Genomic DNA, 72,089 nt, shown 5'->3' with positions numbered 1-72,089 from the left:
TTTTTAAGAAAAACACTACCAACCCAAAAGAACTAAAAGCAGAATCTTGAAGAGATATTTGTACACCCATGTTCATAGCAAGATTAATCACAAGTGTCAAAGAGTGGAAGTAACTCAACTGTCCATGGACAGAGAAAAGAATAAACAAAATCTGGTACATACATACAGTGGAATCTTAGCCTTAAAAAAATTCTGACATGCCACAACACTGATGGAACTTAAGGATATTATGCTAAATGAAATGAGGTAGTCACAAAAAGACAAATAGTGTATAATTCTGCTTATGTGATATAGCTAGAGTAATCAACTTCATAGAGATAGAAAGCAGAATGCTAGTTGCTAGAGGCTGGGGGAGAGGGAGGAATAGGGAGTTGCTATTTAATGGATGCAGAGTTTCAGTTTTGCAAGATTAAAAGTGTTCTGGAGATGGATGGTGGAAATAGTTGTACAGCAATGTGAATGTACTTAATACCATTGAACTGTACATTTAAAAACAATTAAGGTGGTAAATTTTATGTTATGTATATTTTACCATAATTTTTAAACATAAATACTACAAAATATTTTTCAAAAGTGATTATAGTAGTTTATACTTCCGCTAACAATGTGTGAGAGTTCCAATTGTTCCACATTCTCACCGAGGTAGTACTATTCATCCAATTTGATTTTTAACCATAATACTGTATACCAATATTTTGTTGTGGTCCTATTTTGCAGTTCAATCCCTGGATTGGGAAGATCCCCTGGAGGAAGGCACGGCAACCCACTCCAGGTATTCTTGCCTGGAGAATCCCTTGGACAGAGGAGCTTGGTGGGCTACAGTCCATAGGGTTACAAAGAGTTGGACACGACTGAAGTGACTTAGCATGCATCCAGTGACCAATGATGCTGTTGTTGTTCAGTCACTCAGTCATGTCCAACTCTTTGCGACCTCCTGGACTGCAGCACATCAGTTTTCCCTGTTCACCATCTCCCGGAGCTTGTTCAAACTCATGTCCATTGAGTTGGTGATGCCATCCAACCATCTCATCCTCTGTCGTCCCCTTCTCCTGCCTTCAATCTTTCCCAGCATCAGGGTCTTTTCTAATGAGTCAGCTCTTTGCATCAGGTGGCCAAAGTATTGGAGCTTCAGCTTCAGCATCAGTCCTTCCAATGAATATTCAGGATTGATTTCCTTTAGGATTGACTGGTTTGAGCATCTTCTAATGTGTTTATTGTTTATATGGATACTTTCTTTTATCAAGTGTCTGTTCAGCTCTTTTGTCCACATACTTCTTTTGGTTTGTCCTTTTTCTTTTTTGATTTGTAGAAGTTATTTATACATTCCAAATAAAAATTTTTCACCAGGTTGATAGATTTCAAATATTTTCTCTCACACTGTAGCTTGCCTCACTTAATGGTATCAGTTGGTGAACAGTTCCTACAGCATATTCTTTTGGATTTCCTCATGGGAAAATATTCATATACTTGGGTGTGGGGGGATTTGATCCCTAGAAAAAAATGTTTTAATCTTCAAAGCTGAGATGATGATGACGACATTACAACCTCCGCCCCAAGCCTAATCAAGATGATATAAGGATTGTGAGCTCAGCACACAGATAAGGGTGGAATTAAGTTCTCATTATAAGTAGCAGACATAGAAACTGCCTTGGCAGGAACTAATCTTTCATATGTAACTTGTTTATATATCTTGGCTTCCTCCTTGGAGCTGAGAGGGACCCTTAAAGATGCATGGCTATGTCAAATAGTAATAAATTTGATGGAGAGTATTAATAAAGTAATATAGCCATGTATTACCATTTGGAGTTTAATATTATTCAAGAACATGAAATAACATCTGGGTGTGGGTATATGTGCATGCATCTGCAAGAGAAAAAGGGAGAAGGAGCAAATGTCCCTGAAGACAACACAAAAGGACAAGTTCTAAAAATAATTTGGATGATGCCACAACTACTGAACTAGGTACAAATTTTCCAATGAGATAGCATCATTTGGATGTATGTCTCATTACTTTTTAGTCATAAATACAGTTGGACAAATATCCACTAGACCTCACTAGACATGGATGAATGGACAATGGTGACCTTTGTGAGGGGAATTCCCTCACTTCTTGACTACCCCACCATTTCAATCCTCAACCAGGAACTGAGTGAAACAACTGCCTGATCCTAAAAGGACACTAGGCATAGCTCTAGCATCTGAAATGACACTTATTGACTGCTAAAAATTCTAAGAGATATCTCGGAAGTTCATGGGTTGACTCAAATTCAGACTTGAGTTAATACCAAAAAAATTATCTTCCTGTTTTATTTTTTTGCTTATTCATTTAATGAGTGAAATCATAAAGTGAGGATAAAATAGATTGTTTTGCATTATATAGAGAAATGGGACTGTTTATGGCAAACACAAAAACAAGCATCAGTGAAAAGCCCAGGAATCAACCATTGTGATTGAGACAAAACCACACATGCATTGTTAATACGAGCAAACGTAAACCTCTTTTGGAACACTTATTGTTCACCATACACTGGAGTAAGTTTTTTATATTAATTATCTCACATTAGCCTTCAATAACACTATGAGTTCAACACTATGGTCACCTCCAATTTATAGCTGAAAGAACTGAAATATATGGAGGTTAGGTAACTTACCTGAATAACTTACATGAATAGAGTATTACACAGCCAGAACTTAAACCTGATCTATCTCATCTCAGAACTACAATGCTCTATTGCCTCCATCATTGAAACTTACCTAACCTGAGTACAAGCACACCTTGGAGATATTGAGGGTTTGGTTCCAGACCACAGATCACCACAATAAAGCAGAAATTCAATAAAGCAAGGCACAAACTCTACTGTAATCTATTAAGTGTGCAGTATCATTATTTCTAAAAATACAATGTAAATACCTTACTTTTAAAACATTTTATTGCTAAAAACTGCTAACCATCATCTGAGCCTTCAGCAAGTCACAATCTTTTTGCTGGTGGAGGGTCTTGCCTCAATGTTGATGGCTGCTGACTGATCAGGGTGGTGGTTGCTGAAGGTTGGGGTGGCTGTGACAATTTATTAAAGTAAGACAAAAATGAAGTTTTCTTCATCACTTGACGCTTCCTCTCATGAACAGTTTCTCTGTAGTATGTAATACTGTTTATAGCATTTTACCCACAGTAGAACTTCTTTCAAAATTGGAGTCAATCCTCTCAAACCCTGCTGCTGCTTTATCAACTAAGTTTATGTAATATTCTAAATCTTTTGTTGTCATTTCAACAGTCTTCACAGCATCTTCACCAGGAGTAGATTCCATCTCAAGAAACCACTTTCTTTGCTCATCTGTAAGAAGCAACTCCTCATCCATTAAAGTTTTATCATAAGATTTCAGAAATTCAAGTTACATCTTCAGGCTCCACTTCTAATTTTACTTCTCTTGCTAATTCCACAGTATCTTCATTCCCTAGTCCAACATGAAAACTCACACTTCAAAATCAAATTTAGGAGTCAACTTTCTTTATACCTTCTTTATCTTACCAGGTTTCCAAAGTTCTCTGGTCAGATGTCTAGTATAACATTAATAACATCCTATTTTTGCTATTGTTCATGAATGCTGTCTCTCTCAACTAAGTTCCAAGTTATTAGTGGGCAAAAGTCATCATTTTACTCCTGTCTGTATCTATAGCAACTCACCTTCTGCCAGATACATAATAGATAGTAACTGTCTACTGACTTGATCTAAAGAGAAATCTATATAGGGGATATGATCTGATCTATATTTTGATTTTGATTTATCATTCTGTCAAGGATTATATTATTAGTTCATTTTCACCATTGGTGTTATTAGATTCAACTAGTTTATTATTTTTAAATGTGGTAAAATATATAATTTAAAATTTACCATCTTAACCATTTTAACTGCACATTTCAATAGTGTTAAGTATATTCATGTTGTCATGCAACCAATGTCTAGAAGTTTTCATCATGCAAAATCAAAATTCTATGCATGTTAAAAGCAGTTCCCCATTCCCCTCTTCCTCAGCCCTTGGCAACTATCATTCTACTTTCTGTTTCTATGAATTTAACTACTGTAGCTACCTCATATAAGTGAAAAATACAGTATTTGTCTTTTTGTGACTCCATCAATTTATCTTTAAACTCCAAAAACATTACATAACCAATGAGCATCAGAAGAGTAAAACTTTAAAGTGGAATGTTTCACATTTTAATTATTTGATTCACTCACAGAGGAGTCTGTCCTTCTAGGATATCTCCAAGCTTATCAGAATTCTCTATTTCCTGTATTTGAAAAAAGCTAAAGTGCATTTTTTTTATGGTACAAGTTTTCAGATCCCTTGGAGAAAAGACAAGATAGCTGTTGTTATTGCCTAGGAGAAAAAATTCCAGTTAAGGTCAGTAAGCTCTTTAGTACATGCTATACAGTGGGAAAAAATAAACAAGTGTCAGACAAGACAGCAAGTAAATTAAAGAAATTTCAGAAACATGACAACAACCATTCTAGGAAAAAATGGTATCTGTTTCATTCACCTTCAACAATTTTTTGAATAGATGTTAAACTTATGATTTGTCTAGAGTTGTCCTGGGGGGAAAGAATAACAATGGGAAATGTGTGATGTTGAAATTTTCATAATTTAATGCCATAAATGACTATCTATACACAATATCAAATCATCTAAATTAAAATGACAGATTCAAGCCATCTTCCAAATATTGTCTAATACATTATTGTATTGCTCAAGTCTCATCTTGTTCACAGTAAAATCCAGTCCTTATGATAGCCTGCAAGGCTCTACGTGACCAGGCTCCTGTTAACCCACTGACCTTATTTCCTGTCATTCATTTTGTCATTCATTCACTGTTCAGCCTTCACTAGCCACGGTGACAGAAACACTCAAAATAAACCTAAGGGCCTGTCCATTTCTCTACATAGAAAGCTTTACCCCAAGGCATTTTCATGGTTTACTCTTTTACTTTATTCGACTATAAAGTCTTTGAAAATGTCCCTTCTTCAAACAGTTTCCCTAGACCACCTTTTACAAATTAGTAACCCACCCCTGTCATTTTCTATCCTTTTACTTGATTTTACTTTTATTCATAGAATCTATCATTATCCGGTACATTTCAATATTTTTTTGTTGTCTGTCACTCCTTACTAGAATGAAAACTCTATGAGGTCCATTAGACTTGTCTCATTTGTTTATGTTATGTCTCTAACACCTAACATAATGCCTGACAAAGAGCAGATATTAAACTATCCATCGAACTGACAGCTTAAACTTCCATTTGCCAAGTCATTATGCAGTAGGTAGAAACTCAGTCTCCATGCTGTAGGTGAATAAACATTCGATTCTGTCCTCTAATTAGCTAAAAATGCAAAATCTCTGTGACCTTTCGTTATTTGAATTCAGGTGTTCTCCATGTATTGTTCCTGAACCCACAAAATCTGCAGCATCGGGAAACTTGTTAGTAGCAGTTCCCAAATGAATTAGAAATTTGGGGACTGGTGCTCAGCAATCTGTATTTTAGAAAGCCCTCTAGGTAATGCTTAGAGAACTATCAGTCTGATTTAAGTCCTTTTGCACAAGTGGAATTTCTAAGGGTAGCTAGAAGGAAGTTTTCTTAAGGGTAAAAAACAAAAGAGAATAAATGCATAAAATCTAAGTCCACAAAAGGCAAGAATAGAATGATAGCTGCTGCCTTTTCTAGAGTTTATTTAATATTAGCAGAGCTTTTTTTTTTGTATGCCTTGTTAGATCTGGGTTAATATGGCTTTTTGTGGATGCCACTTAAAAGGACCCTTATACCTGCCTCCTCACAATGAACCTAAGTATTTACCATTAAGTCTAAATTTGGGCTTTCTTTTTGTAGATGTCTAAAACCTTTTGATTCTAAATGATTTTTATTTTCTTCAGAAACATGAAAAATACTTCAAGGATACAACCGGTGTTTTGGATAATGACATGTGAGTTCAGAGGTCACCATTTTCAAAATGACATATTGCAACTTGCTAAGTCTGAATGTAAAGCCTAAGATCGCACTAGACAAAACTGGAAATAGAAATGGTAGGCATCCTGAAAGCAAGTACATATCTACATCATGGACCATTCCAGTAGGAAAAAGTGCTGATAGCCTTGAAAACTCTCCCGTTGGTTTTGACTTTTTTTTTCAAGATTGTTAAGACATTTGAATAAAATAAAGTTTGAAAGAACTTGAAAAACTATATAGTACTATACAAGTAAAAATAATCCAAATAATAGCTAACCATTAATTGGATACCTTTCTGTGCTAGGTTCTATGCAGAGCATTTTACATACACTATCACAGTTTCTCAGTAATCCTCCAAGGTAAGTATTATTACCTTCATTTTACAAATGACATTAGGTAACTGCCCAAGGCCATATAATTAATAAATAGTATAGGTGAAATATGAACCAAGATCTGTCATATTTAAAATCCTATGCTGCTAACCTCACTGGCTCAGTACCACTTTCACTGCACCTATAACTTATCCACATGCATATATTTAGATAAATTTCAAATATAGCACACTCTCATCGTAGAAATTAAAATATAAAAGAAGCATTTAAAACAAACAGTTAAACTCCCCTTTGCCATTAATTCAATTGCAATTCCACCTTTTTTTTCCATTTATTTTTATTAGTTGGAGGCTAATTACTTTACAATATTGTAGTGGTTTTTGTCATACATTGACATGAATCAGCCATGGATCTACATGTGTTCCCCATCCCAATCCCCCCTCCCACCTCCCTCTCCACCCTATTCCTCTGGGTCTTCCCAGTGCACCAGGCCTAAGCACTTGTCTCATGCATCCAGCCTGGGCTGGTGATCTGTTTCACCCTAGATAATATACATGTTTCGATGCTGTTCTCTCAAAACATCCCACCCTTGCCTTCTCCCACAGAGTCCACAAGTCTGTTCTGTACATCTGAGTCTCTTTTTCTGTTTTGCATATAGGGTTATCATTACCATCTTTCTAAATTCCATATATATGCGTTAGTATACTCTATTGGTCTTTATCTTTCTGGCTTACTTCACTCTGTATAATGGGCTCCAGTTTCATCCATCTCATTAGAACTGATTCAAATGAATTCTTTTTAATGGCTGAGTAATATTTCATGGTGTATATGTACCACAGCTTCCTCATCCATTCGTCTGCTGATGGGCATCTAGGTTGCTTCCATGTCCTGGCTATTATAAACAGTGCTGCGATGAACATTGGGGTGCACGTGTCTCTTTCAGATCTGGTTTCCTCGGTGTGTATGCCCAGGAGTGGGATTGCTGGGTCATATGGCAGTTCTATTTCCAGTTTTTTAAGAAATCTCCACACTGTTCTCCATAGTGACTGTACTGGTTTGCATTCCCACCAACAGTGTTAAGAGGTTTCCCTTTTCTCCACACCCTCTCCAGCATTTATTGCTTGTAGACTTTTGGATAGCAGCCATCCTGACTGGCATGTAATGGTACCTCATTGTGGTTTTGATTTGCATTTCTCTGATAATGAGTGATGTTGAGCATATTTTCATGTGTTTGTTAGCCATCTGTATGTCTTCTTTGGAGAAATGTCTGTTTAGATCTTTGGCCCATTTTTTGATTGGGTCATTTATTTTTCTGGAATTGAGCCACTACAAAACCACAGTCATCAAGACAGTATGGTACTGGCACAAAGACAGAAATATAGATCAATGGAACAGAATAGAAAGCCCAGAGATAAATCCATGAACCTATGGACACCTTATCTTCGACAAAGGAGGCAAGAATATACAGTGGAAAAAAGACAACCTCTTTAACAAGTGGTGCTGGGAAAACTGGTCAACCATTTGTAAAAGAATGAAACTAGAACACTTTCTAACACCATACACAAAAATAAACTCAAAATGGATTAAAGATCTAAATGTAAGACCAGAAACTATAAAACTCCTAGAGGAGAACATAGGCAAAACACTCTCTGACATAAATCACAGCAGGATCCTCTATGACCCACCTCCCAGAATATTGGAAATAAAAGCAAAAAATAAACAAATGGGACCTAATGAAACTTAAAAGCTTTTGCATAACAAAAGAAATTATAAGCAAGGTGAAAAGACAGCCCTCAGATTGGGAGAAAATAATAGCAAATGAAGCAACAGACAAAGGATTAATCTCAAAAATATACAAGCAATTCCACTTTTATTCATATTTGAAATGGGCAAAATTCTGCATCTGCCTCAACAGGAATATTTTCCTACTGAAAGTTAAGCAGATATGTTCTGAAAACATCTATTTTAATAGCTCCCCTGGGGAAAAAAAGCAGTCTGTTTTAATTACAATAAATGAAATAGTTGTTACATTTTTTAAACATGATTCAGTGAAGTGCACTGCAATTTTTAAAGCAAACATTGGGACTATTAAGATAGTACCAACTAAACTTGTTACTTGCAAAACAAATAATTTAGTTAGTTGAGCTGTCAATGTGGACACATCCCAACATCTGCCTTCTCATTAAGCGAGGATTTCTCCTCTGTCAGGTCTATCATGTGACAAATTAGTCAGAAGCCTGGCAGTCCATCCAGATTGCTTCATTCTTCAGCAAGGCAGGTGTATTTATTTAACAACTCTTTGGCAGTAGCAGTTTTCTTTTTCAGTCTGCTGAAAAAAAAACTCTCCAATTGTCTTTAATGAAAGCTGACTGATCCTAATTTGGAGGATTCTTATCATGAGGTATCTACAAGTACCACATGTCAACCTGAACAATCTATTTCCATACCCACTACACTGATACTGCCCTTTAGGACTTACAGTAACATAACAGAGAATGAATTGGGTGAAATCTTGTCTTCTTTCTTCATTCATTTGGGCAATTCCTGTTCAGTTAAGTTCCAAGTTGGGCTTCCCTGGAGGCTCAACGGTAAAGAATCTACCTACCAAGCAGGAGATGTGGGTTTGATCCCATGGGAAGATGTTGGGAAGATCCCATGGAAGAGGAAATGGCAACCCACTCCAGTATTCTTGCCTGGTAAATCCCATGGACAGAGGAGCCTGGCGGGCTACAGTCCATGGAAAGAGTCAGACATGACTTAGCAACTAAACAACAACAAGTTCCAAGCTGGCTTAGTGATGTTTAATTATTCTTTGGTGCTTTTGTCTGCCAATTAGAAGAAAAAGGTAGCATGCTGCCACCATCAACTTTTCCCTGCAATCAGCAAAATGCAAGGCAGTAAATGACTGACTCAGCTCACACAAGCTGGGCCCTGAACTTTCATTCAGTTTTAGTGCCCAACTTTCAAAAAGTTGGCTCCAAAACCTAATACGTTCTTATTGAGCCATCCTGTTGCCAGGCTATTTAGATTTTCTGGATGATCCCATCTTGATCCTTCTTTGTTCATAGGCAACAGGATTCTAGTTCCTAGCAGAATCGATATTCTGGCTAGAGATCATCTGAACACATACTCACCTGTTCATGCCATTTGCTAAAGCTGCATGTGGATTGCTTTATTCCAATGTAAAGAGAAGCAGTTCCAGAATCCTAGGATTAAAACCTAATCACCTGAGTCTTAGTCAGGGAGTTAAGAGACAACCTTGTCTTACAGCCCCACCCACCAAGATTTCTACAGATATTTAAGACAGAAAGGACTTAGTACAAATAGAGAAAGAGAAATACTTAGACCATGCTTACTATGTAGTCCATTAACAATTAGGAGCAAATGGGTAGAGATCAGTTTCCTAAGGACAGAATTTTTAGACTCAATAGCATAGATGGAAGTCCAACAGAGGCACTCCATCCAGTAGGCTTTCTACTGATTCATCATCCCCTTAGTTTCTCCTCACTCTTACCCTGTTTCCAGTGGTAGACACTCTCCCATGTGGACTTCAAAATTGCTATAACCATCTCGAGGAATCCAGATCCAAACATTAATTGAAATTCTACTAGGTATATCCGTGAAGTTCCAGATGTTCAAGCTGGTTTTAGAAAAGGCAGAGGAACCAGAGATCAAATTGCCAACATCCACTGGATCATTGAAAAAGCAAGAGAGTTCCAGAAAAACATCTATTTCTGCTTTATTGACTATGCCAAAGCCTTTGACTGTGTGGATCACAATAAACTGTGGAAAATTCTGAAAGAGATGGGAATACCAGACCACCTGACCTGCCTCTTGAGAAACCTGTATACAGGTCAGGAAGCAACAGTTAGAACTGGACATGGAACAACAGACTGGTTCCTTTTCCAAATAGGAAAAGGAGTATGTCTAGGCTGCATAATGTCACCCTGCTTATTCAATTTTTATGCAGAGTACCTCATGAGAAACGCTGGGCTGGAGGAAGCACAAGCTGGAATCAAGATTGCCAGGAGAAATATCAATAACCTCAGATATGCAGATGACACCACCCTTATGGCAGAAAGTGAAGAGGAACTAAAAGGCCTCTTGATGAAAGTGAAAGAGGAGAGTGAAAAAGTTGGCTTAAAGCTTAACATTCAGAAACTAAGATCATGGCATCTGGTCCCATCACCTCATGGGAAATAGATGGGGAGACAGTGGAGACAGTGTCAAACTTTATTTTTCTGGGCTCCAAAATCCCTGCAGATGGTGATTGCAGCCATGAAATTAAGACACTTGCTCCTTGGAAGGAAAGTGATGACCAACCTAGACAGCATATTAAAAAGCAGAGACATTACTTTGCCAACAAAGGTCCATCTAGTCAAGGCTATGGTTTTTCCAGTGGTCATGTATGGATGTGAGAGTTGGACTATAAAGAGCTGCAGAAGAAATTGATGCTTTTGAACTGTGGTGTTGGAGAAGACTCTTGAGAGTCCCTTGGACTTCAAGGAGATCCAACCAGTCCATCCTAAAGGAGATCAGTCCTGGGTGTTCACTGGAGGAACTGATGTTCAACATCAGCTGAAACTCCAATATTTGGGCCACCTGATGAGGAGAGCTGACTCATTTGAAAAGACCCTGATGCTGGGAGGGATTGGCGGCAGGAGGAGAAGGGGACGACAGAGGATGAGATGGTTGGATGGCATCACTGACACAATGGACATGGGTTTGGGTGGATTCTGGGAGTTGGTGATGGACAGGGAGGCCTGGCGTGCTGCAGTTCATGGGGTCGCAAAGAGTCGGACACGACTGAGCGACTGAATTGAACTGATACATATGTAATGTGCTACAATAGAATGGAAGGAATAATAAGATAGATGTCAGAGATGGTATTTGGATAAAGACTTGAATCTGTGTAAAATATGAAATAATCATATTTCCACAAGAAATACACTGAAGGGGACACAGGTGGCTTCAGCATATCAGACATACACTGATGCTCAAAACGTGAGAAGAAAAAACAATTAATTCCCCCCGACAAACAAAGCAAGGCTTTCTTGACCATGTCTGTGAGCTGATCAGGGAAAAGTAATGAAAATTGCCTAAAGGTTAATGGAGCACCAGTCAGGGAGTCCTAGTGAGCCTACTACTCAAGGATTAGGGAAAGGTGCTATGTGTATTCAAGTGTGGGTCAGCTGTGAGCACCTGCCACAATTCTGCTTTTATAAGACAAGATTGAGATGAGGAAAATCCCAATATCAGTGGTCACGAAGTTAGCAGTGAATGGTGGCCTTGAGAAAGTGAATGGTCTCTATGGCTATTCCTTGATATAATAGGATATGGAAAGATAAAGGTGGAAAAATGTCTTTGTTTTGAAAAGATACTCTACTACATCTAGGACAGGTGCCTCACTGATACCATAAGCAAAAAGACTTGTGAGTACAAAGGAACTTTGTTGTTAGACATTACCCCAGGCCTGGTTGTCTTCCAGTATCAACAAAGTGAGGTATAGGTGTGGTCTGTAAAGTTGGGAAAAGACAGAGAGGAAGGACTAAGAGGAAGAGAAAAAACAAGAGTTACAGAAGAATGACCATTTGTTCCACTACTGACTTGGACAGGAAAGAAAGATAATATGCAGCCATATTCTACAAGATGTATGGCTTTGGCCAAGACTTTAACTCCTCCAAGCCTCAGTTTCTCAAAAAAAGAGAGATTATCTCATCTTACCCAAATAGTACTTTTAGAAGGATTATTTATAGTCCTCTGTGAAAACACTGTCCCTGCAAATGTATAGTACACTTGTTTCTTCTGGAATCAATGAGGTCATACTTTCAACTATTTCTCTAACTAGAAAGGAAGGAAGTGGATCATTCTGATGTGGATTGTCCCTCCTTCCAACACCCTCTACACATACACAGAAACACACAGAACTATGCTTGGGGTGGAAGTAGTTACTGGATATGCAAACCACAAAGTTTGCAGAGGCGTACAGTGATCAGCTTGGTTCTGACACCTTCTATTTATGTGCTATTTTTTATTTTTGCACTGTTTGTATCATGACTGAGAGCAGTCTAAAGGTGACTGGAAAGTAATTGGACTTGTTTAGGTCATTTGCCTGGAAAGCATGGATACAAAAGAGACCCAAGACAGGACAATTAAAAGATGGAAACATAATTCCTGGAGAAAGAAATATTTTCAGAATGATATAAGATTCCATTTGGACCCCTACTTCCATGCTCTGTACCCCATTTCTTTTTTCTTAATATCTTGTATACCCCTGATGTCTGTGCAAGAACTGGACAGAGGGTCAAGAAAGCCTACTTGCACACTTGCTGAGGAGTCACTAGGCCAAAGACTCACACAGCTGCCACATTCCTCTTTTTCTTGCAAAACAAAATGTGAATAATTTCAAGTGGCAGAGGTAATAGTGTTAAAATAATTATGTTTTTAGTAAGTTGTTTAGAACCTCCAGCAACTAAAAATTATTGGTAGGAACTGACGTGTAATGCATTTCACAAATGCACTGTATTAGAATATGCTCTTTGAACTTAGGTGTACAGTCTGTGGGCATCCTGTCTGGATCACATATTTTATTTTTATTTTGTTTTGTTTTGTTTTATTGTGAACTTTAAACATGTAATTGAAGTAAGGTAAAACTTTCCAGATTGCAGGTATTACAGGCATAAAGAATCAGACACATATTCCAGATAATGAAGAGTTAGAGGTACAGCCATTCTGCTTACTTAGTGGAGAGATTTGGGGGAAGCTTCAGCCCACAGTCTTGAATGCCTTGTCTCTTGCTCATCTGTTCAGCATTTTCTTTAACCTTCAATATACAGCTCAGGTGTCTCCTCCTCTGAGAGAAGTTCATTAACTCACTGTGGCAGGGATGTTAACTCTGTCCTTTGTCCTATCTCTTGGGCATATTTGCACTTGTTATCCTGCTGATTGAGACTTCCCTGGTGGCTCAGTGGTTTAAAAAAAAAGAAAATCTGCCTGCCAATGCAGGAGACGCAGGTTAAATCCCTGCGTCAGGAAGATCTCCCCAGGAGAAGGAAATGGCAACCCACTCCCATATATTTTTCCTGGGAAATCCCATGGATGGAAGACCCTGGAGGGCTGCAGTCCATGAGGACACAAAGAGTCTGGCATGACTGAGTGACTAAGCATCCACACCAGCATCCTGCTGAGTTAGAACTGCTTGTATGTTTTTCTGCCCCACCAGCTGATGGTCAGCTCCCTTCAATTTTGATGGTCAGCTCCCCTCAATTTTGAATCCACCGCCCTGGAAGGAAATGTTTCTGGGGGTTAATGAGTAAAGTTTAGGAGAATAAGGTAGAGAAGAAGAGGAGGGGAAGTGAATGGCAGGAACATTGCGGGAGGTGGGGGAGGTGGTTACCAGGGTCCTAATACGGAGGAGGTGGAGGATGGAGTCGGAAGGGAGGAAGCCTGGGAGAAATCTGTCTTCTTGGAAAAGTAAAGACAAACAGATGCAAAGGAAAATATTCCTTCTTTAATGAGGATATTTTCCCTGATGAACATCACATATTTTAATTTGATAACATGTTTCATGTTCCCAATGGTATATGGGCTGCTTGAGGTCAATATTCAAATTATCCATCTTTGTATTTTCCTCAGTGTCTAGCATAGTGATGCATACAAAGTAGGTAGCCAATCAGTATTTACTTCATCCCTCTTCTACAGCTGAATAGGTTGAGTAATATTTAGATTGATACAAAAGTAATTGCAGTTTTGTATTGTTGACCTTTGCCTTTTGATACTGAAATATGCTTTTAAATAAATGTGGTTATGCTATACATCATTTTAATGTGCATTTCTCATTTTATGTTTTTTGCTAATGACATTACTTGCTGTTTATTTTATATTTATTTTAGACTAGGGAAATGATGTTAGACAAAAAGCAATTTGAGCTATTTTCTTATTCGAGTTCAAAATGGGTTGGAAAGCGGTAAAGACAATGCACAACGCCAACAACGCATTTGGCCCAAGAACAGCTAACAAGTGTACAGTGCACTGGTGGTTCAAGAAGTTTTGCAAAAGAGGCAAGAGCCTTGAAAATGAGGAGCACAGTGGCTGGCCATTGGAAATTGGCAGTAACTAACTGAGAGGATCATCAAAGCTGATCCTCTTTCAACTACATGAGAAATTACCAAAGGACTCAACATCAACCATTCTATGGTCATTTGGCACTTGAAGCAAATTGGAAAGGTGAAAAAACTCAACAAGTAGGTGCCTCATGAGTTTAGAGAAAATAAAAAAAATCATCACTTTGAAGTGTCATCTTCTCTTATTCTACACAACAACAATGAACCATTTCTCAATCAGATTGTGACATGCGATGAAAAGTGGATTTTATATGACAACCAGCAATGACCAGCTCAGTGGCTGGACCAAGAAGAAGCTCCAAAGCACTTCCCAAAGCCAAACTTGCATCCAAAAAAAGGTCATGGTCACTGTTTGGTGGTCTGCTGCCCGTCTGATCCACTACAGCTTTCTGAATCTTGGTGAAACCATTACATCTGAGAAGTATGCTCAGCAAATCGATGAGATGCACCAAAAACTGCAATGCCTACAGCCAGCATTGGTCAACAGAAAGGCCCAATTCTTCTCTGTGACAATGCCTAACACACACAACCAACACTTCAAAAGTTGAACGAATTGGGCTACAAAGTTTTGCCTCATCTGCCATATTCACCTGACCTCTTGACAACCGACTTGTTCAGTCGCTAAGTCATGTCCCAATTCTCTGCGATCTCATGGACTGCAGCACACCAGGCTTCCCTGTCCTTCACTATCTCCTGGAGTTTGCTCAAACTCATGTCTGTTGAGTCAGTGATGCCATCCAACCATCTCATCCTCTGTTGCCCTCTTCTCTCTCTTGCCCTCAATCTTTCCCAGCATCTTTTCCAGCAAGTGAGCTGATCGCATCAGGTGGCCGAAGCTTTGGAGCTTCAGCTTCAGCATCAGTCCTTCCAATGAATATTTACAGTTGATTTCCTTTAGGATGGACTGGTTGGATCTCCTTGCTGTCCAAGGGACTCTCAAGAGTCTTCTCCAACACCACAGTTCAAAAGCATCAATTCTTTGGTGTTCAGCCTTCTTTATTGTCCAACTCTCACATCTGTGCATGACTACTGGAAAAACCATAGCTTTGACTATATGGACCTTTGTCAGTGAAAGTGATATCTCTGCTTTTTAATACACTAGGTTTGTCATAGCTTTTCTTCCAAGGAGCAAGCATCTTTTCATTTTAATGGTTGTAGTCACTGTCTGCAGCTCTTTTGGAGCCCAAGAAAGAAAATCTCAGTTTCCACTTTTCCCCCATCTATTTGCCATGAAGTGATGGGACTGGATGCCATGATCTTTGTTTTTTGAATGTTGAGTTTTAAGCCAGCTTTTTCACTCTCTTCTTTCACCTTCATCAAGAGGCTCTTTAGTTCCTCTTTACTTTCTGTCATTAAAGTGGTATCATCTGCATATCTGAGGTTGTTGATATTTCTCCCAGCAACCTTTTTTTAAATTAATCAATCTATTTTAATTGGAGGCTAATTGTTTTACAATATTGTGGTTTTTGCCATAGAAAGACATGAGTCAGCCATAGGTGTACATGTGTCCCACCATGCCACCTCCCTCCCCACCCTATCCCTCTGGGTTGTCCCAGAGCACCAGCTTTGGTGCCCTGCTTCATGCATCAAACTTGCACTGGTCATCTGTTTTACATATGGTAATATACATGTTTCAATGCTATTCTCTCATATCGTCCCACCCTCACCTTCTCCCACATAGTCCAAAAGTCTGTTCTTTACATCTGTGTCTCTTTTGCTGTCTTGCATATAGGGTCATCATTACCATCTTTCTAAATTCCATATATATGCATTAATATACTGTATTGGTATTTCTCTTTCTGGCTTACTTCACTCTGTATAATAGGCTCCTGTTTCACCCAGCTCATTAGAACTGACTGAAATGTGTTCCTTTTTTTATAGCTAGGTAATATTCCATTGTGTATATGTACCACAACTTCCTTATCCATTCATCTGCTGATGGACATCTAGGTTGCTCCCATGTCCTAGCTATTGTAAACAGTGCTGCAATGAACATTGGGGTACATGTGTCTCTTTCAGTTCTGATTTCCTTGGTGTGTATGCCCAGCAGTGGGATGGCAGTTCTATTTCCAGTTTTTTAAGGAATCTCCACACTGTTCTCCATAGTGGCTGTACTAGTTTGCATTCCCACCAACAGTTTAAGAGGGTTCCCTTTTCTCCACACCCTCTTCAGCATTTATTGTTTGTAGACTTTTTGATGGCAGCCATTCTGACTGGCGTGAGATGGTACCTCATTGTGGCTTTGATTTGCATTTCTCTGATAATAAGTGATATTGAGCATCTTTTCATGTGTTTGCTAGCCATCTGTATGTCTTCTTTGGAGAAATGTCTGTTTAGTTCTTTGTCCCATTTTTTGATTGGGTTGTTTGTTTTTCTGGTATTGAGCTTCATGAGTTGCTTGTATATTTTGGAGATTAATTCTTTGTCAGTTGCTTCATTTGCTATTATTTTCTTTCATTTGAAGGCTGCCTTTTCATGTTGCTTATAGTTTCCTTTGTTGTGCAAAAGTTTTTAAGTTTAATTAGGTCCCATTTGTTTATTTTTGTTTTTATTTCCATTACTCTGGGAGGTGGATCATAGAGGATCTTGCTGTGATTTATGTCAGAGAGTGTTCTGCCTATGCTTTAATATAAAAGTTTTATAGTTTCTGGTCTTATTATCCTGGCAATCTTGATTTCAGCTTGTGAGACATCCAACCAACTACCACCTCTTTAAGTATCTTGACAACTTTTTGCAGGGAAAATGTTTTCTTTCACAACCAGCAGGAGGCAGAAAATGCTTTCCAAGAGTTTGTTGAATCCTGAAGCATGGATTTTTACACTACAGGAATAAACAAACTTATTTCTTGTTGGCAAAAATGTGTTGATTGTAATGGTTCCTATTTTGATTAATAAAGATATGTTTGAGCCTAGTTATAATGATTTAAAATTCACAGTCCAAAACCGCAATTATGTTTGCACCAACTTAAAAGAAACTGTCTTAAGACTTGCACTATGAAAGTTTTCTTGCTTACATCCTGGTGAATATCCCCTAAGGTGGAACAGAGTACTGACAAGTGGAAAGCAATTATAAATGATTCAGAAATAAAATCTTTTTCTTTGAAATAAATGCTTTTTCTGGAAATTTTCTGCCTTTTGGTAGGCCGGGGAACATTCTTCCATATCAGATGGAACTACAGCACATTATGACTGTAGACTCCAAGTTGTATAGGTGAATTTTATTACTATATCCTGAAGAGCAGTTATTACAATAGTAGGTTTAAAATGGAGTTTTCAGTTTTCTTTTTTTCCTGAACAAAATTAGCTTATTTTGTTTTCTAAAAAACTCATGCAGCTCCACAGATGAGCTTATTTCTGGGTCCTCAGTAGGACATCTATTTAAGATAATGTCTGTTTAAGACATTTTCCATCAATGAAAGTATATGTTGATTTCATAATTATTAGTTTAAGTTTCTCTTGGGAGTAGTTATAACTCTGAAGGTTGAAAAGGTCCTTAATAAAAACTCTTTTTAAAAAAAAAAAAAAACCCTTCTATTTCTAAAAATGGTTTCCTTTTCCATTTTGGAAATAATTCTAACACTAGCCATCAGGTTTCAGAAAGAAATGATTTTTCAGAAGCATTTAGATATATGTAGCAATGTAAATATTTTTCATTAACACAAATTGTGTTACCACAAATTGTTACCACAGCTGGAGATTCATGGACAAAAAACAATTAAAAAAAACTCTTGGAAAATTTCCTTCACATTTCAATTAGTCTGTATCCATCTTAAGAAACAGCGCAGGCATAGGAAGAGGAGATGGTTAAGAATGTAGATTGCTGATATTAACAGGAGACTTTCAATCAAAACAGACACAAATATGAGTTGATAACTGAGGTTAAACTGTTACATAAATGCTACCTCATTTGAACATCTGAGGGAAGGGCTTAGATAAATGTACTTCTATGAGACAGTTCTTCAGAGGTGAAAATGGTAGCAAAGCAGCTCAACATGATTCATGCCCCTTAAACTATGGGAAAATAATTTATCTGGTAGTGACCAATTAATTTACTAGATACTGATTGCTTCATTATTTCAAGTATAACTCATAAGGGTTAATGGAGATTATCTCATTTTTAGCCACCAGTTCTTTAGATAACAGACACCAATATCTCATAGCATGCAACAAATTAAACTAATTTGATAACAGAGTGCCTGATGAACTATGGACAGAGGTTTGTGACACTGTACAGGAGACAGGGATCAAGACCATCCCCATGGAAAAGAAATGCAAAAAGGCAAAACAGCTGTCTGAGGAGGCCTTACAAATAGCTGTGAAAATGAAGAGAAGTGAAAAGCAAAGGAGAAAAGGAAAGATATTCCCATTTGAATGCAGAGTTCCAAAGAATAGCAAGGAGAGATAAGAAAGCCTTCCTCAGCGATCAATGCAAAGAAATAGAGGAAAACAATAGAATGGGAAAGACTAGAGATCTCTTCAAGAAAATTAGAGATACTAAGGGAATATTTCATGCAAAGATAGGCATAATAAAGGACAGATAATGTATGGAGCTAACAGAAGCAGAAGATATTAAGAAGAGGTGGCAAGAATACACAGAAGAACTATACAAAAAGGATCTTCATGACTCAGATAACCACGATGGTGTGGTCACTCACCTAGAGCCAGACATCCTGGAAGGTGAAGTCAAGTGGGCCATAGGAGGCATCACTACGAACAAAGCTAGTGGAGGTGATGGAATTCCAGTTGAGCTATTTCAAATCCTGAAAGATGATGCTGTGGAAGTGCTGCACTCAATATGCCAGCAAATTTGGAAAACTCAGCAGTGGCCACAAGACTGGAAAATGTCAGATTTCACTCCAACCCCTAAGAAAGGCAATGTCAAAGAATGCTGAAACTACCACACAATTGCACTCATCTCTCACGCTAGTAAAGTAATGTTCAAAATTCTCCAAGCCAGGCTTAAGCAATATGTGGACCGTGAACTTGCGGATATTCAAGCTGGTTTTAGAAAAAGCAGAGGAACCAGAGATCAAATTGTCAACATCCGCTGGATCATCAAAAAAGCAAGAGAGTTCCAGAAAAACATCTATTTCTGTTTTATTGACTATGCCAAAGCCTTTGACTGTGTGGATCACAATAAACTGTGGAAAATTCTGAAAGAGATAGGCATACCAGACCACCTGACCTGCCTCTTGAGAAACCTGTATGCAGGTCAGGAAGCAACAGTTAGAACTGGACATGGAACAACAGACTGGTTCCAAATAGGAAAAGGAGTATGTCAAGGTTGTATATTGTCACCCTGCTTATTTAACTTATATGCAGAGTATATCATGAGAAACGCTGGGCTGGAAGAAGCACAAGCTGGAATCAAGATTGCCAGGAGAAATATCAATAACCTCAGATATGCAGATGACAACACCCTTATGGCAGAAAGTGAAGAGGAACTAAAAAGCCTCTTGATGAAAGTGAAAGAGAAGAGTGAAAAAGTTGGCTTAAAGCTCAACATTCAGAAAACTAAGATCATGGCATCTGGTCCCATCACTTCATGGGAAATAGATGGGGAAACAGTGGAAACAGTGTCAGACTTTATTTTTGGGGGCTCCAAAATGCGTGAAGATGGTGATTACAGCCATGAAATTAAGACACTTACTCCTTGGAAGGAAAGTTATGACCAAACAAGACAGCATAAAAAAGCAGAGACATTACTTTGCCAACAAATGTCTGTATAGTCAAGGCTACGGTTTTTCCAGTCATCATGTATGGATGTGACAGTTGGACCATAAAGAAAGCTGAGTGCTGAAGAATTGATGCTTTTGAACTGTGGTGCTGGAGAAGACTCTTGAGAGTCCCTTGGACTGCAAGGAGATCAAACCACTCAATCCTAAAGGAAATCAATCCTGAATATTCACTGGAAGGATTGATGCTGAAGCTGAAGCTCCAATACTTTGAACACCTGATATGAAGAACTGACTCACTGGAAAAAAGACCCTGATGCTGGGAAAGATTGAAGGCAGGAGGAGAAGGGAACAACAGAGGATGAGATGGTTGGATGGCATCACCGACTCAATGGACATGAGTTTGAGCAAGCTCCGGGAGTTGGTGATGGACAGGGAAGCCTGGCATGCTGCAGTCCATGGGGTCACAAAAAGTTGGACATGACTGAGCGACTGAACTGAACTGAAAGAAGACTTAATACTTATCCTTCTCAAACTATCCAAAAAAAATTTAAGAGAAAGGAAGCCTTCCAAACTCATTTTGTGAGGTCAGCATTACTATGATACTAAAACCAGACAAAGATACACAAAAAAGAAAAAAATTACAGGCCAAGATTCCTGAACATAGATGCTAAAAATCCTCAACAAAATATTGGCAAACCAAATTCAAGAATACATTAAAAGGATCAAACATCTTGATCAAGTAGAATTTTTCCCAAGGATGTGGGAATGGTTCAATATCCACAAATCAGTCAATGTGATTCACCACATTAACAAAATAAAGGATAAAAATTATGTGATTCCCCTTCAAACCACTCTGTGAGCTGCCGCCGGGAGCCAAGTGCTTGTGTGGAAAGAACCTTGCCAAGTACTACACCTTGTTTGGTCGTAGTTACTGAGGCATAAAACAAAACCCCAGCTCCTACCCTCCTCACTTTTTAAAAAAAGAATTGATACTAATCTTCCCAGATAGAGACAGTTTTATGAGTTTTTTAAAAATAGAAGTTCTAAAAGGAAGCCACACGAGACAAATACCTATTCTTATGCCTAAATCAACAGTGGAAAAAAGATTTTTCTGTAACCAGCCCCAGTAATAAATATCACGAACTAAAAAAAAAAAAATTATGTGATCATCTCAATAGATGCAGAAAACACTTAATAAAATCCAACATCTATTAGCAATAAAAACTGTTAACAAAGTGGGTATATATCTCAACATAATAAAAGCCATATATGACACACCCTAGAGAAGGGAATGGCTACCCACTCCAGTATTCTTGCCTGGAGAATTCCATGGACAGAAGAGCCTGGCAAGCTACAGTCCATGGGGTCACAAAGAGTCAGACAAGATTGAATAACTAGCACTTTCACAACACACCTACAGCTAACATCACTCTCAATGGTGAAAAGCTGAAAGCATTTCCTTTAAGATCAGGAACAAGACAAGGATGCCCACTCTCACCACTTTTATTCAAAATAATATTGTAAGTCCTAGACTCAGCAGTAAGAGAAGAAAAAGAAATAAAAGGAATTCAAATTGGAAACAAAGAAGTAAAATTGACACTATTTACAAATGACATGATACTATATAGAAACCCTATGAACTCCACCTAAAAACTATTAGAACTAATAAACAAATTCAGTAAAGTTTCAGGATACAAACAATGTACAGAAATATATAGTGTTTCTATACACTAATAACAATCAAAAGAGAAATTAAGAAAACAATCCCATTTACAATTGCATCAAAAAGAATAAAACTTAAGAATAAATTTAACCAAGGAGGTGAAAGATCTGTACTCTGAAAACTGCTGCTGCTGCTGCTAAGTCGCTTCAGTCATATCCGACTCTGTGCGACCCCATAGACGGCAGCCCACCAGGCTCCTCTGTCCCTGGCAAGAATACAGGAGTGGGCTTCCATTACTCTGAAAACTATAAGACATCAATGAAAGAATTGAAGCCAACATAAATAAATGGAAAGATATACCATGTTCATGAATTGGAATAATTAATGTTAAAACGCCCATCTTACCCCAAGCAATCTATAATTCAAAGCAATTCCTATCAAAATGCCAATGGAATTTTTCACATAACTAGAAAAAAAAATCCTAAAATTTGTATGGAACCACAAAAGATCCTTGAATAGCCAAAGCAATCTTGAGAAAGAAGAACAAAGCTGGAGGTAAAATTATACAACAAAACCATAATAATCAAAAAACATATGGTACTAGCATAGAAACAAATGCATAGATCAATGGAACAAAATAGAAACTCCGAATAAACCCAAGCTTATGTAGTCAATTAATCTTTAAATAAGCCCATGTTTACAGAGTCAATTAATTTTTGACAAATGAGGCAAGAATATAGAATGGGGAAAAGATAGCCTCTTTAATAAATGGTGGTAGAAAAACTGGACAGCTACATGCAAAGAATTGGACTGGACTATTTTCTTACACCATATACAAAAATAAACTCAAAATAGATTATAGAATTAAATGTAAGATCTGAAACCATAAAACTCTTAGGAGAAAAAAATAGGCAGTATGATCTTTGACATTAGTCTTATAAAAAAAAATTTTGTCACCCTAGGCAAGGGCAAAAAAAGCTAAGTTAAATGAATCTACAACAAATTAAAAAGCTTTTGCACAGTGAAGGAAACTATCAACAAAACAAAAAGTAACCTACTGAATGGGAGAAAATATTTGCTAATGATATATCTGATAAAGGGCTAATATCCAAACTATACAAAGAAATTACACAACTCAATACCCAAAAAACAATCCAAGTAAAAAAAGAGCAGAGGACCTGAGTAGGCATTTCTCCAAAGAAGACATACTGACAGCCAACAGACATATGAAAAGATGCTCATCATCACTAATCATCAGGGAACTGCAAATCAAAACCACAGTGAGATATTGCCTCACACTGGTCAAAATAGCTATTATCAAAAAGAAAACAAAAAACAAGTGTTGGCAAAGATGTGGAGAAAAGCAAACCCCTGTGCACTCCTGGTGGGAATAAAAATTGGTACAGCCACTATGGGAAACAGTATGGAAGTTCCTCAAAAAATTAAAAATAAAGCTACCATATGATCCAGGAATTCCACTTCTGGATATTTTTCAAAAGAATACAAAAGCACTAATTTGAAAAGATACATGCATTTCTATGTTCATTGCAGCATTATTTACAATAGCCAAGAAATGGAAGCAACCTAAGTGTCCATCACTAGATGAATGGATAGAGCATCTGTGTTCCTGTTGATGGATTTAGGACACTGGGGTGATTCAGTGTCTCAAGCTAACTCAGGCCAAAGCAGGAACTCCTAAGAAGATAATACTTCCTCAGATCTCAGTGATGCTTTATTGTGACTGTGCTGCTAAGTACGGTTATCATCTTGATTTTACACACTTTCATCAGCCTTTTTGGAGAAGGAAATGGCAACCCACTCCAGTATTCTTGCCTGGAGAATCCCACGGACAAAGGAGCCTGGTGGGCTACAGTCCACAGGGTCACAAAGAATCAGCTGAGCGACTAACACACAACACACACAGATGAATGGTAAAGAAGATGTGGTATATTCTCTCTCTCTTTATATATTATACATACACACACACACACACACACACACACACATACACACACACAGACACCTATCATGGGGCATGGGTATGAATTCATTGCATAACAAACTGATAAGATTAGCCTCAGTCATTGCCTAAACTGGTATATTGCTTTTAAGTAATGGAAGAGCTGGCATCACTTATTAGAATAGGATAAGACCTCACCTTTCCCATGGTAATATATAAGGAATTTAAGAATTACCTGTTCTTTAACTAGAAGTGTTGATTAAAGTCCTGGTTTCCCTATCATACAATAGCTATGATTGTATGGTATTGCATGGTAAGACATTAGTCATATGATCTTGAGAAAGTTACACACCTCTTTGAATCTCAGATTCCTTGGCTATAAAATGTGACTAGTAATCATGACAATTACATATGATACTGTATGTGAAAGTTCCTACCACAAGGCTTAAAAGAGTCAACAAATACTGAATACCTTCCATTACCACTGATCCCACGCCCCCCAACTGTGACTAGAAAAAGACACAGTCCAAGAGACAATACTGGACCAGCACTTCAGCAAAGCTGACCACATTACGAAACAACGTACTTCACCATTGGAGAGCAGGACTCTCCATATTAACAGAACTCTGTAAATTCCAGTATTGAGAAAACTTCCTTCCTGGAAGTATTACAGGAGAAACTACTTCTTATAGAACAGGTTATGGGACTTCCAGGTACTTACAACTAAACTCTTTCTCTCTTTTAAGGAGACGTCACTCGGCATCATTATGACCAGAGGGCTTATCAGTTGAGAGCAGTTGGTTTCCCAGTACCAATATTAATCACTCTACCAGTAGGCAACTAACTCAAGAAGCAACCTGGGCCTCTCATATCAGGCCTCTCTAAGACATAAATCATTGATAGCAAAGACTAATAAAGAACTTAGTTCACATCAGGCACCATTTAAAACGTTTTAGTTATATTAACTGGTAATCATTTTACATTTGAGAAAAATTAAGGCTCAGAGACATTAGATAACTTAAGCTTACACAGAGATGGGATATAATCCTGGCAGGACAGCTCCAGGGTCCACACTTCTAAATTTTCTACTGTACTGTCTATACTACTATGACCATTCTGTAACTGAGCACTCTGCCAGGTAAGCCACATGTTTAGCATAGAAAAGTAAAATAGACTTGTTACCCATAAGGACTTTATAATATAAAAGACATAGATATACCATAGCTCCAGACACTGCCTAAAGGGAATGGTTTGGGCAGCAGATGTGATAGGAATTCAGAGGAAATGAGAAAGGATTTCATAGAGAAAGCTGAGCTTAAAGAGCAATGTTTTGCGCCTGATAGACTTTTCTAAAATGGCTTTCCTCTCATGGTATGGCTCTCTTAATGATTACTGTGGTTTACTGAACAGTTGATTCAACAACCAAGAAGAGCATCATTGCTGGGATGATTAATTAGCTGTAATGAAGCTTGGTTCCCTCATCTACACTATACATTTCCATTCTTCTCCAAGATTGCAGCATAGCTTTTTATATAGCTTGTGCTTTCTATGTTTGATTTGACTTTAAAAAGCCTTATCCAGGACTTTTTGGCTAATAATCAATGCCATTCTACCAATAACTTTAAAAATCTATAACCCCCCAAATCTTGACTCTCTCTATATATTAATATTTGATGGCAGGTTCCTATGTACCATGGTTTTTACAAATGTGTATACTGACAGAGCAAAATTTGAAATTCGATTCAAAATTCGAGATAAAAAGGATTTCTGGACAACACTGCCTACCTACCTTGTCATATTCAAATGACAATGGCTTAACTGCCATCTTGTGGCAAACAATACACACTGTTTAAAAAAAAAAGTATTCAACATTTCACAGTAAGAGTCAAGATTTCCAATTTAATGTCTTCTTAATGGGTGGTTCTGTATCCCTTTCACCTGTCCTCAAGATAAACATTTTCTATGTTTTCTGGTCTGAGGTTTGTTGTATGCCAGAGTAACTTCAACATCTATACTTCAGTAGTTCTTTTATGACACCAATTTTGTTCTCTATGAAAAAAAGACCTTCCACTGGTTGGATAAATGCTTATAAATGCACAAGAATTTAATATTGCCCCCTTTTTTTTTTGAGACAAACTATGAAGAAGTAGAGAAGTAGTGGAATATGAGACTATTATCCACACCCCCTCTCACACACAGGGTTTTTTAAACAGCATTGTACTTCATGCTGAAAGACCACCAATTAGTAACAGTAAATGAAATCTACCTTCACATTTTACTTCCAGTGATTTTATTTTCACTGTTCCTGAAGTTGGTCAATTCAATTTTTGAGCTTTTTAAATATGTGTTGAGAACAGCCTGATTTCCACCTCTCACAAATTTGATTTGCCCTTGGGTCTACTTATCTATTCCAACCTTTAAGTTAGTACTTACATATTTAGATCTTAGCTACACCTCTGGCTAGAGAACATATGAAGAAGAATATGCTTGAGAATCAAGTTTGTTTTTTTGAGTTGCTATGCAACCAAGGAAGGCAATATGCATTCATAATTAAGTGTACTCTTTGTGGACTCAGATTATTAAAATCTATATCCTGAATCCCAGCTTTCTCTTTACTAGCTGTTTGACCTTGGGCAAGTCACTTAACATTTTCATGCTTTCTATTCCACAAATGTAAAATGGGTATCATAATGACATCTACCTCATAGGGCTATTGAGAGGATTAAATGAGTTAACAGATTAAAGTTCTTTGAGCAGTGCCAGAGAGTGAGTATTCAAAAAAAATGAATTATTATGACTTGTTATTGACTGCTTATTGTTAGACATTGGATATTTTAAATAACATTAATATTGTTTATGCCTTTTCGTCTCTCTTAAATCAGGTCATTTTGCTGATGTCTGACTCTCAATGTTCAATCATCTTGACCTTTTAATTGGTATAGCAATTGTTTATTGAGTCCCTAATATGTGGTCACACTTAATTCTAAGTACTGGAGCTACAAGAGTGAAAAGGACAGGCAATGTCCTGGCTCAGCTCACAACTGAGATGGTATTGGATGATAAATAGATAAATCCATGAACAGTTTAACTTCAGGAAGTAACTTGTACTAGAAAAAGTAGGGCAGGGCGATATAATAAGAGGTAAGGGAATCAGAAAATATAAAGACTCCAAAATAATTCAGATTATCTACAAAGTCAAAGGAATAAAGAAGTCATAGGAAACGAGATTAGAGAAGGAGTTAAGGACCAGATAACACTGGACTTCGTAAAGCATATTAAGGACTTTAGATTTTATTCTAAGTGCAATGCAAATCCATTAGAGGGCTTTAAAGCAGGGAGTTACATGATCCACTGTATGTTTGCTTTTGAAAATATCATATTTTCTGTTCCATCATTTTAAAAGCTGACAAGACTTATCTTTAGAGAATGAAGCATATATATATATAAATAAAAATAAATGTCAGAGATGACAAGAGTCCCTTCCTCAAGATGAGTTGCATTTACACCCATAAGTTCCTTGAGATACCTCTTTATAACAAATTCTCCCTTTTGTCCTTAAGATATTTTTCAATGTTTTCCGCTGATTTCCAACCAGCCAAAATATTTCTAATTACTTCACTCTACTACCTCTAAACTTGCAAAATTCATCCTCTCTGCCTTTCTCAAAATACTGATTTCACCTTTATTTCCCTTAAAAACATTTCACTGGGGACTTCCCTGGTAGTTCAGTGGTTATGACTTTGCCTTGCAACGCAGAGGATGCAAGTTCGATCCCTAGTCAGGGAGCTAAGAGCTCATATGCCTCCGGGCCAGAAAAAAAGCAAAACATAGAGCAGAAGCAACATTGCACCAAAAATTCAATAAAGACTAAAAAATGGTCCACATCAAAAAATATTTTTAAAAAATTTCACTGAAAAAAATATGGTCTTCTAATGTCCTACAAGTTCAAAGCATCTGAATCTACAGTCCTTTTTTTCCCCCTTCTTTTTGATTACATTGCATGGCTTGTGAGATACTGACCAGGGATTGCACCTGAGCCACATTAGTGAAAGCACTGAGTCCTAACCACTGGACCACCAGGGAATTCCCGGAATCTACAGTCTTTTGATGACACTCCTGTGTATTCTTCTGTCTTTTTCTGTGACAGAACTAAGAACCAAAGGATTAACAAATATAAGGCACATTGGGGTGCTGCAGACTGTGGGAAACTGATAAAATGTCAAGTGATGGGAATAGACCCCGCCATAGAGAAGAAACGTGCCCTCCAAGTAAATAAAATCACAGTCACATGGCATGGGTGAGCTGCTGACACAGTGATATTAATGGATAAAACAATTTCTCAGATATAACAGTACAACCACAAGGTGTTAAGGAGTGTGGTGTTCCAAGGTCTAAGCTGGCAGGTAGCACCAAAGAAAGTCTGGTAGCTGATAACAGGGCTTCAGTCACAGGGATATAGCTTGGGGTCAGCATGGACAAGAACAAGGCAGGGTCTCCATCCCTCAAGATTTGATAGCTTATCAGAAAAGTCTTAGGGACCAGGTAGAGACCTAGTTACTTGCACTAGGATAAAAGTTGGAAAAGAACTACAATCAAGTTTGCCTTAATATTAAATTCCTCATGTCTTATGTAACAGCTTGATGTACTTGTCCCAAAGCAGGAGATACGCATGTATCTACAATTGGTAGGGGGCTGAGACCAAAGACCCAAAATGTAGCACAACTTACTATATTGCCTTCATTTATGAATTGAATATTGATGGGGAGAGCAGCTTCAAGCAGTGAATAATCTATTTGTAGCTTGAACTACTGTTCTCCTTGGTAAGGGTCAATTTTTTTAGATGCAGACCTATTCCCTAACAATTCAAGTGAGACCAACAAATAGCTTCTCAGAGGCACTAAACACTTCCCATTTGATAATGTTTTTCACCTCAAGTCATGGAAACTAATGCCTTTATAGAAAAGCAAGAAAGGAGGTCTTTGTGCACAGGGAATCAGGCAGGTCACTGAACACATTGCTGGCCAAACAGCTAACTGCATAATAAAGTAGTTCAGAGTAACATCACTGAGAAATTGCATTTTTATACCCTATCTTCCTCAATCTAAAGGAACTCGAGGCAAAGTGAAACCAATACATGGCCTCAAACAAAAAGCAAAATCTAATGTTAGCTTTCAAGTCTCAAATTAATGTTTATACTTACCTCCTCTCAAAATGCTGCTGCTTCAGTCAAGCAAGTAAACTTTTATGATCTTAGTGGAGCTTTCTAGTTTAAGATTAAAAGAAAAATATATGTTTCAAATGAGTTATTGACTTTCTGGACCAGAGCAAATCTTTCTGATCTTACAGTGGTTGGGCTTCTTTCCTAGGTCTTTGCAAAAGGGACTGAAACTTGCTATGAAATGCTGTTTTTTATTTTCAACTATGCCTAATGCAAAAATCACTGAAGTGCCCGAACAAATATTACAAAAGTCAGAACAGATTCTATATCCTCCATTACCCTACAATTGGAGAGAGTCACACAGAGATGGTGAAGTAATCTAAACCACGTAGCCTTGAAAAGCTAAATGTAAAATGTTGACTAGGTGAATACTGCAGAAGTTTGAGGACTCTCACTTTTGGTGTCAGGGTCAACACTTTCAAGGAATATTTGCTTAGTGACTCTTCCATTAAAAAGCTTTATTAATCACATAAAGGCTGCTTCCTTGATCTCAGTATTGTATTTCCATCGTACTCATTCTGAAATCACTAGGAATGAATACATTGATGCTGAATGCTTCTAGAGATGACACATTACAGTTTAAATCAGAGCCAATCCAAATGCATGAACATTGCTTGGAGATCCTATTACATACTCCATCTCCCATTCCATTGAGGCATTATTCCAAAGCCTAACTGTCCTCCAGAGGGCCTGTAATCAGTGCTGGTTCCATAATTTGCAGGGCCCAGTGCAAGATGAAAATGCAGGACCATTTATTCAAAAAGGAAGATAAAAGCATTTTTCTTTGTTCTGCAGTTTCTATCTCAACTTCTCAAGATGTTCTTTTTATTTTTAATTTTTATTGGAATATAGTCACCTAACAATGTTGTGTTAGTTTCTGCTGTATAGCAAAGTGAATCAGTTGTACGTATATACATTATCTCCTCTTTTTTAGATTTCCTTCCTATACAGGTAACTACAGAGCATTTAGTAGAGTTTCCTGTGCTACACAGTAGGTTCTCATTAGAGATGTTCTTTAAATTACTATAAAATGCAGCCCTCCCTTAGGTACAGAGATACTCCCAGGACACTCATAGCAGTATGAGTGGAGACAATCATGGTTGCCCAGTCCCCTGCCCCACTGCTTAAGGAATGGGATGTGCACACCTGACCCCCACCCTTCAACATGCCATACCCATGCCTTTGTCAATGATGGATGGTGGCAGCAGAAACTGGGCAGAGGAGTGGACAGGAAAGGATCAGACCTAGGGAGGCAACTGGAGGCAAACCATGCCTGGGTTGAGTCACTTCTGATCCAGTGCTCCAAGATCAGAGCAATGCTCCACTTTCCAATTGGAGTTTGCTTACAAAACAAATTCAAAAGTAAAATGATCAAGAATTTCAAGGCAGCAATCACAGAATACAAAACTCTAAGTGCAGAACACCCTTCTAAGTAGGGGCCCCATGTGGCTACATAGGTCACTCTGCGATGAAACTGACTTTGGCCCTAACACACCCTTGCTCCACCACAAAGAAAATAGAGGTATTTAGGCATGGATTTCTTCACTTTCTCAATCTGCCATCAACAAAAATAGCAGTATCCTATACCCATCCTTTTCTTCTCACCATTTCATCAAGTGGCATATGTTTCCTCCTCGTCAAAGCCAATTCATTTAGATGTGCTGTGTCCCATCCAATTATCATTTCTTCCTGTATTTTCCTCTGTCAAAAGTATTTACTTTCCTAATTTTCAAATCTTCCTCCTTCTTGGCTCTTTTCCTCCAGGTTAGAAGTATATTTAATCATTACCACATCTTTAAAACCCTCTACTGACCCTGAATATCCTTCTAACTCTCCTATTTCTTTAACTTTCTGCAGTCAGGGCTCTAGAAATAATAATTTATCTTGAAAATGTACCCCAAATCTGACCTCCTTTAACCATCTCCATTATTCCCCTAGTCCAAGCCAGAATCATCTCTTTCTAAATTACTGCAATACCCTGCTAATTAGTCTGCTGCTGCTGCTAAGTCGCTTCAGTCGTGTCCGACTCTGTGTGACTCCACAGACAGTAGCCCACCATGCTCCCCCATCCCTGTGATTCTCCTGGCAAGAACACTGGAGTGGGTTGCCATTTCTTTCTCCAATGCATGAAAGTGAAAAGTGAAAGTGAAGTTGCTCAGTCGTGTCCGACCCTTAGCGACCCCGTGGACTGCAGCCTACTAGGCTCCTCCGTCCATGGGCGTTTCCAGGCAAGAGTACTGGAGTGGGTTGCCATTTCCTTCTCCAGGCTAAGTAGTCTATTTGCTTCCAATTCTTGCGTTTCTAGAATCCATTCTTCACAAAGCAATCACGGTGATTTTTTTTCCAAATATAAGTCCTATCAATCTTCCACTCTAACCCCATGGCAGAAACCATCTATGGGGTACTTTTTATACACACAAGGTTTTAAGTTTTATGTAGTATTATTAATCAATTTTTTCCTTTGTGATTTCTTCTATTAGTTTATGCTCAGAAAGTTCCTTCTCAGATGGAGTTAAATATTCATCTTTTCCCTTGGTTTAAATTTTTCTCTTCATATTCAAGTATTTAATTATATATTTAATTATAAACTGATTTTTCAAATATTTAAACAATTGTACTAGCAACACTTACTGAATAACCCTTCCATTGCCCCTACTAATTCATAAGGTCATATTGGTCATATTCTAAATTCTTCATAAAATCAAGGGTTTTGTTGGTGGTGGTAATGGTAGTGGTAATGGTGGGGGTTGTTTTTCTGCTAGACTATTTATTTCCATTGATGCAAATACTGATTCTTATACCTGTTCCACATCTTCTCAGCCGTTGGGGTTTGAAGTGAAGCAGGAGTGGGAATGGGCTGAAGTTAGAAAATGTGATGTGACAAGGTCTCTCTTCCTTTTAAGAATTTCCTCGGCTCATCTCACTGTTTATTCTGCCAGATGATCCTTAGAATCTTTTCATACCATTCAAATATAAATTCTTCAGGAGGTTGGAATAAAAATTGCATTGGGCTCATAAATTATTTTGAAAATAATTTAGCAATTTAAAACTATTCACTGTTGCTGTCCAGAATTATAGACTGCTTGTGAATTTGTCTTCTTTCATAGTTGTCTTTTTTTTTCCACATAAATCTCAAGCCTGGTGAGGTAAACTTAATTTTAGGTTTTTAGTTTTTTGTTTTTTGTTTATCTAATCCTGGAAAACAAACTTTCTTGGTAATATTTTCTAATGAGGTTTTGGAATTTAAGTGCAAGGTATTGATTTTTATATGTGTGTCCAACTCTTTGCAACCCCATGGACTACAGCCTGCCAGGCTCTGACATCCACGGAATTCTCCAGGTAAGAATACTGGAATGGGTTGCCATCTCCTCCTCCAGGGGATCTTCCTGACCCATGGATTGAACCCACATCTCCTGTATTGGCAGTCAGACGCTTTACCACTAGTGCCACCTGGGAAGCCCCTTCCATGTATATATGTCCACCTTATTCTTATTCACTCTTATTCTAATAATTTTTAAGTTAAACTTCATAAGATATTTTTCAGAGAACAATGATATAATCTATGAATAATGAAAATGCTTTCTGCTTATTTTCAATAGCTTTACTTGTCATTTCTGTTTCATGGTATATTGTTCTTACTAGAGCTTCCATAATGTGATGACAATAATAATAAAATAATAAAAATAAATGATAATAATAATAACAGCAGTAGCAGGGATAGAAGACATTCTTATATTGTTTCTGACATTAATGACTTTAGTATTTTACCTTCTGAATCATTGCAGCAAAATAATCTGAACTCCAGTCAATTCAGTTCGGTCGCTCAGTCGTGTCTGACTCTTTGTGACCCCGTGAACCACAGCACACCAGGCCTCCCTGTCCATTACCAACTCCCGGAGTCCACCCAAACCCATGTCTGCTGAGTCGGTGATGCCATCCAACCATCTCATCCTCTGTCGTCCCCTTCTCCTCCTGCCCCAATCCCTCCCAGCATCAGGGTCTTTTCAAATGAGTCAGCTCTTCGCATCAGGTGGCCAAAGTATTGGAGTTTCAGCTTCAACATCAGTCCTTTCAATGAACACCCAGGACTGATCTCCTTTAGGATGGACTGGTTGGATCTCCTTGCAGTCCAAGGGACTCTCAAGAGTCTTCTCCAACACCGCAGTTCAAAAGCATCAATTCTTCGGCGCTCAACTTTCTTCATAGTCCAAATCTCACATCCGAAAAACCATAGCCTTGACTAGACGGACCTTTGTTGACAAAGTAATATCTCTACTTTTTAATATGCTGTCTAGGTTAGTCATTAACTTTCCTTCCAAGGAGTAAGTGTCTTTTAATTTCATGGCTGCAGTCACCATCTGCAGTGATTTTGGAGCCCAGAAAAATAAAGTCAGCCATTGTTTCCACTGTTTCCCCATCTATTTCCCATGAAGTGATGGGACCAGATGTCATGATCTTAGTTTTCTGAATGTTGAGCTTTAAACCAACTTTTTCACTCTCTTCTTTCACTTTCATCAAAAGGCTCTTTAGTTCTTCTTCACTTTCTGCCATAAGGGTGGTGTCATCTGCATATCTGAGGTTATTGATATTTCTCCTAGCAATCTTGATTCCAGCTTATGCTTCCTCCAGCCCAGTGTTTCTCATGATGTACTCTGCATATAAGTTAAATAAGCAGGGTGACAATATACAGCCTTGACGTACTCCTTTTCCTATTTGGAACCAGTCTGTTGTTCCATGTCCAGTTCTTTTTCTATTAACATATATTCATCATAAACACACCAATCTATTAACTGATGATGGGAATATAGTACATATTTTTCTCAGACAATAACTTTTTATTGATGTATGCTATACAAACCATAAAATTTACTTTAATTGGAAAATTTGGATGTTTTTGGTATATTTACATAGCCATGCAACAGTAACACTAATTCCAGAACGTTTTCATTATCCTCATAAGAATTTCCATACACACCAGCAGTCTTTACCAATTAGCCCCTAGTCCCAACCCTGGCGATCATTAATCTACTTGCTATCTCTATGGATTTTCCTATTCTGGACATTTCATATAAGTGGAATTATACAATACAAGGCCTTTTGTTTCCAACTTCTTTCACTTAGCATACTTACGAGGTACATCAATGCTGTAGAATGTATTAATATTAGTGCTGCATACATTTTTATAGCTGAGTAATACTCTACCATATGGTTTTACCAAATTTTCTTTACCTGTTCATTCTTTGATGGATACTTGAGTTGTTTCCACATTTTGATGGTTATGAATAATGCATCTATCAACATTCGCATACAAGGTTTTGTGTAACTATATTTTCAATTCTCTTGAGTATATTACTTAGGAAGGGTTTTTGTTTGTTTGTTTGTTTGTTTCATTAGGGACTTAGTGTATTCCTCAAGATTTTATAAGATTATATTTCTGTAAGTAGAAATAGTTTTACTCATTTCTTTATGATCTGGGCACCTTTTATTTCTTTTTCTTGCCCAATTTTCCTTGCAAATTCACCACTAAAATAGAGGTGGTGGGAATGGACATCCTTGTCTTCTTCCTGATATTGTGGCATTGTTGGGGGGCACTCTCAGTCTTTGGTCAAGTATGATGTTATCTGTGGGAATTTTGCAAATGCCCTTTATCAAGTTCAGGGATTTCCCTTATATTCCTAGTTTTTATCATGAAAAGATAGAAGATTTTTGTCAGGTGGCTTTTTCTATCTATTGGGATGCTTGTGGGGTTTTTATTTTTTTATTCTATTGATATGATGTACTCTATTGATTTGGCATATTAAACTAACAATTCAACCAAACAACCATGGTTTAGATAAACTTTCACTGGTCAAGTATACAAGCTTCATACAATATATATAATCACATAATATATAACTATATAAATAAATGATTATATATAAATATATTATATATGATTATATAGTACACACAATACATATAATCCTTATATGTTTCTGGATTCTGTTTACTAGCATATTACTGAGGATTTTTGTGTCTATATTCATAAGGAATATTAGTTTACAATTTTCTTTTCATGTGATTTTCCTGTCTAGGTGATCTGGTCTTATAGAATGAACTGACACATATTTCCTATTCTTCTACTATTAGAAAAGTTTGTGAAGGATTGCTTCACAATTAATAATGTTAATTCTTCCTTAAATATTTGGTAGGAATCACCAGTAAATCCCTCTGGTCCTGAGTTTTTCTTTGTAGGATGCTTTGATTACCAGCTCAATTACTGTATTTGATATATACATATACATTTTCTATTTTTTCTTGAGTCAGTTTCAATATTTTGTATTTAAGAAAATGTCCATTTCATCAGTTATCTAATTTGTTGGCATACAACTGTTTAGTATTTCCTTATAATCTTTTTTATTTCTGAAAGGTTGATAGGAATTTCCTATTTCATTCCTGGTTTAAGTCATTTGAGTATTTTTATTTTTCTTGGTCAGTCTATCTAGAGTTCTGTTAATATTGTTGATTTTTCATTCAAATTTTGGTTTCTTTGATTTCTCTCTTTTTTAAATTTTCTATTTCCTTTATTTCCATTCATACTCTTCCTTTTGCTTATTTTGGATTTAGTTTGTTCTTTTTCTAGTTTTTAAAGGTGAAAGCTAAGGTTAATAATTTGAAGTAAATTTCCCTCTAGTTAAACCTTTAGTTAAACCTCTTAAGTTTCAGTATACATGTTTAATTTTTCACTCACCTCAAAGTAATTTCTAATTTCACTTTCGATTTCTACTATGACCCACTGGTTACTTTAAAGTGTGTTATTTTTCACATATTTGTGAATTTCCCAAAAATTTTTTGTTGATTTCTAATTTCATTCCATTATGATTGGAGAACATTATATCATACCAAAAATTGAATTTAACTGTGGTTTTTCTATGGACCTACAGGGCAAGATTTGTTGATGGTGGTATGTTACTTATTTACTGATATTTCTGAACTAGTTCTGAAAAGTCTATTATTTTTCATATGCAGCCACTGAACTCTCTGCTTGGTTAGCTTAGTGGTCAGCTAATGATTAGACAAAGATTTCATTAAGCATTTGAACCAATAGGTCTCCCAGTCTTTGCCAGGGGCTCTGTGTGCATGTTAGGGAAAAATATCAAGACTCAGGCTGCTTTAGTTTTCATTTCCTGCTTATGCAGAACCTCAAGATCAGCCAGAGTTGAAAGCTTAGTGCCTTCTCAGATCTTTCCTGAGCATGTGCACAGTTGCACAGGGCCTTGGGCATGCACACAGGCTTCTAAATTTCCAGGATTGTGTCAAAGCTTTTCAAAGCCCTTATGGACCTCATTCCCCAGCTTTTCTTTTTAAACTTCATGGTTAGTTTATTGTTTGCCTCAACTGTTATCCACAACCTCAGGCAGCTGCAAAGTTAATTACTTCCCTGTAATTGGTTTCAGCAATTACCCCTGAGGAAAAGGCTTTTCACACTGGGTTAGCACTGGGTCAGGTCAAATGAAGATAAATCTTAAAACTGGGGTTATCCACGGAACTGACAGACAGTCAAATAATAGCAATTTGCCGAAAGTGGGGGTTTGAAAGTTCCAACCCCATTCTGACTGCTCCAATGGCTGCTGAGCTGTTGGTTTTCATCATGATTGTGGGCCTTGGGGTTTAGAGGCTAACAATGGAGATTGGGAGAGGAATTTAAGAACAGGGTATGTTAGTATGCCACAAGGTTTACTGTTCTTACCAAGATTCAACTATTTTTCTTGAATAAACACAGTAGAGAATGATCCAAACATGTGATTTATATCCAGAGTCCTGAAAAAGTTGATTCTGACAATTTGTTGTCAGTGTTCTCATTTTGTCATAGTGGAGAGGATTTTCAGAGTTTCTTTGTCTGCCATTCCCACTGACATCACTCTACTTGTTTTACTTTTTGAGAGAACAATTTTAACCTAAATTTTATTTTTTTTAAATACATGTCATAAATATTCATGAAATATCATTAGAAAATAAAGCAGAAAAATTTTAAATCACCCAAAACATTACCTTCTATTTTTAATATTTGATGTATATAAGAGATGTCAAAAGTATTTCATCTCAAGTGCCAATTTTAGTTGATTTATAATAACTACATTGAAAATGGCATCAACAAAATTTTCGAGACTGTATCTAGGCTTGTGTGCATGCATGCTCAGTCATTCAGTCATGTCCGACTCTTTGCGACCCCATGGACTGTAGCCTGCCAGACTCCTCTGTCCGTGGGATTTTCCAGGCAAGAATACTGGAGTGGGTTGCCATTTCCTTCTCCAGAGGATCTTCCATGACCCAGGGATCAAACCTATGTCTCCTGCATCTCCTGCATTTGCAGGCTGATTTTTTACCACTGAGCCACTTGGGAAGCCACCTGGGCTTGTATGAACAGCTTGATTAGTTATGTTTGCCATGAATGTGAAACAAGAAGGGGCAGAAAGGTGCTACAAATTTGTTATCTTTGGCAAATATGTTCAACTATTTGCCTTATGTGAATGCATAATAATTTCCCCCCAATAATGAAATATTATGATGTGCATGTTACCTTCTTTTTACACATATCTTCTTTTTCACTTAGTAATATATAGTGATTATTTGTGTCAATTAATATCTATATCAGCATTTTTTAAACATAGTGATTAATTTTGCTTATCTTTTGTTATTCAATTTGCTTTCAATTTTTACCTGTAAAAATAACACTGTGATGAAAAGCTTGCATGCAAGCTTTGTACATTAGATAAATCATTTCCTTCAGACAAACTTGTAGAACTGAAATTGCTGGTTTAGAATGTATTATAATGTTAACATTTTTATTTATATTATTCAATGTCACTCCATAAAATTTGTAGCAATTTATAATTCTACCAGCAGCATATTAAATAACTGATACCCTAAAACTTTATCAACATTGTATGGCATCATTATTATAAATTTTGTCATATGATAACACAAAGTGATTCTTTTATTTTCTTAATTTTCATTTCTTTATTAATGATCTTGATCTTTTAAAAAACTTTTTGCTATATTCATCTTCCCTTTTCAAAGGGCCTATTTTGATGTACTGGAAGATTAATCTTTTTCTAATTGTCTTGAAACTATACTAGCTATATATTTTAAAATTTTATCTTGCATATGTAAAAACACATTTTTCAACTTGAAAAGTTTTTCTCTTAGAATTTAACAGTAAATTAAAATTGCTCTGGAATGAAAAATAATTTTTTATTAACTCTCAAAGTATAAATTTGCATAATCCTGGGACTCTTTATTTCCCATTTGTCTACATGTAGCTTGTTATAACTTAGACAGAATTTATTATTATTCAAAATTATTTTATTTTTGGCCAAAATAAAAGCCTCACAGAGACTTTTAAGCTATTACTACCACATTATTGGACTGATGATCATCACTGTCTTTTTTCCTCCCCAAAGGAGGAAATGTTTTATTTCATTAGTGTATCCCAAGTAACTAGAAAAGTGTCTGGTATTTAAAAAGCTATTCCATCAACATCTGTTGAACACTTTGACAAATAAATAAAATAATAAATATTTAGGCACAATTACAGGTTGCCTTCTTCCTTACTTTACATAGCTATGTGTAAGGATACAGTTTTCCTCTTGTTTTTGTCATCATACTAAACAAATTGCTTTACAATTTAATATTTTTTCCATAAATTATAACTTGAACATCTCTCCACTAAATTTTGATCTCCCTTATTTTTCTAAGAGCTGCATGTTACTCCATAGTGAACATGGATCATTATCCATTGAACCATTCTCTATTGACATAAATTTCCCACACAATATTTTGTTATCTAAAAATTATGCAAGGAATATTAATCTGTGTATGTATCACATGTCAGTATTTCTGTAGGATAGATTCATCCTTATGCGAAATTTTGTGTCAATGTAACCCAAATAGCTCTTTAAAAGTTTTACTAATTTACTCTGCCACAAACAGAGCGCTGATATTCCATTGTTGTATACTTGTGGAGTGCACTGGCTAGTGTCCATCATTGGTCTGAGCTAGTGTCACATAAGTTATTAATTTATTCAGCATCATCCCTGCTCCCCACAAAAATTATACAAAAGTTCCTTTCCCCCACACACTTATCCACACCCATTTGTATGTTCACAATCTTTTACGTTTTTAAATCCAGTGGGTGAAAAATAAGACCCATTATTGATTCAATTTGACTGATTCAATTATTGATACCCCCAATTTGATTAATTCAATTATTGATATCCCACATCCAAGGTGGGAAACCCTGGTAAGACAGTAGGTGCTGAGAGAGGGCATCAGAGGGCAGACAGACTGAAAACCACAATCACAGAAAACTAGCCAATCTGATCACATGGACCACAGCCTTGTCTAACTCAGTGAAACTAAGCCATGCTGTGTAGGGCCACCCAAGACAGATGGGTCATGGTGGAGAGTTCTGACAAAATGTGGTCCACTGGAGAAGGGAATGGCAAACCACTTCAGCATTCTTGCCTTGAGAACCCCATGAACAGTATGAAAAGGCAAAAAAATAGGATACTGAAAGAGGAATGCCCCAGGTCGATAGGTGCCCAATATGCTACTGGAGATCAGTGGAGAAATAACTTCAGAAAGAATGAAGGAACAGAGCCAAAGCAAAAACAACACCCAGTTGTGGATGTGACTGGTGATTGAAGCAAGATCTGATACCGTAAAGAGCAATATTGCATAGAAACCTGGTATGTTAGGTCCGTGAATCAAGGCAAATTGGAAGTGGTCAAGCAGGAGATGGCAAGAGTGAACGTTGACATTTTAGGCAATCAGTGAACTAAAATGGACTGGAATGGATGAATTTAATTCAGATGACCATTATATCTACTACTGTGGGCAAGAATCCCTTAGAAGAAATAGAGTAGCCATCATAGTTAACAAAAGAGTCCAAAATGCAGTACTTGGATACAATCTCAAAAATGACAGAATGATTTCTGTTTGTTTCCAAGGCAAACCATTCAATATCACAGTAATCCAAGTCTATGCTGAAGAAGCTGAAGTTGAACGGTTCTATGAAGACCCACAAGACCTTTTAGACGTAATACCTCAAAAAGATATCCTTTTCATTATAGGGGACTGGAATGCAAAAGTAGGAAGTCAAGAAACACCTGGAGTAACAGGCAAACTTGGCCTTGGAGTACAGAACGAAGCAGGGCAAAGGCTAATAGAGTTTTGCCAAGAGAACGCACTGGTCATAGCAAACACCCTCTTTCAACAACACAAGAGAAGACTCTACATATGGACATCACCAGATGGCCAATACCAAAACATCAGATTGATTATATTCTTTGCAGCCAAAGATGGAAAAGCTCTATACAGTCAGCAAAAACAAGACTGGGAGCTGACTGTGGCTCAGATCATGAACTCCTTATTGCCAAATTCAGACTTAAATTGAAGAAAGTAGGGAAAATCACTAGACCATTCAGGTATGACCTAAATCAAATCCCTTATGATTATACAGTGGAAGTGAGAAACAGATTTAAGGGACTCTGATAGACATAGCACCTGATGAAATAAGGATGGAGGTTCGTGACATTGTACAGAAGACAGGGAGCAAGACCATCCCCAAGAAAAAAAAATGCAAAAAACCAAAATGGCTGTCTGAGGAGGCCTTACAAATAGCTGTGAAAAGAAGAGAAGCAAAAAGCAAAGAGAGAAGGAAAGATATACCCATTTGAATGCAGAGTTCCAAAGAAAAGCAAGGAGAGATAAGAAAGCCTTCTTCAGTGATCAGTGCAAAGAAATAGAAGAAATAATCTTCAAGAAAATTAGAGATACCAAGGGAAAATTTCATGCAAAGATGGGCTCAATAAAGGACAGAAATGGTATGGACCTAACAGAAGCAGAAGATATTAAGAAGAGGTGGCAAGAATACACAGAAGAACTGTACAAAAAAAGATCTTCATGACCCAGATAATCACAATGGTGTGATCACTCACCTAGAGCCAGACATCCTGGAATGTGAAGTCAAGTGGGCCTTAGAAAGCATCACTATGAACAAAGCTAGTGGAGGTGATGGAATTCCCATTGAGCTATTTCAAATCCTGAAAGATGATGCTGTGAAAGTGCTGCACTCAATATGCCAGCAAATTTGGAAAATTCAGCAGTGGCCACAGGACTGGAAAAGGTCAGTTTTCATTCCAATCCCAAAGAAAGGCAATGCCAAAGAATGCTCAAACTACCACACAATGCTGAGTGCAGAAGAATTGATGCTTTTGAACTATGGTGTTGGAGAAGACTCTTGAGAGTCCCTTGGACTGCAAGGAGATCCAACCAGTCCATCCTAAAGGAGATCAGTCCTGGATGTTCATTGGAAGGACTGATGTTGAAGCTGAAGCTCCAATACTTTGGCCACCTGATGCAAAGAGCTGACTCATTTGAAAAGACCCTGATGCTGGGAAAGATTGAGGGCGGGAGAAGAAGGGGACGACAGAGGATGAGATGGTTGGATGGCATCACCAACTCAATGGACATGAGTTTGGGTAAACTCCGGGAGTTGGTGATGGACAGGGAGGCCTGGCGTGCTGCGGTTCATGGGGTCGCAAAGAGTTGGACACCACTGAGCGACTGAACTGAACTGAACTGAACACATGCTAGCAAAGTAATATTCAAGATTCTCCAAGCCAGGCTTCAGCAGTACATGAACTGTGAACTTCCAGATGTTCAAGCTGGATTTTAAAAAAGCAGAGGAACCAGAGATCAAATTGCCAACATCTGCTGGATCATGGAAAAAGCAAGAGAGTTCCAGAAAAACATCTATTTCTGCCATTATTGACTATGCCAAAGCATTTGACTGTGTGGATCACAATAAACTGTGGAAAATTCTGAAAGAGATGGGCGTACCAGACCACCTGAAGTGCCTCCTGAGAGAACTGGACATGGACCAACAGATTCCAAATAGGAAAAGGAGTATGTCAAGGCTGTATATTGTCACCCTGATTATTTAACTTATATGCAGAGTAAATCATGAGAAACGCTGGGCTGGATGAAGCACAAGCTGGAATCAAGATTGCCAGGAGAAATATCAATAACCTCAGATATGCAGATGCTGCTGCTGCTGCTGCTGCTAAGTCGCTTCAGTTGTGTCCAACTCTGTGTGACCCCATAGATGGCAGCCCACCAGGCTCTCCTGTCCCTGGGATTCTCCAGGCAAGAACACTGGAGTGGACTGTCATTTCCCATATGCAGATGGCATCACCCTCAAGGCAGAAAGTGAAGAAGAACTAAAGAGCCTCTTGATGAAAGTGAAAGAGGAGAGTGAAAAAGTTTGGCTTAAAGCTCAACATTCAGAAAACTAAGATCATGGTATCCGGTCCCATCACTTCATGGGAAATAGATGAGGAAACAGTGGCTGACTTTATTTTTTGAGGCTCCAAAATCACTGCAGATGGTGACTGTAGCCATGAAATTAAAAGACGCTTACTCCTTGGAAGGAAAGTTATGACCAATCTAGACAGCATATTAAAAAGCAGAGACATTACATATTGTGTGTTGGGTGGTATCACTGACTCAATGGACATGAGTTTGAGTAAACTCCGGGAGTTGGTGATGGACAGGAAGGCCTGGTGTGCTGCAGTCCATGGCGTCGCAAAGAGTTAGACGTGACTAAGCGACTTAACTGAACTGATTGATTCAATTTGCATTTACTTGATTACATATTAAGTTAAGCATTAACTTTTAATGTATTAATATTTGTCATTTGTACCAGTTTTTCTTTAAAATGCCTTTGATTGCTTTTCCATTAGATTATTTACTGTTTCTTGATTTGTAGAGGTTCTTGAGATATTATAGGTATTAATCACTTTCTATTATATGCATTATAAATATTTTGTCACATTTTTGTTAGTTTATTATTGGTGTGTCTTGCCATATAGGAAATTTTGTGATTTGGGGAACTTCTGTTCTGTTGGACTTTCCAGGTGGCACTAGTGGTAAAGAACCCACCTGCCAATGCAGGAGATGCAAGAGACATGGGTTCAATCCCTGGGTCAGGAAGATCCCCTGGAGAAGGGAATGGCAACCCACTCTGGTATTCTTGCCTGGAGAATCCCATGGACAGAGGAATTTGGCAGGCTATAGTCCACAGGGTCACAAGGAGTCAGACACAACTGTATTGTATTGCATTGCATTGTCCTGTTGGGAGGCACTTCACCATGCCAAAGTTATAACACATAACTCAATAACTGTGTGCAAAATTCATATTATCTGGCTACATATCAAATTATAGGTTTCAAGTTATTTCCTTTGAAATTTTGAAGATCTTGCTTCACCATTTTCTAGATTTAATGTTACAAGATCAGCTGAAATTTGTTCCTTTCTAGGTATTTTGTTTCTCTTTGGAAATATCTTTATAATATTGACATCCAGAAATTTCACTAAACTATGTTTTGATAAAATGTCTTTGTTATTCTTACTCTGTATTTTGTGAGCCCTTTCAAGGTAAATCTTTTAGGCTTAAATTATCTCATAAAATTTATCTTACCTGGTGGCTCAGATGGTAAAGCATCTAGCTGCAATGAAGGAGACCCGGGTTTGATCTCTGGGCCAGGAAAATCTTTCCCTGGAGAAAAAAATGACAACACACTCCAGTACTCTTGCCTGGAAAATCCCATGGATGAAGGAGCCTGGTAGGCTACAGTCCATGGGTTTGCAAAGAGTCAGACATGACTAAGTGACTTCACTTTCACTTTCCTTTCATTTCTTTAATCATTTTTTTCCCGTTCTGGCATTCCTTTTAAATAGATGTTGGAACTTACAATTCTAATCTCTATGTCTTTTAACTTTTTTTAAAACTTTTTCTTCTCCTTGACCCTTTTGCTTCTGAAAGAATCCAAATATTAATTCTCCTAATCCAGTAATTAATTTTCAGTTGTATCAGTTTTGTGATTCTGTTTATCGATTGTGGAGTCATGTTTAGCTTTTTGCTTAATACTTAATATTTTGAATATATAGTACACAAATAGGGTTAAAAACACAAAATTAAAAAAATTAAAGGGTACACTGAAAAAATAAGATGCTAAACCACTCATTTCTCTGAGATACCCAGTTACTCATCACAGGGTGAATACTGTGACCAGCTCCTTGCATCAATTTCCAGATATTCTCTCTATATAGAATGTTCATGTATATGTATGCATTCAAATACATTGACTCTATTACAAAGTTTACAAACAAATGGTAACAAACTGTACGTACTATTCATCAGCTTAAGTTCATGAGGATTTTGTTTATTTTTTGAACAATTTATCCCAAAGATTCTCCTATATTAGCTCTCAAAACTGCCTTATCATTTCTAACAGCTATGATGTCTTACATTGTGTGAATATAACATAATGTATTGCAAAATTCCATTTAAATAGGCATATGAGTTGTATTTGATATTTTCCCTTTATAAACAATACTTAAATAGATGTCTTTTCATAAATTACATTCCTCACATGTGCCAACATAAACTTGGATAAATTCCCAGAACTGAAGTTACTATGAGAAAAGTTATGTACATTATTGCCAAATTGTCCTCCATGAGAGTTACACCAATTGACCATCCAGGCTCCAATGTGTGACAATCTCTATTTCTATTTTCCAACAAAGTATTCACTTGTCAAATTGATAGGTTAAACTTTATATTGTATTTTAAATTTACATTCTCTTAGGAGTGAAAATATTGTCTTAAACAATATATATTCTCTCTGAATACCACCTTTTTCACTACATCAAAGCTTTTCCCATCATTTCTTAACAGAATACAGTGTAGTACATTTCCAGAAAGTACAGGTAAGTGTCAGTCAGCCAGCTCAGTCACGCAGTAGTGTCTGACTCTTTGCGACTCCATGGACTGCAGCATGCCAGGCTTCCCTGTCCATCACCAGCTCCCGGAGCTTACTCAAATTCATGTCCATCGAGTTGGTGATGCCATCCAACAATCTCATCCTCTGTCGTCCCCTTTTCCTACTGCCTTCAGCCTTTCCCAGCATCAGGGTCTTTTCCAATGAGTCAGTTCTTCACATCAGGTGGCCAAAGTATTGGAACTTCAGTTTCAGCATCAGTCCTTCCAGTGAATATTCACGACTGATTTCCTCTAGGATGGACTAGTTGGATCTCTTTGCTGTCCAAGGGACTCTCAAGAGTCTTCTCCAACACCACAGTTCAAAAGCATCAGTTCTTCAGCCCTCAGCTTTCTTTATAGTCCAACTCTCACATCCATACATGACTACTGGAAAAACCATAGCTTTGACTAGATGGACCTTTGTTGGCAAAGTAATGTCTCTGCTTTTTAATATGCTATCTAGGTTGGTCATAGCTTTTCTTCCAAGGAGCAAGTGTCTTTTAATTTCATGGCTGCAGTCACCATCTGATTTTGTGATTTTTGGAGTCCCCAGAAATAAAGTCTGCCACTGTTTCCCCATTTATTTGCCATGAAGTGATGGGACCGGATGCCATGATCTTAGTTTTCTGAATGTTGAGCTTTAAGCCAACTTTTTCACTCTCTTCTTTCACTTTCATCAAGAGGCTCTTTAGTTCTTCACTTTCTGCCATAAGGGTGGTGTCATCTGCATATCTGAGGTTATTGATATTTCTCCCGGCAATCTTGATTCCAGCTTGTGCTTCATCCAGCCCAGCATTTTGCATGATGTACTCTGCATATAAGTTAAATAAGCAGGGTGACAGTATACAGCCTTGACATACTCCTTTCCCATTTGGAACCAGTCTGTTGTTCCATGTCTGGTTCTAACTGTTGCTTCTTGACCTGCATACAGATTTCTCAGGATGGCAGGTCAGGTGGTCTGGTATTCCCATCTCTTGTACACCACAATAATTTTAAACAAACTAAACATATCTTTGTAACTAGCCTCCTGCTCAGGAATCATGCTATCCTCACATGTGACCCAGAAGCACCACTCATGCTCCCTCTGAGCCCTCCTGTGTGTGTGCTAAGTTGCTTCAGTCATGTCTAACTCTTTGTGACCCCATGGACTGTAGCCTGCCAGGCTCCTCTGTCCATGGGATTCTCCAGGCAAGAATACTGGAATGGGTTGCCATGCCCTCCTCCAGGGGATCTTCCCCCCAGGGATCAAACCCACGTCTCTTACGTCTCCTGCATTGGCACATGGGTTCTTTACCACTAGCGCCACATGGGAAACCCTCTGGGTCCCCCTACCAACATTAAACTATCATGCTTACTTCTTTTTTTTTAATAATGTTATTTGTTTATCATTTATCCACTTACTTTTGGCTGTGCTGAGTGTTCACCACTACGTGGGCTTTTTCTCTAGGAAATGGCTACCCACTCCAGTATTCTTGCCTAGAGAACTCCATGGACAGAGGACCCCAGTGGGCTACAGTCCATGGGGTCACAGTCATTCACGACTGAGCGACTAACACTTTCACTTTTTCACTTTTGTGGTGCAGGGGACCTCTCACTGCAGTGGCGTCTTCTGTTGCAGAGCACAGGCTCCAGGGCACATGGGCTTCAGCAGTTGTGGCTCCCAGGCTCCAGAGCACATGCTCAATAGTTGTGGTGCATAAGCCCAGCTGCCCCACTCCACATGAGACCCTCCCAGGGATGGAACCTGCATCTCCCGCACCCACAGGCAGACTCTCCACCACCGAACCACCAGGAAAGCCCTCCTTCTGACTTCTAACTCCATAGTTTATTGTACTTTATCATAATGGAATTATACAGTATATACTCTTAATGAATCTGGTTTCTTTCACAGAACAATGTGTTTATTAAAGTCATGCATTATTGTTGTATGCAGCTATTGCCAAGCTTTTCCAAAACAGTTGTACAAGTGTATCTCCCAACAGAAAAACATGAGCATTCCAATTGCTCCAAATCCTTGATAAAACTTTTTTTGTGTCCTTTTTATTTTACTCATTCTGGTGTATGTATAATGGTTTCACAATGTCATTTATTTTTTATTTTTTATTTTTTTAATTTTTATTAGTTGGAGGCTAATTACTTTACATCATTACAGTAGTTTTTGTTATACATTGATATGAATTAGCCATGGATTTACATGTATTCCCCATCCCAGTCCCCCCTCCCACCTCCCTCTCCACCCGATCCCTCTGGGTCTTCCCAGTGCACCAGGCCCAAGCACTTGTCTCATGTCCCCAACCTGAGCTGGTTATCCGTTTCACCCTAGATAATATACATGTTTCAATGCTGTTCTCCTGAAACATCCCACCCTCTCCTTCTCCCAGAGTCCACAAGTCTGTTCCATACATCTGAGTCTCTTTTTCTGTTTTGCATATAGGGTTATCATTACCATCTTTCTAAAGTCCATATATATGTGTTAGTATACTGTAATGGTCTTTATCTTTCTGGCTTACTTCACTCTGTATAATGGGCTCCAGTTTCATCCATCTCATTAGAACTGATTCAAATGAATTCTTTTTAATGGCTGAGTAGTATTCCATGGTGTATATGTACCACAGCTTCCTCATCCATTCGTCTGCTGATGGGCATCTGGGTTGCTTCCATGTCCTGGCTATTATAAACAGTGCTGCGATGAACATTGGGGTGCATGTGGCTCTTTCAGATCTGGTTTCCTTGGTGTGTATGCCCAGAAGTGGGATTGCTGGGTCATATGGCAGTTCTATTTCCAGCTTTTTAAGAAATCTCCACACTGTTTTCCATAGTGGCTGTACTAATTTGCATTCCCACCAACAGTGTAAGAGGGTTCCCTTTTCTCCACACCCTCTCCAGCATTTATTGCTTGTAGACTTTTGGATAGCAGCCATCCTGACTGGCGTATAATGGTACCTCATTGTGGTTTTGATTTGCATTTCTCTGATAATGAGTGATGTTGAGCATCTTTTCATGTGTTTGTTAGCCATCTGTATGTCTTCCTTGGAGAAATGTCTGTTGAGTTCTTTGGCCCATTTTTGGATTGGGTCATTTATTTTTCTGGAGTTGAGCTGGAGGAGTTGCTTGTATATTTTTGAGATTAATCCTTTGTCTGTTGCTTCATTTGCTATTATTTTCTCCCAATCTGAAGGCTGTCTTTTCACCTTGTTTATAGTTTCCTTTGTTGTGCAAAAGCTTTTAAGTTTCATTAGGTCCCATTTGTTTATTTTTGCTCACAATGTCATTTAATCTGCAATTTTCAACTGGCTAATAAACTTGAGAAACTTTTCATATTTTTATTGACCTTAGCTATCTTCTACCGTGAAGTGTCTGTTTAAAGTATTTTGCACATTTTTAACTTGAGTTCAATGTCTCTACTCTTACTGATTTCTAGAAGTTCTTTACATATTTTGGATATGAATAACTTAAAAAATATACATAAATTACAAAGTTTTAAAGATATTATCTCTCACTCTGGCTTGTTTTCCCCTTCTCAATTGTGTTTTTTAAAGAACAAGTTTTCACAATTAAAATGAGGTTGAATTTGTTATTGTCATTTGTTCTTTTATAGTTATCATTTTTTGTGTCAAATAAGTTTAATATTTTAAACATTTAATTCAAATTGTAATTTGTCTTTTTATTTTATTTGTGGTATGTTTTTCTAGCCAAGCATACTTTTATAAAATTTATATAGTGAAATTTGTCTCTTTTTTTAAAAAAATAACTTCTGGACTTTCAGACATGCTTAGAAATGTCATCCCCACATGAAGATTATCAGAAAAAATTTTGATGCTATCTTCTAATACTCTTAGATTTTTATTTTTATGTTTAAATCTTTTATTCCTTTGGAATGTATTTTATTCTAGGAGGTACATTTTATTCTAAGAAATCTAATATGATTTTGTTCCTGAAGGCTATCCGTTGTTCCAAAACCATTTATTAAATAATCAAATTTTCTCCAATGTTATAAATCACAAATTTTAGTATATTACATTATTGCATTTATTTAACTCTTTGTGTACTCTCTAATTTGTTCCAGTGACCTACTTATCAATTCTTGAACCAAACAACATTGTTTAATAACTGTATCTGTCTTTCATTATTAAACTGTTTTCCAGTACATTCCTCAATATTTTTGCACATTTATTTTTAACATGAAATTTATTATCATATTATTCTATGAACTAATAAAGGCTATGGGTTTTCCAACTTGCAATCTGTTAAATTAATGATATCTATAATTTTATTTACAACATTTGGCATTTCAAAGGTGTTAGGATTTGTACATTATTTTTCTACATTTCATAATTATGAGATTCTATTTCTTATTTTAAAATTTTATTTATATATGCCTTCCAATGTTTCCAAAACATTTAAGGTGACTTGCCATTAAGGATAAACAATAGAAGCTGTAAGAGGTAAATTATACTTATGTTGCTTCAGACACATAACTGAACACATTCTTTATAAAGTATATTATTCATAATAATATTGTGGGATATTTTAAATATTACTTATGACAAGAGAAGCTCAGGGAGTTTACACAATTTTCCCAAGGTCACACAGCTAGTGAATGAATTGAATCCATAAACATGTTCCAAGTTCTATCTCTCTTTACTACTATGCTGCTTTCCACATACTACATACCTCTAAAAAAATTAAAGTTCAAAATCCATTTGGTGGAAATAGAATAGGAAGAAAATAATGTCAACAGTGTATAGGTGAGTAATATAAAATAAGTCCTATTTTTCAATGATGCACAAAGAAAAAACAACAGTTTATTAGGGGAGATAAACTGTTTACTGGCACCAAATTCTAAGAGGTTTTAAGAGTCTAGTGTCCTCTACTTCTAACATTCCAGAATTTAGAAAACATGCTGGTCTTCAAATGCTTTCTGACTTAATAAACTACCATTGGAAATTATTTGTAGCTCAGATTTTGATCAAATACTCTGAAGAAGATGCACTTGTGGGGTATGTACCAGTATCACCTTTGGACAATAATGATCTAGACATTGGTATGACTGTTTTTGTATCCATATATACATTTATTATTTTTTTAATTACAGAAATTGGTGTCATTTTTAGAAGATCTATCAAACAATCTCTGATGAATCAAACCTAAATATCATTTGAGAGTGCCAAGAAAGTACACTGATAAAAGTCAGAAATAGGAATCTAGGAATCCAGCTATTATTTCTTTTGCGTTCCCAAGCTCAGATATGTAAGTTGTGTTCCTAACTCCTCTGAACCCATTCCTCCACCATATGCATCATTTCATGAGCCAATTAACCATAAATGTATTATCAATATGTATTTTTTAATGATCAATTATTAACTTCATTTTTAGCCCCTCTCCTCCATGTAGAGAAGCGGAGGCAGGGCTGAAAATTCCAAGCTTCTAATCATGACTTGGTCTTCCTTGTGGCCAGTGACCATCCCAAAGCCATCCTGGAGACCTCTTAGAGTTACCTCATTAGAACATAAATGCTCTTATTATTTAGGAATTTATTGGAGTTTTAGGAACTCTGTGTCAAGGACTACAAATAAAGACCAAATTAAATATTTCTCATTATGAGCCACAGTCTCACAGCTTATTTTCTTAATCTTCCTTCCTTCTTACACAAATGAAGCAGACAGTATATGCTCAATTGCAGCTTCCTTTTTTAAATTTTTTATTTTATATGTATCTGGTGCCCAATCTTTGTGGCTGATTCCCAGGGGATGCCTCTTGACCACCTGGCTCTAGAGGACAGGGGAGCTTGCATTCCTAGTCCCATGGGGTTTTAATAATCACTGTCACCCAGAAAGAAGCTCATATCTCTGTCTGGTGCCCTGATTTTTATAACTGCTTCCAGATTTTTACCTCTACATCCCCTGGCTTTGGTTGGTCTCACCAAACTGTAACTAACAGACAGAGAATTCTTAAGCAGCTACCACACTCAAGGATCAGCAAGGGGTAACAGACCCAGGAGCTCAGTCTTTCTGTGATGAGCCTATAAGCTAATCATCATGGCTGCAGCCCAAAAGGCAGGCTTCACCAACTAAACAGGCATCTAGAAGATAACTGTAATCCTTTCCAGAAATCTTGGAAGGCAGGCACTATTTTCACAATTTCTCTTTGTCACGCTCTAGAGCACTACTGTCTCCTGGAGGGGAAATTTAATTGTGGATAGTGCCCTGAGTTTTATATCTGGTTCCTTGGTTTTTGCAGCTGCCACCCAGAAGAAGCCCCTTGATCACTTGGCTCCAGTGGCCATTGGGCTTGGATTCCTGGGTCCCACAGATTATGGTAGTCCAAGAGACAATTCTTGGCAGGCTACCAGTGCCAGGGCACTGAATAGACAGCAGACTGAGGCACACCTTCCAGTCTATGAAAGAGGCTTCATTGCTTCTCCAGGAGCATCAGCCTGAAGGCCAGGCTTCAGGTTTGGCACACATCTAACGGACTATGTAGCTGCTCTCAAGAAATGTAGACTATGGACACCATCTTGGTGTTCCCCTTCTGCCTTGCTCCAACTCACCATAATCTCACTGAAAAGAGCTTATGTACTTTTCTGGAGCCCCAGAAAAGTGACTGTCACTCAACTGATACTGCCTGATCACCTGGCCAGCAGGGTTTATGCTTGTGGTCCCACAGGACGGAAGAGCTTTGCATACTATTAAACACTGCTGCCTGAGGGTCTGGCTTCAAAACAGCCTAAATCTAAGTACTGAGATTCTTCCCTTAGAGATATTGACAAGTCTTGGTCCATCTTCAACTACTAGGAACTGTTAAAAATATAATAGGCTGCTTGGACAAGCACAAAGGAGACACAACAGAGTTGATACAGTGTTGACCAACAAGGTTCACGTCCTACACGATGCCACTCCCTCAAGACTGAGAGAAGCGGTTGTTCCATCTACTATATAGAAGCTAACAAAGTGAGTCAAGCAAAATGAAGAGACAGAAATATGTTTCAAATGAAAGAACAAGACAAAACCTCAGGGGAAAAAAAGCTTTAAAAATGGAGGTAAGTATATTTACCTGATAAAGGGTTCATAGCAATGGTCATAAAGATTTTTACTAATCTGAGAAGAATAATGGAGGAACAGTGAAAACTTCAAGAGATGAAAAGTATAGAAAGTACCAAATAGAACTCACAGAGATGAAGAATCAGTCCGTTCAGTTCAGTCACTCATCTGTGTCCAACTCTTTGCAACCCCATGGACTGCAGCATGCCAGGATTCCGTAGCCATCACCAGCTCCTGGAGCTAATTCAAACTCATGTCCATCGGGTTGGTGATGCCATCCAACCATCTCATCTTCTGTTGTCCCCTTCTCCTCCCACCTTCAATCTTTCCCAGCGTCAGGGTCTTTTCCAGTAAGTCAGTTCTTCACATCAGGTGGCCAAAGTATTGGAGTTTCAGCTTCAGCATCAGTCCTTCCAGTGAATATTCAGAACTGATTTCCTTTAGGGTGGACTGGTTGGATCTCCTTGCTATTCAAGGGACTCTCAAGAGTCTTCTCCAACACCACAGTTCAAAAGCATCAGTTTTTCAGTGCTCAGCTTTCTTTATAGTTCAACTCTCATATCCATACATGACTACTGGAAAAACCATAGCTTTGACTAGATGGACCTTTGTTGGCAAAGTAATGTCTCTGCTTTTTAATATATTGTCTAGGTTGGTCATAGCTTTTCTTCTAAGGAGCAAGCATCTTTTAATTTCATGGCTGCAGTCACCATCTACAGTGATTTTGAAACACAAAAAAAATAGTCTGTTAACTCTTTCCATTGTTTCCCCATCTATTTGCCATGAAGTGATGGGACCAGATGCCATGATCTTTTTTTTGAATGATGAGTTTTAAGCCAACTGTTTCACTCTCCTCTTTCACTTTCATCAACAGGCTCTTTAGTTTTCTTCACTTTCTGCCATGAAGGGTGGTGTCATCTGCATATCTGAGGTTATTGGTATTTCTCCCTGCAATCTTGATTCCAGCTTGTGCTTCATCCAGCCTGGCATTTTGCATGATGTACTCTGCATAAAAGTTAAATAAGCAGGGTGACAGTATACAGCCTTGACGTACTCCTTTTCCAATTTGGAACCAGTCCATTATTCCATGTCCAGTTTTAACTGTTGCTTCTTGACCTGCATAAAGGTTTCTCAGGAGGCAGGTAAAGTGGTCTGGTATTCCCATCTCTTTCAGAATTTTCCACAGTTTGTTGTGATCCACACAGTCAAAGGCTTTGGCATAGTCAATAAAGCAGAAGTAGTTGTTTTTCTGGAACTCTCTTGCTTTTTCAATGATCCAACAGATGTTGACTATCTGATCTCTGGTTCTTCTGCCTTTTCTAAATTGAGCTTGAACATCTGGAAGTTCACCGTTCACATACTATTGAAGCCTGGCTTGGAGAATTTTGAGCTTTACTTTGCTAGTGTGTGAGATGAGTGCAATGGTGCGGTAGTTTGAGCATTTTTTTTGGCATTGCAGTTCTTTCGGATTGGAACGAAACTGACCTTTTCCAGTCCTGTGGCCACTGCTGAGTTTTCCAAATTTTCTGGCATATTGAGTGCAGCACTTTCACAGCATCATCTTTTAGGATTTTAAATAGCTCAGCAGGAATTCCATCACCTCCACTAGCTTTGTTCATCATGATGCTTCTTCCCACCCCCCCCATTTATTTTTATTAGTTGGAGGCTAATTACTTTACAATATTGTAGTGGTTTTTGTCATACATTGACATGAATCAGCCATGGATTTACATATATTCCCCATCCCAATCCCCCCTCCCACCTCCCTCTCCACCTGATTTCTCTGGGTCTTCCCAGTGCACCAGGCCCAAGCACTTGTCTCATGCATCCAGCCTGGGCTGGTGATCTGTTTCACCCTGGATAATATACATGTTTTGATGCTGTTCTCTCGAAACATCCCACCCTCACCTTCTCCCACAGAGTCCAAAATTCTGTTCTGTACATCTGTGTCTCTTTTTCTGTTTTGCATATAGGGTTATCGTTACCATCTTTCTAAATTCCATATATATGTGTTAGTATACTGTATTGAAACTAGAACACTTTCTAACAACGTACACAGAAATAAACTCAAAATGGATTAAAGATCTAAATGTAAGACCAGAAACTATAAAACTCCTAGAGGAGAACATAGGCAAAACACTCTGACATAAATCACAGCAGGATCCTCTATGACCCACCTCCCAGAATATTGGAAATAAAAGCAAAAATAAACAAATGGGACATAATTAAACTTAAAAGCTTTTGCACAATGAAGGAAACTATAAGCAAGGTGAAAAGACAACCTTCAGAATGGGAGAAAATAATAGCAAATGAAGCAACAGACAAAGGATTAATCTCAAAAATATACAAGCAACTCCTGCAGCTCAATTCCAGAAAAATAAATGACCCAATCAAAAAATGGGCCACCAAGAAGAACTAAACAGACATTTCTCCAAAGAAGACACACAGATGGCTAACAAACACATGAAAAGATGCTCAACATCACTCATTATCAGAGAAATGCCAATCAAAACCACAATGAGGTACCATTACATGCCAGTCAGGATGGCTGCTATCCAAAAGTCTACGAGCAATAAATGCTGGAGAGGGTGTGGAGAAAAGGGGACCCTCTTATGGAAAAAAAAAAAATAAGAAAAAAAAAGAGAAAAGGGAACACTCTTAACACTGTTGGTAGGAATGCAAACTAGTACAGTCGCTATGGAGAACAGTGTGGAGATTTCTTTAAAAACTGGAATTAGAACTGCCATATGACTCAGCAATCCCATTTCTGGGCATACACACCGAGGAAACCAGATCTGAAAGAGACACGTGCACCCCAATGTTCATCGCAGCACTGTTTATAATAGCCAGGACATGGAAGCAACCTAGATGCCCATCAGCATCGTGATGCTTCTTAAGGCCCACTTGACTTCACATTCCAGGATGTCTGGTTCTAGGTGAGTGATCACACCACCATGACTATCAGGGTCATGAAGATCTTTTTTGTATAGTTCTTCTCTGTATGACTTCTCTGGTGGCTCAGATGGTAAAGTGTCTGCCTACAATGTGGGAGACCAAATCCCTCAGTTGGGAAGATCTCCTGGAGAAGGAAATGGCAACCCACTCCAGTATTCTTGCCTGGAAAATCCCATGGATGGAGGAACCTGGTAGGCTACAGTCCATGGGGTCCCAAAGAGTTGGACACAACTGAGAGACTTCACTTTCACTCTTTCTGTGTATTCTTGCCACTTCTTAATATCTTCTGCTTCTGTTAGATCCATACCACTTCTGTCCTTTATTGTGCCCATCTTTGCATGAAATGTTCCCTTGGTATCTCAAATTTTCTTGAAGAGATCTCTAGTCTTTCCTATTCTATTGTTTTCCTCTATTTCTTTGCACTGATCACTGAGGAAGGCTTTCTTATCTCTCCTTGCTATTCTTTGGAATTCTACATTCAAATGAGTATATCTTTCCTTTTCTCCTTTGCCTTTTGCTTCTCTTCTTTTCACAGCTATTTGTAAGGCCTCCTCAGACAGCCATTTTGACTTTTTGCATTTCTTTTTTGGGGGATGGTCTTGATCACTGTCTCCTGTACAATGTCATGAACCTCCCTCCATAGTTCTTCAGGCACTCTATCAGATCTAATCCCTTGAATCTATCTGTCACTTCCACTGTATAATCGTAAGGTTTGCCACTTCCACTGTATAATCGTAAGGGATTTGATTTAAGTCATACCTGAATGGTCTAGTGGTTTTCCCTACTTTCTTCAATTTAAGTCTGAATTTTGCAATAAGGAGTTCATGATCTGAGCCACAGTCAGCTCCAGGTCTTGTTTTTGCTGACTGTATAGAGCTTCTCCATCTTTGGCTGCAAAGAACATAATCAATCTGATTTCAATATTGACCATCTGGTGATGTCCATGTGTAGAGTCTTCTCTTGTGTTGTTGAAAGAGGGTGTTTGCTATGACCGGTGCATTCTCTTGGCAAAACTCTGTTAGCCTTTGCCCTGCTTTGTTCTGTATTCCAAAGCCAAATGTGCCTGTTACTCCAGGTGCTTCTTGGCTTCCTACTTTTGCATTCCAGTCCCCTATAATGAAAAGGACATCTTTTTTGGGTGTTAGTTCTAGAAGGTCTTGTAGGTCTTCATAGAACCATTCAACTTCAGCTTCTTCAGCATTACTGGTTGGGGCATAGACTTGGATTACTGTGATATTGAATGGTTTGCCTTGGAAACAAACAGAGATCATTCTGTCATTTTTGAGACTGCATCCAAGTACTGCATTTCAGACTCTTTTGTTGACTATGATGGCTACTCCATTTCTTCTAAGGGATTCTTGCCCACAGTAGTAGATACAATGGTCATCTGAGTTAAATTCACCCATTCCAGTCCATTTTAGTTTGCTGATTCCTAAAATATCAGTGTTCACTCTTGCCATCTCCTGTTTGACCACTTCCAATTTGCCTTGATTCATGGACCTAACATTCCAGGTTCCTATGCAATATTGCTCTTTATAGCATCGGACTTTACTTTCATCACCAGTCACACCTACAACTGGTGTTGTTTTTGCTTTGACTCCATCTCTTCATTCTTTCTGGAGTTATTTCTCCACTGATCTCCAGTAGCATATTGGGCATAAAGAATACATTAACTTAAAAATACACTAGAGGAGTTGACCAACAGTTTAGATGAAGTAGAAGAAAGAATTAGTTGACTTAAAGACAAGGCAGTGGAACTCACCAAATCAGAGCAACAAAAAGAAAAAAGAATTTAAAAAGTAAAGATAGTTTAAGGGGCTTTTAGGACAGCATCAAACAGATTAACATTCACATTATAGGGATCCCAGAAGAAGAAGAGAAAGAAGAAGGAACAAAAATCTTATTTGAAGATATAATGGCTGAAAACTTCCCTAACTGGGGAAGGAAACAGATATCCAAATCCCAGGAAGCCTAAAGAATTCCAAAAAGATGAATACAATGAGACCCACTCTAAGACACATTATAATTAAAATGTCAAAAGTTAAAAAGATAATATTAAAAGCAGCATGAGAAAAACAATTTGTTATGTACAAGGGAACCCCCACAAGAGTATCAGCATATTTTTTAGCAGAAGCTTTTCAGGCCAGAAGAAAGCATCTTCATATATTCAGAGTGCTGAAAGGTAAAAACTTCCAGCTAAGAATACCTTATTTAGCAAAGTTATCATTCAGAATGAAGGACAAAGAGTTTTTCAGACAAGTATTTCTGAACAAGTATTTCTAAAGAATTTCATCACCACTAAACTAGTCTTACAGGATACGCTAAAGGGACTTCTTTATGCTGAAAAGAAAGATTAATAACAAGAAAACGTATGAAAGAATAAATCTCACTGAAAAGGTAGATATAGAGTAAAATAATGTATTAATCAGTTATAAAGCTAGTATGAAGGTTAAAAAAGCAGTAAAAGCTATGCCACAATAGACATAATAACTATTGTTATTAGTTCATGATATACAAGATAAAAAGATATAAAATGTGACATCAAATCCATAAAACATGAGGGTGGAGGTAAAAATGTTTAGCTTTAAAATGGGACCAACTTAAGTTGTTACCAAGTTAAAATAGACTGCTATAGCTATAAGTTGTCATAGGTACCCCCTTTTGTTTCTAATGTGTGCAAGGTATGGTGATAAGTGCTTTACATACACTATGTCACTTTATTCTTACAAGATTAGTATTATTTTTTCAATGGATGAGGTAACTAAGTTTCAGGAAGATTTAGTAACTTGCCCAGACCCTCCACTCTGATACCATTACTCTTACCAACACTACAATTCTGCCTCCCCAAATATCCAACTATTTATTGTTCTGCATTGGTACTTTCTATGGAGACATTTAGGTATCCAAGCTTTCCAAGAAGATGCTATTTCAGGATAACATTAAGTAGAGTTAATATAATAAACTATTATAAGCTATAACAAGCTATTGTTAATTATGGAGGTATGTCATATTTGAAAAGATCTTAGGATAGAAAAATGAGGAGAATGACAAGTACAAGAAAGGAGAACAGTAAGAAATTTATAAACTGCCAATCATTCAACAAATGATTGAGAACTTGACTTAGTAGAGCACTGCACTAATAAAAAGGGGGAAAAAGCTCAGTTTCAGGAGAGCAGTCAGAGGACATTGTGATACGGAGCTTGGCCAATGCCAACTTTAGATTGAAAGGATCTACAAACAAAAGAGGAGTAGTGCCTTGAAGTATATCTGGAAAGTTAGTTCTGATTTCTATTTAAGAAAATATTGAAGCTAAAAAATAATACAAATGAACTTACTTACAAAACAGAAACAACAGATATACAGTCATAGAAAACATGGTTACCAAAGGGAAAGGAGAGAATGGATAAATTAGGAGTATGGGATTAACAGATAGATATGCACTACCATATACAAAATATAAACAATAAGGATTTACTGTATAGCACAGGGAACTACATTCAACATCTTGTAATAACCTGTAATGGAAAAGAATCTGAAAAAGAATATACATACATAGTCAAATATATAGCCAAGTCACTTTGCTATACATTTGAAACTAACATAATATTGTAAATCAATTAACTCCAATTTAAAAATATTAGTGAGATGGAAACTGAAAGCAAAATTTGAGATCTTTGTAGTGTATCTCCTACATGTCATACATAAGAACAACCAAAATCTGTAACCTGTTACCTAAGATTCATCAAGCTTTATCTTAAAAGCAAACTGATCCAAAATATAATATTTCAAGACAGAGTAAACCTCTTTAGCTACTTGACTTTCATAAATATCAGCCTTATAAGAATCATAGTCACTGATGAAAATTTGATTAAAACTATTGACTTTCTCCCAAGAAAATTATATATTATCTACACATAGTTTAATTTTTATAAGTAATTTCAGCAATTTCAAAACTGTTTTTCAGTCTACCCATGGAACTTATAAGAGTATTTGAACTTCTTAAAAGAAGATCCACTTTATCAGAGGATATTCCAGAGCCCATGGTGTGCAGATATCAGTTCTGGGATTTGGGGAAATATGTTTATTTGGAAGTTACTGCATGGACACATTGCTCTTTTAATCTTAACAGAGGGATATAACTTACTGATTTCAAAGCAGCCTCAAGCTCAGAAAGATAAACTTTGATTAGTGGGCCATGCCTTCTAAGATGGTAAGCAGGGGCCCACAAATGGTTCCAACTAGATTTTAATATATATTCTAGAATTTTCATATACTGAGAAATTCCTTAGAGGAAGTTCTGTGATGATGATAACTTAACAGACTCCCTGTAACCGTAGTGGACAGTCACCAGGAAAGGCATGTAGGATTTAGTATTTCTGAGGACAAACAGAATCTGTAACCTCTTATTTTAGGAAATAATATCCCACAGAGATATAAAGTAGAATAAGGAGAACACCATTAATATGTAGGGCCATTGAATGAATATCCCCTTTTTGGATGAAGTTGGGTTATGACATGTTAAGATTAAGATTAAAGTATTATGGCACAGTACTTGTAGAGTCTCAGAAAGACAGTTAAAAATATGAATCTAAAATTTGGAATACAGCTTGAGGTTGTACATATAGTTTTGTGAGTAATTCATTATCTAATTATTTTTTCCCAGTCAGCCATTTCTCCTTGCTTCCTATCCTTGTTAATGGTATCACCATTTATCTGTTGGCCCAGACTAAAAATATGGGTGTCTTTTAACACTTTCTCTTCAGTCATCATCTGCATGAAGCAGGGCACTCAAACCCAGTTTTCTTGGACAACCCAGAGGGATGGGGTGTGGAGGGGTGTGGGAGGGGGGCTCATGATGGGGGGACATGTGTGCACCTGTGGCTGATTCATGTCAATGACTGGCAAAACTGTCACAATATTGTAAAGTAATTATCTTCCAATTAAATAAATTTAAAAAATCATCATCTACTTCTACCACATTTGAAGGATCATCAGTTGCTTTATACTTGTGTCACTACCTTAGTTCAGGCCATCATCAGTCCAGACTGTTACAACAGCCCTCTCACAGATCTACTAGAAGTCAAACTCTCTCCAGATCTCCTAGAAGTCAAACTCTCTCCGCTACAGGTCAGCCTCACCAAAACAGCCAGTTGTCTTCTTAATTTATGCTATTTCATTACATAAAAGGTCTGTTGTTCTTTTTATTGTAGTTTATATTTTAATTTTAATTTTTACTATTTTTATTGAAGTACAGTTGATTCACACAAAGTCTGCTGTTCTGATGAAACGCAATGTTGCATGATCCACCTTTGAGGTCAAATAACTAGAAATTCTACAGGCTATATTTTCTTCTAAGAGATTCACATAACATATTATTATAGTCAAGGCTCTGAGAATTCCTGCTCTTGCCATTCAATCCAGCATTTTCCACATGTATTTGCCCACAGAATTTTTTCAACTCTCTCAAGTTAATGTTAGCTGAAACACATTTTGGGAAATGCTTACCTATGGGTTAAAATACAAAATAGCTTGGACTGTGAGGCCACTTGAAGTTTGATCCCCACACATTGTTACAGACATTCTTTTCTGTATTCAGGAAACTATAAGTTAGTGAGATTTTTAAACAATTTATAGCCTCATTCCTCCATTCTTTCTCTAGCTACATCAAGCTTTTTACCATTTCTACCTACTGAAGATTATCATTATTTTCATTACTACTACATTTACTACAGTAACAATTTTGAAAGAAATAATATCATGGGTATCAATTTAGTTTACATATCTCTTATGCTCCTACTTAGGGCTTCCCTGGTAGCTCAGATGGCAAAGAATCTGCCTGCAATGCAGGAGACATGGGTTCAATCCCTGGGTCGGGAAGATGCCCTGGAGAAGGGAATGGCTACCCACTCCAGTATTCTTACCTGGAGAATCCATGGACAGAGGAGCCTGGCAGTCTATAGTCCATGGGGTTCCTAAGAGTCAGACACAACTGAGCAACTAAGCACAAGGCTGTATATTGTCACCCTGCTTATTTGCAGAGTACATCATGTCAAATGCCAGGCTGGATGAAGCACAAGTTGGAATCAAGATTGCTGGGAGAAGTATCAATAACCTCAGATATGCAGATGACACCATCCTTATGGCAGAAAGCAAAAGGAACTAAAGAGCCTCTTGATGAAGGTGAAAGAGGAGAGTGAAAAAGCTGGCTTAAAACTCAACATTCAAAAACTAAGATCATGACATCTGGTCCCATCACTTCATGGCAAATAGATGGGGAAATAATGGAAAGAGTGACAGACTTTATTTTCTTGGGCTCCAAAACTCACTGCAGATGGTGGCTGCAGCCATGAAATTATGCTTGCTCCTTGGAAGAAAAGAAATGACAAACCTAGAGAGCTTATTTAAAAGACATTTTTTTTTCTTTTAATAAAAGCAGCAGAGACATTACTTTGCTGACAAGGTTCCGTCTAGTCAAAGCAATGGTTTCTCCAGTAGTCATGTATGGATGTGAGAGTTGGACCAAAAAGAAGGCTGGGTGCCGAAGACTTGATGCTTTTGAACTGTGGTGTTGAAGAAGACGCTACTGCAAGGAGATCAAACAAGTCCATCCTAAAGGAAATCAATCTTGAATATTCACTGAAGGACTGATGTTTGAGGTGAAGAGTTGACTCATTAGAAAAGACCCTGATACTGGAAAGATTGAAGGCAAGAAGAGAAGGGGATGACAAGACAAGATGGTTGGATGGCATCACCAACTCAATGGACATGAGTTTGAGCAAGCTCTGGGAGATGGTGAAGGACAGGGAAGCCTGGCTTGCTGCAGTCTATGGGGTCACAAGGAGTTGGACACAACTGAGCGAATGGACAACAACAACATAACTTCAGTAATAAAAACTGTGACATGGCATAAAGATAGACATACAGACCAGTAGAATAGAAAAGCCCAGAAATAATGCCTCACATATATGATCAAATGATTTTGACAAAGATTCCAAGACCATTCAATGGGGAAAGGACAATGTTTTCAACAAATTAACTTCTTCCACCTGGTGGGGGTTTCAGTATCTATAAGACAGCTCACAGGATATGGCTCAGAATATTATCTATAGCCCTTGAAGAGGAACTAAAGGTCCTTGACTATGCTTAATGACTAAACTATTATTATTTAGTCTTGTTGGACTGTTTTCCTTTGTTTCTGCATTTTCTCACTTCTCTGATTATTGAGAGATGGGAAAACTGGTTATCCATATGAAAAATAATTAATTTGGAATATAGAAATAGAGCAGGACCCTATGGTCCTTCTGCCCCTCCACCATGTCCTCTACCTGCCTTTTGTCTGTGGAAAAACTTTTAGCCAAAGAATAATCAGAGAAGTGAGAAAATGCAGAAACAAAGGAAAGCAGTCCAACAAGACTAAATAATAATAGTTTAGTCATTAAGCATAGTCAAGGGCCTATAGTTCCTCTTCATGGGTTAGAGATAATATTCTGAGCCACATCCTGTGAGCTATCTTATAGACACTGAAATCACCACCAGGTGGAAGAAGGATAACTACATGCTGACCAAACTGTAGCCATGACACAAGCTGCCACAATTCCAAGAACTAGCTTCAAAGAAATGGGAACAACCTGACCCTGGAACTGAAGATTAACTGTACTTAAAACAATCAAGATGACACTGATCAGACCACTGCATGGACCAATTTCAAGATGACTGTCAGAGCTGACTCTGCTGTTTCTGCATGTAGCCTCCTCCCTCCTTCTATCAAAGACCTTGCCCACTGATTATCAGTGAGGGGGAGTCAGCCTTTGTACAGGAATCTGCCTTTTCCCATCCCCACTGGTTGCCAGTATCCAAAATAAAGCAAACTTTCCTTTCCACTAGCCTTACCTCTATATTGACTTTTGAGTGGCAAGTAGCCAGACCCCCACTCTCGGTAACAAATACTATATATAAAAATCAACTCACAATGGATGGAGGATCTAAATGTAACAGCTAAAACTATAGAACTCTTGGATAAAAACATAGGGAAATGCTTATGACCTTGGATTTGATAATGATTTCTTGGATATGACACCAAAAGCACAGGTAACATATAAAAAAGAAATAAATTGGACTTAATCAAACCAAAAATTTTTGTACATCCAAGAACATCATCAACTAAATATAAAGAAAACCCACTTATCTGGATTGGAATAAATTATTTGCAAAACATATGTCTGGAAGGGATTAATATTCATAATATATAAACAAGTTCTACAACTAAACAACAAAAAGTCAAACAACCCAATTTAAACATAGATGAAGGAGTTGAGTGGTCATTTCTACAAAGATGTACAGATGGACAATAAGTCCATGAAAAGATGCTCAACATCATTAATCATCAGGAAAATGCTAATCAAAACCACAATGAGATACCACTTATATCCATTAGGATGGTTATTATCATAAAAATAGAAAATGACAAGTGTTGGTAAGAATGGAGTGAAATTATAATGCTTGTGCATTGTTGAAAGAAATGCTAAAATGTATAAAACAGTATTGTGGTTCCCCCAAAAATTAAAAATAGAATTAACATATAATTAAGCAATTCCACTTCTGGGTATATACCCCAAAGAACTGAAATAGGGGATTTGAAGATGTTTGCACATGTGTGTTCATAGTAACATTATTCACAATAGCCAGAAAGTGGAAACAATCCAATCTTTTCCAATCCAATGGAAACCTTCATCAATGGATGAATGGATAAATAAAACATGGTATATACATACAATGGGGAAGGAATTTCCTCTAAAAAGGGAAGGAAATTTTGACTAGTATCACAACATGGATAGACATTTTGCTATGTGAAATAAGCCAGACACAAAGGACAGATATGGTATGATTCTATATATTATGTACCTAGAGTAGTCAAATTCATAGAGATAAGAAGTAGAATAGTGGTTGCTAAGGATTAGGTGGAAAGTGAAGTGGACAGTTAATATTCAATGAATATAAAATTTCAATTTGTGAAGATGAAAGTTCTGGATATGGATGGTGATGATGGTTGAACATCAAGGTAAATATACTCAATATCACTAAACTGTATAGTTAAAATGGTTAAAGTGGTAAATTTCATGTTATGTGTATTTTACCAGAATAAAAAGTCCATCATACAAAAATAATCAAAGAGTAAAAAATGTTTAAGTTCAGAAAAGGTGCAGAAAAAGCATTTTACAAAGTTTGGCACACATTCATATAAATACTCTGTTATTTAGGAATAGAAGGGATCTTCCTCACCATGATAAAATGCATAAATAAACAAAATAAAACAGAAAAACAAATTCCAAACTCTTTAGCTAACATCTTGCCTAATATTGAAAGACTGACTGTTTTCCCCTTAAGACTGGGAACAGTGCAAGTATGCATTCTCTCACCACCCCTATTCAATATTGTACTTGATGTCCTAGCTGGTACAATAAGGCAAGAAAAACAAATAAAAGATATACAATTTAAAAGTATACTCTTTTTTGTGGGACTGCTTTTTATTTTAATTTTAAATTAATTTATTTAATTGGAGGCTCATTACTTTACAATATTGTAGTGATTTTTGCCATACATTTACATAAAACAGTGAGAGGAAAAAAAAGTATACTCTTACTATTTCAGAAAATGGGATTATATACATAGAAACTCTCATAGAATACTTTTTAAAAATTCTACTGAAAATCATAAGCAAATTTAGCAAGGAAGTTCAATACAGTATCAATAAACAAAAAAATCAATTATTTTTCTATACATAGAAACAAACATTGAAAAAATGAAATTTCAAATAGCTCTTCAAAATTGTATCAAAAATCATGACATATATAAGATAAATTTAACAAAACATATCTATACATTGTTCCAAATCTATACATTGAAAGCTATAGTACAACTACAGTTAATGCTATAGTACAACTACAGTTAATGCTGGAGGGAAGGCAGTTGTTTTCTCACAATTTGTAAGTTTTGTTCTCAGCATCATATCTGGTTTCAACTGGTGCAACTCATAGACTAAGTCATTAAGATAAATGCCCTGACTCTTCTTAGGTTTCTTTGGTAAATGTTTGTATTGTGACTGATAAATTTTTACATTGTTTAAGGGCTAGCAACCTCAATATTGATTAAAAATAAAATAGCATACACTCATCTCAGATGGAAGAAGTGTTCCAACGGACATTTGTAGACTTCTCTGTTAGCATCAGTTTGGGCCATGCATGAACTGGTCAGAAGGGGTTAGGGCTCATGATTTAGCTAAGTAGAAGTGATCTACAAAATATTCCCTAGCTGGATGGGCCACAAAACTCAAATACCAAAAAGAGAGATTAAGAGATCAAGAGAGTGAGAAAGAGAGAGAGAGAGAAAGCACTGGACTGTATCAGGAGACTTGTTAAGGTAGGACAAGATATATGATCTGAAGTCCAGAAGGAGACAGAGATTCTTGCAATAGCTACTCTTTTTTGAGTGCCTTCACTGTTGCAGAAACATTAGCCATAAGAATGAGATATTATTATTCCTATTCAATTAATGAGGAAATTGCAACATAGATGGGTTACATACCTTATCGAGGGGCTTCCCAGGTAGTGCTAGTGGTAAAGAATCTGTCCACCAATGCAGGAGGCTTAAGAGATTTGGGTTCTATTCCTGGGTTGGGAAGATCCCCTGGAGTAGGAAGTACAACCCACTCCAGTATTCTGACCCGGAGAATTCCACGGACAGAGGAGTCTAGTGGGCTACAGTCCACGGGGCAGCAAAGAGTCGGATGCGACTGCGCTTATACCTTATCCAAGGTGATACAGCTAATAAACGGTAGGTCTGGAATCTGAACCTCATCTTTCTTTAAAGCCAAATTATTGCCCCCCCTTAAAAAACAGGATTTTTAAATTTCAATTCCATCAGACAAACTATTTGCTTTCTGTTCGATTTTATATTATTTTCTGGCTGTAGGTGGCCTTGGGACAGCTGGTATTGATTTGACTTTGAAAAAAGCAAAAGATATCCAGGTAAATTCTGATCTGAATGAGACAAGGATAGAAATTTGGGGATTATGTCATGGTAAATCTCTGTTTGCTTTTATTTGGAATGTACAGATACATTCCTGTCAGCAGATGGCTTAAGTGTTTACAACCGTTAATGTAAACACTAGATTTCTAGTCTCATTTCGTTGAACAGAGCAAGGGCTGAAGTGTTTACCTCCAGTAAATTGAGCTTCTTTTTTTTCAGTGTTCTAAAAAAAAAAATTCAGATATGTTAGATTATAAAACTGACATCCAGAAAGCCAATAGAATCTTGTAGTTGAAAGAAACCTTAAGAGATGAAAGGTGACCCAGTTTAGTCCTTGCACCCCAGCCTTAAATTAGATTTTTTTTTTTTTACTGGGGTGAGGGGAGGTTTATATTGCACCTATTCTTCATGTAAAGCTATTTATATTTAAATGATTCTTATTATTTAGGAATGTTCAAACTAGACAGGATCCAAACAGATTGCCTAATCTAATGAAATTATTTCATTTTACAGATGAGGAAACTGAAACCACACCTACAGGAAGACCACACCTATTGTTGAATTATGGTATGGGATTTTTCCTTCTGGGTATAACACTGGCAAGATAAATTAAAGTCATGTCAAGGAAATTTCAACTCTAAACCCAGGAAATCAAAAAGCGTTCCTTCTCTGCTTCTCCAAGAGGGTGAATGGGGTTAGAACAATGGAGAGATAGAGACAGAGACAGAGAGTCTGTGTGTGTATGTCTGTATGTGTGTGCGCATGTGCCCCCAAGGGCAGACACGTGTACTTGGATGTGTGCTTAGGTGTTAGAGACTGCTAAAGTATAAGCATTACCGGCTTTGATAAAGAAATACATGGACTTGAGCATTTGACTTAGATTGAAAATGACTTTCTGCCAAGAAAGGCTCTCTACTAGTTTTTGGTTAGTGGCAAATGAAAGACAGGATCACTCTTATTCCAGAGCCACCAACAATTCATACCAGTCATGGTTACCAACATAAACTCCAGAGGTGAGGAGGTCAGAATTCTTTCACATGGATTGATGGGGAGTTTGCCTAGAAGAAAATACATGTTTCCAAATACCTTCTACATCTGGATCCCACACTGTAAGACTTGGCAGTCTAACTGCTTTAAAAAATGTTGCAGCATTGTTAGGTAACCTGCCTAACAATAAGGATATGTTGAAGTGGTACATAGTTTGGCATATTCCACATATGCATAAGTATGTAAGTCCTGAAATGCTGTTTTACTTGTCCTTAATCTGGCAGAGAAGTGTAAACATGCAATCAGATGTTTAATCATGGTTCATATTTAGCATATTTATTCATCTTTGTTTTAATTATGTTTTCTGAAAAAGTACCATTTAAAAGGTATACTGCTTAAGTAATAGTCTAGTTGCCCGGAAAATTTTGTATATAGAGATATCACTAATGTACTGTATTTTCAATGTGTACATCTTTTTACATAATTGCAATTATATTTTTCATTGGGGATTGCTCTGGTTCAGTGGTAGCAAAAGCCTGGAACATTGTGTTGAGAAGGATTCTGAAGTTTCATCAGGGTTCTCAGTGGGAAAGAGTACCCTGAGTGGTTAGTGCTTTTGGTATCAGTGAAAAGGGAGAATAGTGAAAAATGTTCCCATGTATCTAATACACTTGAAAATTACTTTTTATAATTTTTTAATAGGCACTATAGAAACATAGTGGGCTTCCCAGGTGGCACAGTGGTAAAGAACCTGCCTGCCAGTGCAGGAGATGCAAGAGACGTGGGTTCGATCCCTGGGTCGGGAAGATCCCCTGGAGGAGGAAATGGCAACCCACTCTGGTATTCTTGCCTGGAAAATTCCATGGACAGAGGAGCCTGGTGGGCTATAGTCCATGGGGTCGCAAAGAGTCAGATATGACAGCACAGCACAGGAGCAGCATAGGAACATAGTAAACCATAGAAATAGCAGAGAAAAATACACGGCAAATTATATTCCTTTCCATTCTTCTCCCTCTGTCCCCATATGCCACTTCTTAGAGGAAACTATTGTTGAATTTCTTTCAGAGATATTCTATGCTTTTAAAAGCGTTTCTGACCATCAGCAGACGAATGGATAAGGAAGCTGTGGTACATATACACCATGGAATGTTACTCAGCCATTAAAAAGAATTCATTTGAATCAGTTCTAATGAGATGGATGAAACTGGAGCCCATTATACAGAGTGAAGTAAGCCAGAAAGATAAAGAACATTACAGCATACTAACACATATATATGGAATTTAGAAAGATGGTAATGATAACCCTATATGCAAAACAGAAAAAGAGACACAGATGTACAGAACAGAATTTTGGACTCTGTGGGAGAAGGCGAGGGTGGGATGTTTCAAGAGAACAGCATCGAAACATGCATATTATCTATGGTGAAACAGATCACCAGCCCAGGCTGGATGCATGAGACAAGTGCTCGGGCCTGGTGCACTGGGAAGACCCACAGGGATCGATCGGGTAGAGAGGGAGGTGGGAGGGGGGATCGGGATGGGGAATACATGTAAATCCATGGCTGATTCATGTCAATGTATGACAAAACCCACTACAATATTGTAAAGTAATTAGCCTCCAACTAATGAAAATAAATTAAAAAAATAAATAAAAGCATTTCTGATAAATATCTACTTCGTATACAAATTTTAGTAAAGACATGTATTTTCTACACCATTCACTTTTAATATAGCAAATGTTACATATATTTTAAACAAAATTTTTAAAAATAATCATATAGCACACTGCAAAACACTGAATTGTGCCCTTTACATGCATGAATTATATAGTATGTGAGTTATTCATATGGTTGGATTAATATCTGCCATATTTTCATTGTTTTCTATTAGTTGCCTTTGTTCCTAATTTTTTTATCTTTCAAACTTTTTCTGCCTTTGTAGTTTTAATGGCACACTTTGGAAATATAATTCTGTTTCCCTCCTTCCTTGACATATCAGTTATATTTTTTTCTTTATTTATTTTAGTGGTTGCCCTAGGATTTAAAATATTCACTTACAATTAATTCAAGTCTACTTCAAATAACATTATACCACTTCACTGATAGTATAAGTACCTTGTGATAACAAAATAATCATAATTCCTTCCTCCTATGCCTTGTATCATCACTGTCAATCATTTCACTGATATATATAACATATATATAAGATATATAATTGCCTACATTGTTATTTTTATTTTGAATAAGCTGCTATCTGTAAAATAAATTAAAAATAAAAATAAAAGTTTTTATTTTACCTTCCTTAATTTCTTCTCCAAAACTCTTCCTTTCATAGATTTGAGTTTCCGCTTACAGCATTTTCCTTCTCTCTGAAGAACTTCTTTGAACATTTAATGCAAAACAAGTTTCCTGGTAGTAAATTTCCCTCAAATTTGGTTTGTCTGAAAAAGTCTTATCGCTCCTTCACTTTTGAAGAATAATTTCACAAGGTACAGAATTGTAAGTTGGTGGGGGTTTTTTCCTCTCAACTACTCTTTATCTACTCTCTCCATTGTTTGTATGTATGAGGAGAAATTGGATGTAATTCTTATTCTTGTTTCTCTATAGGTAAAGGGTTTTCCCCTCTGACTTGTTTCAAGATTTTTTTTTTTAAATCTTTGAGCTTGATATGCTTAGATGTGGTTGGGGTTCTTTTGTTTGTATTTGTTCTCTTCTTTTTTTCCCCAAATATCCTGTTCAGTGTTCTCTGAGCTTCCTGGTTCTGTGGTTTGGTGTTGGACATTAATTTGGCAGGATATTCTCAGTCCTATTCCTTCAAATATTTCTTCTCTCTTTCTGACCCTGCTATTTCTATTTTGCATAAATTTTACCTTTTGTAGTTGTCACACTATTATTGGATATTATGTTCTGATGTTTTTTCAATCTTTTTTCTCTTTACTTTTCAGCTTTGGAAATTTCTACTGACATATCCTCGAGCTCAGAAATTCTTTTCTCTCCTATGTCGACTCTACTAATGAATTCATCAAAGGCAGTCTTCATTTTGTTACAGTGTTTTTGATCTTTAGCATTGTTTTTTAGTTTTTTTCTTAGAATTCCCATCTTTCTGCTTACATTACCCGTCTATTCTTGCATGTTGTCTACTTTGTACTAGAGCCCTTATCATATTAATCATAGTTGCTTAAAATTCTTAGTCTGATAATTCTAACATGCCTGAATATCTGAGTAGAGTGCTGATGCTTGCTGTCTCTTCAAACTGCGGTATGTTTTGTTTTGTTTTTGCTTTTTCATATGCCTTATAATTTTTTTGTTGAAAGCTGGACATAACATGCTGTGCAAAAGGAACTCTGATAAGTAGACTTTTAGTGATGTGATGGTAAGGGAGGTGGGCAGGAAGAATTCTATAGTCCTTTGATTAAGTTTCAGTTTTTTAGTGAGCCAGTGCTCCTGGGCTATAAACTTTATAGGAGTTTCTCAGTTTTATCCTCACCTTAGGAGGGACAGAACAGCTAGAGAGGACTGGCGTGGGTGTTTTAGTTAGACTCTGATAAAACTCCAGGAGGTTAGGGTCACATAAAATAAATTTTCTTGATAACTGGCCTTGTAAGAAGAATAAAATGCTCTGGTATGTTTTATAATGGTTACATTTTTTCTTCTCCTGAAAGAAGCACAAGGGGATTTTTCTCTGATGTTTACTCTGAGAACATGGTAGAGCTCCTAGAGGTAAAACTTACTAAAGTTTGGGGAACTTGCCAATGACTTGCCCCTCACTGGAGTTTTTAAGTCTCAGATGTCTCCACACTAAGCTTCCAGCAATTCATCAATTACAGTTCAGGTTTTCCTGCCTCTGGTATTAGTTCTCATATCTGTTTCTGCTGATGGCTTTTTGTTCCAGTAAGTTATGATTCTCTTTATCTGCCTGCTTGCCTCTCCAATTTGGGGGGACAGTGGCTTTCCCTCATTCTCTGACAGATCTAAGAAAAGTTGTTAATTTTTCACTTTATACAGCTTTTTACTTGTTGTTCCGATGAAGTAACAACTTCCAAGCTCTTTACATGCTAGATCAGAAACCAGAAATATCTGCACCATGTATTTTTTTAGTTAATAATTGATCTTGGAAATTGTTTCATATTATAATACAGCACTTGGCTTTTTCTACTGGGGCACAGAATTATAAGAATTATAAGAATATCTTATCATTTAACACACTCCTATAAATGAATACTTAGGTTCTTTTCATTTTTTGTTATAAACAAAAAATAGTGAATCTTTGCTAAATCTTCCTTTATAGAAATTGTATCAGTTTGGACTTTTCTGGGTTGGGAAGATCCCCTGGAGAAGGAAATAGCAACCCACTCCAGTACTCTTGCCTGGAAAATCCCATGGACAGAGGAGCCTGGTAGGCTACAGTCCATGGGGTCGCAAAGAGTCGGACATGACTGAGCGGCTTCACTTTCACTTTCATAGTGAATATCCTTTGTACCAATATGCAAATAGATCCATAGGATATGCTGTTGGTACAAAGAATGTAGACATCATTGCTAAATCTTCCTTTATAGAAATTGTATCAGTTTGGACTTTTACCAATAGTGTATGTAAATGCCCAATTCTGTATATTCTCATCAATGTAGTATATTATCAAACATTCTAAAAAATCTCAAACAGTATAGGTGAGAAATGGCATCTCACTGTAGCTCTGCTTTGTGATTCTCTAATAATGAATGAATTTAACCATTTTTTAAATTTAATTGCCTTTTTTCATTTTCTTTGAACTCTCTGTTCCTGTCTTTCCCCCAAATTTCTACTGGTCTGTTTATCTTTTTATTATTGATTTCTAAGAGTTCTTTACATATTAAGAAAAATAGCCCTTTGTCTTGTGTATTGTACAATTCCATTTTCCTAGAACATAATTTTCTTTTAACTTTTTAACAGTATTTTCTTGTCATGTAGAATTTTTTAAATAGTTAGGTGGCTAAATTTATTAGTTTTTCATTTGATGTTTCTGGGTTTTGCATTATTCTTAGAAAGCCCTTTACTTACTGTTTTTGTACTTTTGTTTTTTCTGTTTAAACTTTTCGTTCATCTGGAATTTATTTTGGTTAAATTTGGGAGTTAGGGATCCAACTTGATTTACTATTATTTTCTCTGGTGGCTACCCAATTTTGAGTTGTACTTCTTTAATAAAATACTTATTTTCTTATTTCCTCATAGCTTTTAGGTAACAGCATTTTAATATATCAATATCA

The sequence above is a fragment of the Odocoileus virginianus genome, unplaced genomic scaffold (assembly GCF_023699985.2).
Source record: "Odocoileus virginianus isolate 20LAN1187 ecotype Illinois unplaced genomic scaffold, Ovbor_1.2 Unplaced_Scaffold_1, whole genome shotgun sequence".
NCBI lineage: Eukaryota > Metazoa > Chordata > Mammalia > Artiodactyla > Cervidae > Odocoileus > Odocoileus virginianus.
This window is presented reverse-complemented; position numbering follows the sequence as displayed.